The 71676-nt window shown below is 44.2% G+C and overlaps 1 protein-coding gene across 4 annotated transcripts; it reads left to right on the top strand.

Moving 5' to 3' along the window:
• The first annotated feature begins 1810 nt into the window (after nucleotides 1–1810).
• TRAF3IP2 (TRAF3 interacting protein 2) lies at nucleotides 1811–46143 on the top strand. 4 transcript variants are annotated; one of them, XM_047101574.1, is made up of 9 exons: nucleotides 1811–1898; nucleotides 14588–15418; nucleotides 25093–25270; nucleotides 31417–31595; nucleotides 33590–33678; nucleotides 37889–37957; nucleotides 39079–39195; nucleotides 42583–42657; nucleotides 45586–46143. In XM_047101574.1, the coding sequence occupies exons 2-9, from the start codon at nucleotides 14596–14598 to the stop codon at nucleotides 45730–45732; spliced, it is 1677 nt and encodes a 558-aa protein (XP_046957530.1). In that variant the 5' UTR covers nucleotides 1811–1898; nucleotides 14588–14595; the 3' UTR covers nucleotides 45733–46143. The 4 variants fall into 4 exon arrangements, with proteins under 4 accessions (XP_046957530.1, XP_046957531.1, XP_046957532.1 ...); XM_047101575.1 differs by lacking the exon at nucleotides 1811–1898 and adding an exon at nucleotides 5692–5806; XM_047101576.1 differs by lacking the exons at nucleotides 1811–1898; nucleotides 14588–15418; nucleotides 25093–25270; nucleotides 31417–31595; nucleotides 33590–33678 and adding an exon at nucleotides 34392–34602.
• Nucleotides 46144–71676: the final 25533 nt, after the last annotated feature.

Raw genomic sequence — 71676 nt, forward strand, 5'->3', positions numbered from 1 at the left:
CAGCACTACAGCACTTGGTTATCTTCCTACAGGGCCCTTAGGCCTCACGGCTGGGAAAACAGTCGGTGGGAGCCATGGAAAAAAAGATTCTCCCTGTTCTTCCCGATGAGTTGTATTCCAAAGGTAGTACTTGACAGAAGCATCTTCCAGGCTTTTTCCCAATCCATGTAAGGGACCTAAGAGAAATGAAAACTATTTTTCACCCCACCCCCTTCTTTGCTCTCCTTCTTATTTCCTCCCCTTGGCATTCTTTTCTTCTCTGTCCTCCTCTCCTAACACAGATAGCTTTTTCAAAGTATCCTGGTACCAGCTGCTGCACAGAGAATACTATTTTTCTCTAAACTAAAAAAAAAAAAAAAAAAAAAAAAAAAGATTATTATTATAGTAATTTTGAGGCAGAAAGGTCAAGGCTAAGGTAGCAAGTACAAATTTTTTTTGAAAAATATGTTTGTGGAAAAAAAGAATCAAACAGTCCATATGTGTAAATAGTATATAAGTCCTCCGTTCTCACTCATTGCCCTCAATCTCATTCCCGGGGGGCTGAAAACCACTCAACAGTTTGGATGTGTTCTTCCAGACATTTATGATTTATTCATCTGATGCATATAGAATGGTTGCTCACTATGTTCCGGGCAGGTGTCAGGGCCAACCAGCAGTGAACAAGCATGAATCTGTATATGAATGTACACGTGTTTATCTGCCATATATATTGACAAAGATGAGATCATGTTAATAAATAATATAGTCACTTTTGCATGTTAGAATGTAGAAATATATACACACATATTTATTATTTTTCACAGCTGCATAGTATTCCATCACAAGGATATACCAAAATATATGCAACCTGTTATACGTTATTTTAAAAACAAGCCGTGTTTCCTTTGCTTGCAGTGTAGAGCAACCCACTTCGTGTGACCTACTTGAGCAGAACCTGGCAGTGTGGATGGGGATGCTCTGGGACCTGTCCCCTGCACAAGGGTGGAGAGATGGCTGGCAGCGTGTGCTGACCCTTGGGACTCTTCAACGGGCAGGCAAGGCCAGCACCAGGAGCACAGTGTGCCTGCCCAGGCATCTGGCTGTGGTGCCCAGTCGGCCAGTGGCGGAACTGAGTTCACACCCACATCCCTCCGACTCCAGAGCTCTAGCGGCCACAGCTCCCATCATGTGCTTCCTTTGACAATAAATTCTCCAGTCTATGGATTAAACAAGGAGAAGGAAGGAGAGGAAATAAACTTGAGGTCATGAAAAACGCAGCCAAAGGAGGACAGTGCATGCATACTTGTGCTTGTGTGCATGCACGTGTGTGCACGCACGCAGGCTCACATGAGGATGGGCAGTGAGTCCTGCCCCCACATGAGCAAGGGCAGCAAATGCTGACGTTTAAACAGATAGTAAGAAGCTCTTGACTCACACTCCACCCCGCTATCTGCCCCTAATCTCCTCTTTTGGAGCAGCTAATGAATAACCAATCTTAACACCCAAATCCAATCCCTCTCCAGACACCTTGTCTAGGGCTGGGGCGCGGCAGTAGCACCGAGGTCCAGGGCAGTGCGGGCATTCCTCCGCAGTTACTTAGCTGGGTGGTGGAAACAAAAATGCACCCCAATTGGTCAGTCAGTGGCCTTTTTTAGTGAATGAAGGAGGTTTCTGTTTTAAGAAATAAAGTGACTTCTCAGCTGTTGATTCACTGCCCACAGGGAGATTTTCTCGGCAGAGGCTTCCTAGCCTCCGTAGAAATTTGCATACAACTTCCACTTCCTGCTTCAGAGCTTGTTCGACCGCTTACCTGGGCCTGGAGAGGGAGGAGGGAGGCGGGAGCGACCCAAGGTGGAGTGTGAGAAGGAGAGAGCACGACCACCCCGTCAGCCGGTCTGTCTGTCCGTGGTGGTGCTAAGGTAAGTCGTTCAGAGCTGTCGCCTGCCTGGCCTTACTTTTTAGCTGCTGACCCATTTTCCAAAAGCAGTTTTCGCCTTCGCTGAAATGTTCTGCCTTACTTTCCCCCCACCTTCCACTCCCCACCTTTTTAACCTGTTCGTGTAGAGACCGGCTGGGGCTGAGAAAATGACACCTAAGTATCTGGCTGCCAGAAAGTGCTGGTGGTTTAGTATTTCAGACAGGCGAGAGGAGATTAACTCTCTGAGGGGTGGAAAGCGCACACACGGGTGTTTTCTCGGAGCTGTCTGGGAACCATTTGTTTGAGTACTTCGTGTCCCACAAGTTTCGGTTAAGAATCCAGCCTCACTTCTCCAAGGAGGGAGCCAGGGATGGCAAAAATTAAGTCATTGGCTTCCAGCCCCGGGACACGTCAGTGGCAAAGATGGAAGGAAAACTCCCAGTTTTCTCGATCCTTGTTTCATGCAGGGAAAAGATCAACCCCATATTCGTGGGCCAGGAAGTTCAGCTCAGCTCTGCGCTGGCTCCCGGCTGCCTTCCCAGCGCTCTCCCACAGCCCCCCACCCCTCCCAGGCAACCCAGACGTTTGCTGGCACAGAAAACAAGGAGAGAAATGCTATTACTCGATCTTAGAAGCTCATCAAGTTTCATGTGACTTTCAAGTTCAAGATGGTCTCTTAGAATAGGGCAATTTTAATGCGGGGCAGGGGGAGAGACCGAATAAATAATAAAAAAGGACAAAAAACTCCGTTTCAAGTCCTCACTCCATTCCTTGCTGGCTTTGTGGCTTAAGCAATCACTTTGGTTTCCCTAGGACTGGATTTCTTCATCAATAAAATGTGTGTGGGGGGTGAACTAACATGATTTTGTCTAAATTCCCTTCTCACAAAATAAAGCTAGGAAAATGGGAGTCCCCAGAGGGCTAGCCGTAATGGGTGATCTTGGAAGACTTACTTTGTTTACTGACTATTCAAATATGTGAATTTTACCTCCTGCTACTAGATGGTTAGTTCCTTGAGGAAAAGGACTTTGTTTCTTAATCCTTTTCTACCCTTTAGCACAAGTATACTGTCAAACACCTCATAGGTGCTCAAGCTTTTATCACATAAGCTGCTTTGACTTCTGTTTCACTCACCTGTTCTCAAAGCACAAGGTAAAAGCCTCAGTCAGGGCCAAAGGCTGGGGGAATCTGGGCAGCCACGTGGCTCTGCGGGAGGCTGCCGGGAATTTAGGCGTTTTTATTGGCTCTAGTTACATAAAACGGGGTTTCTTAAATTAGTTCATGTCCCATTTGGGTTGCTCAGGAAGAACTGTCCTATGCACTTGCCCACAGATTCATGGCAGGCCAGAGAACTGGCAGGCCAGCCTGGCTCCAGAAGGTTGCATTACTGACTTAGCTGGAGCTGAAAACCACTCCTGGGCTAGACCAATAATCGCTGCATGTGGGGCCTTTAATGGGAGGTGAAAGGAAGCTATGAAGTACATCCTAATAGCATGTAAGGGTGATGGCTATGATTGGACACATTAGATGGCAGACACAGGATCCTTAACCTTTTCCAAGCCACTACTTTATTATTATTGTTGTTGTTGTTATTATTTCTTTGGGCAATTATTTTTTGTCACTACCGTTCCAACAGGCCCTGGCTGATGGGGATGGGCTGACTCAGTGCTTTCAGTATTGCTAAACTGTTTCTGTGGAAAGGCCCTGGTGTAGTCATTGTCACGTTCTTAGATGGCCCTCTCTATGCCCCCCAGGATGAGAGGGCAGGAATTTCGAGATGTTTCACCTGTGATGAATTACTGATTCTAATTTCGAAGGGTGAAGCACCATTATCTGAAATGAGGCTAACTGCTCTCAGCCGCCAGCCCTGCTTTTACCCAGAAAGACCACCCGTAGCCATTCTTAATCTGGTGTTACAGCTCCAAGTCATTTTTTTAAATTTTTTTTTAACGTTTATTTTTGAGACAGAGAGAGACAGAGCATGAACAGGGGAGGGGCAGAGAGAGAGGGAGACACAGAATCGGAAGCAGGCTCCAGGCTCTGAGCCATCAGCCCAGAGCCCGATGCAGGGCTCGAACTCACGGACCGCGAGATCGTGACCTGAGCTGAAGTCGGACGCTTAACCGACTGAGCCACCCAGGCGCCCCTTCAAGTCATTTTTTGATGACAGTCATGAAACAGTGTGGTGCCTCTGCTCACTGTGTGTGGTGGGCTGACTAGGGAGTGCAGTCAGGGCAGTGAACCAGCATGGATGAACCATCATCCTAACTCAGGGATACTGACTCTTGGAGGGTGCAAAGACAGAAAGTGTTGAAGCTTGTTTCTCTCAGGGTTAAGGAGTTAGTGACTTTCAAACGCTCTGAAAATACAAGGTAGTTCGATTTGCAGGCATTCTTTAACAGGCATTCAGAAAGATAGATTATGTGGGTAGTTTGTCTAAATGAAATCTGTTCTACCCTGCACAGAATCGAAATCTCAGAAATACCCTGAATCCAACCATTTTTCTGCAGCAGGAAGTTTTAGATTAGCCCATAACAATATGTAACAATTGCAGGCAACTGTTTGGGGGCGGGGGCAAGGGCACAGATGAGGCACATTAAACTTTATATTCCTTTCAGATCCAATGAAATGACCCCTGATGTTTGACCACATTTCCTTATCAAAACAATCCTGCCGGCCTTTCGTGAGAAAGCATCTGAGGATTGGAATCAAGAAGCTCTCCCCTTGGGCCTCTCCCGTTTCTTCTAAGTGCGTTGTCACCAAGATATTTTTAGTTCATGAAACCCCAGCTGTCCCTTCTCCCCCCGACATTCTTTGCGTCTCTTCACCAGCAGGCCTCTACTAGCCCACATGTACTTCGATGCCTGGCCGCTCGTGTCGCTCTGTGCGCGCGTGTGTGCATGCATCTAGACCTTCCCGGAGGCCGCAAGTTGTACCCTGGCCGAGGAGGTGGGGGGGGCTTTCATGTACCGGCTGAACCGGAGAGTTGTGCCAGTTTGGGTTGGCTCCCTGACCAGGCAGCCGAGGTGGAGCGATTTGGGAGTGATGGAACTGACTGCCGCCCCCAGCCTGCATGTCCCCATTCCTTCCACCCTGAACACCGAGGCTGGCTGGGATCTTGGCAGGTCCCTCAGCGATGAGGAAAACTTGGCTCTTTTCTGCCTCATTGTTTTCCTGCCCTGGGGTCCCAGTGTTTTTCCTTCTTCCCCTCTCAGGGTCATTAGGTCTCCCTGCCATCTCCGATCTGCCTTCCTCCTCGGTGCTGTCGTCCAGGCTCTTCCTGGCTCACCAGCTTACCTACAACACTCTTGCCTTTCACTGTATTCATTCTTTCTCTTCCCTTCCAACTGCCCTTTCTCGTATTCAGTAATACATAAAAATCACAAATAAGTCTCTCTCCTACACTAATAAAAGGCAGATTGTTTTAAATGTCCTTCAAGTTTTCCCCTCTTTCCTTGTGTCTCTCCTCTTCCATTCTCCTTTCTTTAAAAAATTTTTTTTAACGTTTTTATTTATTTTTGAGACAGAGAGAGACAGAGCATGAAGGGGGGAGGGGCAGAAAGAGAAGGAGACACAGAATCGGAAGCAGGCTCCAGGCCCTGAGCCATCAGCCCAGAGCCCGACGCGGGGCTCGAACTCACGGACCGTGAGATCGTGACCTGAGCTGAAGTCGGACGCTTAACCGACTGCACCACCCAGGCGCCCCTCTCCTTTCTTATGTTCTATCCCTTCATCTTCCTCTCCTGATTTTTCCTTTCTGCCCCTTCGTCTTCACTCTAGGGCTTGGACTGAAATTAAGAATCACAGACATGTGCTGAGAGAAACCTTATCCGGAGCAGAACAAACAAAAACCTGGGCCGGTTTGAGGTTGCTCTCCAAATGTTTATCACCAACTAACAACATAGCCAGGTCAGTCCATTCCCACTAGTCCATGGTCTCCTTGCTCAGTGGCTCAGAACAGTTCCAGAGTGAACTTCAAATCAGGTCAGGTCATGCCGTGCTGCCTTGAGCATGATGTGAGTTGTACCGTGCAGGGGATGAACAAGGGCCAGTAAATGTTCCCTTGTCTCCAGGGCTCACCACTGCTTCCAATCCTCTGGCACACCAAATGGAAGAACTTCTCTGTCTGGGAAATTCTGCAAGTAAACTTGGAAGTATTTATTCACTGGAATTTGAACCGGAGCCAAACAGTTCACTCAAAACCAGCCTCCACTGAGCAAACTGACATTGTGAAAGTTTGCATGCATTTGGGCAGTAAACAAAGAGCATTAATGAGTTTAAAGATTTTTTTTTTAATAACATGGCTTTTAGACTTTTAATTTATAAAAAACAAAAAATTACTCTCTGCAGAATGAAGACCTTGAGAATCTGTAATTGAAAGTATCGGATCCAAATTGGATCTGAGGATCTTTCTAGCTGTAAATGTATATATTTATTACGTCCACCTGAAATATTCATGGTGTGTGCCTCTAGGACTCTTCAAGACTATTGTTGACCCAAAGAATTCTTTAAAAAAAAAAAAATCCACGTGGTTGGTGAACAGCAAGCCTTGATTATTTAGGAGCTGGTAATGTGGTTTATTAATTACTCAGGCTGCTCACTCCTGCCCTTCCTCTGTTTCTCGCTGTCTATTTGTCTTCTTCCAGGGACATAACACCTTCATTAAATCCCATCCGTCCTTGCCTCAGAGGCGTCCCCTGGAAGATATCCCCTCTCTAGATGCATCACCATTTATCATCACCTTTTGTTTGTGCTCTGTCAACCAGTTTTCAATTTATTTTGAATTCAGTTTATGATTAAAATTTAATGAGATCCAATCAAGTGCTTTTCTCAAATCAAGATGCCTCTGCAGTCCTCATCCATGTCCTCTATTGTACTGGAATGAAGGAAAGCCACCACAGGTTTCCCGCCCGGTAATCCTTTATAAAACACAGGTGGCCCGTATCCACGCCTCCTTAGCTTCAAGGTGAAGAGTCTGAAACATATTCATTCCAGAAGCTTCCAGGGGTTACTCAGCTGCTCCAATCCCCTCCCCTGCCCTTGAAAGTCAGGGTTCTTAACCACGAAACAGACTGTTAAGTGCATGGGTTCTGGTGCTGAGCTGCTTGGACTTGAATCCTGTCTGTGCTGCTTACTGGACATATGACCTTGGGAAAGTCACTTAACCTCCCTGTGTCTCAGTTTCCCCATCTGTAAAATGAGGTTGACAATCATACCTACCAAATAAGGTAGCTGTGAGGATGAAATAAGTTAATACATGTAAAGCACTTGGAACAATATTTGACACATAGTAAACATTCAACAAATATTAGCAGTTACTACTAATAAAGGGGAAGGTTTCTTTGTATTTTATCAGTGTAATCTGTATCAGCCATTGGTAAACTATAACCCTCAGGCCAAATGTGGCCCATAGTCTGTTTTTGCTACAGCATACTGCTAAAAATGGCTTTTGTATTTTTAAAGTGTTGCTTAAAAACAAATTTTTTAAATAAGCAAGAGTATGAGACAGAGACCATCTGTGGTCCATAAAGCGTGAACTCTTTACTCTCTGGACTTTTACGGAAAAAGTTTGCTCCTGATCTATGTGGTTTAATGGAAAGATCTCGGAGATCTATAGGCTAGATTCAGCTGTGACTTTGGAAGAGCTACTTAATGTATCTCTAACCCTCTGTGAAATAGGAATAGGAAAGTTATAGGACATACCCTGTGTGGCCCAGCTCTTTTTAAGACAAAAGGCCATGCATATCGAATGTGCCATAAATATATATATTGGTTAAGAAGATATGGTCTTCATTCATTAGGCTCATATAATAACGCTAGCATTCGGGTATAAAACCAGTGAACATAGTCTAGAAGAAAGTTCTAAAGCCAAATCAGTTGTAACAATAATAAAACAGGTTTTGTTTTTTGAGAGCTTGATATAGGCCGGGTTCTGCAGTCAGCATTTTATTTACATCTTCTTTTATCTTCACAACATCCCTGTAAGACAAATGGTCTTTCCCCCATTTTACATATTAGAAAAATGAGGCCCAGGGAAGTAAAGTAATTTTCTCAAGGTCTCACATCTAATCATGCAGCTGGCAAAGAAAGAATTAAAACGTGGGGAGTTTGAATGTAGAGCCTGTGCATTTAAATACTACATCCTAGAAATATGTGTTGGTTCAGAGTAAGTCCATCTGGAAAGCAGAAGCCACAGTTCACTGCGAACGTGGACATGAAGTCTCTTCACGTGTGCCCTGAGAGAACTTGTTTTGCACTCAGGCCAGGGCGGTATGTAATGGACATGCAGAAAGGAAGGTTGGGATGAGGGAAGGAAAAGAAGCTTTTTTATGAACTGTGAGATCAGAAAAATCGTGTTTTGAAGACTTAATAGGCTCTGTTTCAAGAAACTAAGAATTTAAGGCAGGATGTGCTGGAGAAGAAAAAAGTTGCCGGGAACAGATACCAGCAAAGAGTTGGAGGCAGCTCCAGGGGATTGACTAAGAGCTGTGTGCAGGAAAAGGGAGGAGGGGGTGGGAAATTCTGTGAATGGGACACCAGGGAGCATTGTCACATGGGATGTTGGAACCGCTGCCATCTGGATAAGAGCTTATCTGCAAAATCAGGCTACTCAAGGTAGAGTGGATATGCTAAGAGAAAGGTTTCAGGCCAGAGGAGGCAGAAAGGAAGCCAAAGACGAGACTTGGACAGAGAAAAACCGCCGGATTTGAAGAAAGTTGCGGTCAGAATCAAGGGCTAGAACCACAGCTCACTGTCCAAAGGGCAATGAGATTCAAGAGAAGGGAAGTTAGCGTCTTTTGGGTCAACTCAGTGAATCAGAACCAGACTCCCGTGCATGACTGCTTCAGCCTAGCTGTGTGTACTCCAGACTAGCCCTCTGTTCCTGGCTGGTGCCCACCCATTCCTGCCCCCGGGGGGCAAATGTTTTCACCCTCAGCGGAATGGTCTTTTGTCTTTTCAGAGACACGCCTCCCCTTCCTTCACGGTTGGTTCTTAATCTTTGTGAACAGCAGGACCACTCTGAAGCTTTTCCTTTTCTCCTATCTTTTAAGTAGATATATAAGGTATAAAATGCTCCGGAAAGCAAGCGTCCCTCCTGTTCCCATTCCCCAGCCATCCAGTTCCCTTTCCAGAGGCGACCGTTGTTCCAAATTTCTGACGAGATGGCATGTGCATACACAACCTCAGATCTGCACACTGTTCTCCTCTTTACTTTTCCTAACTTCACAAATAAACCTTGGACATCGTTCCACATCAGTCCCCAGAGCACTTCCTTTGTCTTTTTAAAAAAGACACAGAGCAGGGGCGCCTGGGTGGCGCAGTTGGTTAGGCGTCCGACTTCAGCCAGGTCACGATCTCGCGGTCTGTGAGTTCGAGCCCCGCGTCGGGCTCTGGGCTGATGGCTCAGAGCCTGGAGCCTGTTTCCGATTCTGTGTCTCCCTCTCTCTCTGCCCCTCCCCCGTTCATGCTCTGTCTCTCTCTGTCCCAAAAATAAATAAAAAACGTTGAAAAAAAAAATTAAAAAAAAAAAAAAAGACACAGAGCAGTCGTTGTTTGGCCGGACCACAGTTTTTAAAAATTAGAACCTTTCCAGGGCGCCTGGGTGGCTCAGTCGGTTAGGCGGCAGACTTCGGCTCAGGTCATGATCTCGCGGTCCGTGACTTCGAGCCCCGCGTCGGGCTCTGTGCTGACAGCTCAGAGCCTGGAGCCTGTTTCAGATTCTGTGTCTTCCTCTCTGTCTGACCCTCCCCCATTCATGCTCTGTCTCTCTCTGTCTCAAAAATAAATAGACGTTAAAAAAAATTAAAAAAAAAAATTAGAACCTTTCTGCACATGTGGGTTGTTTCTAGTCTTTGCTATTACAAACAAGGCTGCATCGCCTATCTTCAGAGCCTCTTCATTTCGCAGGGTACACCCTTATCCCTGTGGAGGAAATTCTTAGAAGTGAAATTACTAGGTCAAAGGGCATAAACGTTTAAAATTCTGATAGTTCCTGCCAAATGGCACAGATCACAGAGTACAAGAGAAGTACAGTACAAGAGAATCTGCGTACCTGTGGGACTTAAAGATACACGGGAGCCCTGACCTCACCTCAGAATCTCTAGGTGTGGGGCTTGAGCACCTGTGTTCTGAGCCTCAAAAAGAGATTCTGAGCCAGAAGACTCCCTTGAGTTGAGTTCTCTCACCCTCTAGCCTCTCCCTTTCCCCAGGAATTTGCCCCGAGGCCAGGTAGACTTGACCATTATCCTCCTGGCTGACCGGCTGACCGGTCCCAGCTTCCCCCAGGCTTGCTGAGTGGGACAGGATGTCCACGAGCATCTGTCCGGGGCATTGCCACTCAGGCTTGCAGGGTCCTGGCTGTCCCTCTGGGGAGTCAGAGCCTTCTCCTCTAGAACAGTGGTAGGACACAGAGGTTTTTCCATTTCACTCCAAGTGCCACCCCCTGTTGGGGACTGGAGCACAGGCCATGTAACCATGTGGATATCATGTGACAAGCCCTGGAATAAAACAGGGAAAAATGGAAATATTAGCCGTGGGAGATATTGAATGAGTATTTTTAATGTGTAGCATTTTTACAATATTGACATTAAAGACCAAAAACGAAACGGCCATTTCCCACTAATCTGCCCATGACCCTCTGGTGCGGCATTTGCGTGTAGTTGTTCTCAGTGACACCATTTGTGTATCAGGGTTTGTTTTGCCAGTTCTGGCAGGGATCTAGGGCTGGGAGGGACCCACGTGGTAGCTGGGAGGCATGCCCACCCTCCACTGTTCCGGGCAAAGCCTGATGATGCATGAACAGACCAGCTCCCTATCTGGAACAGAATACCAGATGTTCCCTTTAGATGGTAGAAACACCTGTATTCTGCAAGCAAGGTTCACGGTCAACCCTGCCCACCGATGGGACCTCGTAGGCATGGCCCAGACTCACCTTGGGGCCTGACACTTAGTGAGCCCTTAATAAATATTTGAGAAGAAGCAAGGATGTAAGGGGGAAGGGTCCCCAAGTGGAGTAACTTTAAGAACTGTGAGTACTTGGTCCACCCAATATTCCTTGCTACCCACCGTGGTGCCTGATATTCTCACTGTCAGTGATCCTTCCAGCCACACAGATCTGTACTCTTTCCAAAAACAGGCATCCATCACTTATTCAGTCCACAAATATTTGTGTGCCAGGTACAGCTCTAGATGGTGAGAAGATAGCCATGAGCCCAACAGTCAAAAATCACATCCTCATGAAGTTTAAATTCTGGGGGAGGAGAGAAACAATAAACAATTAAGGAATGTATTAGATATTTGCAGTTATAACACACATTTTGTAGTATGTAAGATGTGATGATAACTACTGGAAAGGATGGTGAAGCAGGGAAGAGAGACAGGGAGTGAGAAGGGCAAGTAAACACTTGAGAAGGAGACCTGAAGGAGAAAGGAAGCAAGCCCTGCAGACATGTAGACAAAGAGTGTTCAGAGAAGACAGAACAGCAAGTGCAAAGGCCCTGAGATAGGGCTTTTGATTTCCTCTATTAGTTTTCTCTCTTGTTCTGGATCACAGGCAACATGAGGGCAGGAATAATGCTTTTTAAGGCTTTAGAAATACTTTTGATTACCATTCACTGTATACCCTTTTGTACTCTTGAACTTTGTATCACTTGCAAGTATTACTTGTTATTAAAAAAAGGGTTTCATTCAGCCCATGCCTCAGAAGGAGGTTATAGAGCACAGAGTTGGACACATAGTAGGTTCAGTAATTATTTGCTCTTTGAATATTTGATAGTGACACGTTTAAAACACCAAGGGTTGTTTTGCCTTTTATGGTTTACTAATCCCATAGCTTTCCCCAGAGGCCATTTATTGCCGGCTGATCGTTACTACCATCCAAGGGGTAGTTTTAGTTTAATTTCAGAACAGTTTTAATTGTAGAATTCCCACCATAAGATAGACCTCAGATTTCCAGTTATGTGAGATGGCCACGCTTGTCACTTTTTTTTATTAGCTTCTTTCAAGCCCCTGGAAGGTTTGGAATTTGCAATTTTTAGGAAAATACTTGTAAGGTAATCACATTTTTTTTTTTTTTAATTTATTGTTTGGAGGAGTTGGGGAGGGACAGAGGGAAAGGTGAAGGCGGGAGAGAATCTCAAGCAGGCTCTATGCCCAGCGTGGAGCCAACACAGGGCTCGATCCCCCAACCCTGGAATCGTGACCTGAGCTGAAATCAAGAATAGGATGCTTAACTGACTGAGCCATCTAGCCACACCCCCACCCCCAATAAAGTATGAAGGTATTCACATTTAAAAACCCAGGGAGGGGGCGCCTGGGTGGCTCAGTCGGTTGAGCGGTTGAGCGTACGACTTCAGCTCAGGTCACGATCTCACGGTCCGTGAGTTCGAGCCCCGCGTCGGGCTCTGGGCTGATGGCCCAGAGCCTGGAGCCTGGTTCTGATTCTGTGTCTCCCTCTCTCTCTCCTCCTCCCCCGTTCATGCTCTGTCTCTCTCTGTCTCAAAAATAAAATAAAAAAACGTTAAAAAAAATTTTTTTTTAAATAAAAAAAAAAACAAAAAAAACCCAGGGAGAGGGGTGCCTGGGTGGCTCAGTCAGTTAAGTGTCTGACTTGGGCTCAGGTGATGATCTCGCAGTTCATGAGTTCAAACCCCGCATCGGGCTCTGTGCTGACAGCTCCGAGTCTGGAGCCTGCTTCAGATTCTGTGTTTCTCTCTCTGCCCCTCCCCCACTCATGATCTGTCTCTCTCTGTTTCTCTGTCTCTCACTCAAAAAATAAATAAACGTTAAAAAAATTTTTTTTCTAAACCCAGGGAGAATGTAAACTGTGGCACCTGAATCACGTAACAAGAAATCGTTGACAGAGTGCAGGCCTTTTGCTAGCTCCCTCACTCGGGGCACCTCCTTGCCCTTCCACTCAGCTGTGGGCCCACAGACGCTTGCAGGAGGTTACACAACACTCAGCCACCCCCTCAGAAAATGCCTTTGTTTCCTGACCAGCCAAAGAGCATGTTGTGTGGCATATCCAATTTCACAGCTGTAGAAAAAGTGTAAGACAGAGAGGAAAACAATGGTGAGCACTCAAAAATAATAAATAGCTGAGATATTTGTGTTTGGGGTAGGTTCCTGTTCGTTTTTACAAGGTCTAATCGAGGTAGGTGATGAGGTCTCTTTTCTGCAGAGTCCAGAGGCCAGGGGCACGCACCGCCCAGCCGGCTGCCAAGAAGGCGGGAGGGGGGGGGGCGGTCAGCCAGCCAGGAGAAGGGGAAATGAGGCAGGGAGGGAGAGAGGGCCAGCCAGGAATTAGACACTAAAAGAGTTTTCTTCCGGGCCAGAAAACAGCACAAAGGTTGTTTGCAGCAGATGGGTACGTTTGTTACCAAGTGAGGCTAAGGAGAAGTGTTGGAGTTCACCTGGCAGGGGGTGGGGAGGCAGATAGAAGTTTCTGCCTACAGGCACTGAAGATAAATTTGGTAGGAAATTGCCGGCCCCACCTCTGCTCAGAGGGGAGCACCTTAAAACGGGTGCTGTCAGGTTCCCATTGGGACGGATACAGGGCTCAAGAGAAGGGGAGTTCATAGTCTTCAACACTTGGCTTAGAGGGACAATTGACGTACATCACGATCTGGGGCACAGCACGCCCTCAGTAAATGTATATGGCTGAAATTCTCCAGGAACCCCAAATAGGCATTTAAAAATCCACCAGCAGAGCACCACCTGTATCCTCTGTATGATATTTGAGATATACTGTGTACAAGGCCTTCACGGAACAGACCTCTGGGATGTCTTTTTTTCGTGGTCTCCCTACCACTACACCTGCTCTGGAACTTTCTGCAGGCTGTCAGTCACTCCCGTACTCTTTTTTCCCTGCCTGCCTCCTGCCTTCCGCTGGAGCTTGGGTGTCCTGGGACGTCATCTCAAGCAAACTAATGATAAGGGGAGGCTAATTTTCTCTTTTATTCCATCATGTTGATTACGGGTTCTATTTTTACAGGTAAAACCAATATTACTCGGACTGTAGGCTAAAGGCTAGTTTAGCCAGCCTTGCTAGTTCAGCCAGTTCATCACAAACCAGACGGCCACGGCTACCTTGACTGTAAGCATAGTGCCAGAGGGAATTAAGTCCAGAAAACAATCTATAGTTGTTAAGTGGGAAATGTCACTATGACCTTTTCTCCGTGCTTTTTAACTCACACTTTCTTTTTTTGTTGTTTTTTTTTTTTAATGTTTTTTGTTTGATTAAAAATGAAGCAACATTTTTAAAGTTTATAAGGTGGACACTGTCTCCCCACTGCATCCTCAGAGGCATCCTCAAAGGCAGACCAATCAATGTCTTGTGTACCCTTCACACACACACACACACACACACACACACAGCAGCCCACATTATAATTTCCCTCCTCCATACTTAGCTGTTGATATTCATCTGTCTTCCCATTGTGCTGTCTGCTGCATGACAGTCCTGTCACATTCTTTGAATCGCCTTCCATGTAAAAGTATCTTAATAAGTACTAGAGCCTTTGCCTAGAGAATGAGTGAACAACTTTATGTGACTGGGGCTTTGAAACACGTTGGTGTCACACTGCTATTAACTGAAACCACATCTCGAACGAGGTCTCTTAAGGCCATAAAGTAGGGGCTCCAAGAGATGATCTGTCTTCTAAGGCTGTGGCATGTTTTCTCTTGTTCCAGAAACTAGGATGAACCGAAGCATTCCTGTGGAGGTTGATGAATCAGAACCATACCCAAGTCACTTACTGAAACCGATCCCAGGCTGTTCCCGGGAAGAGGCATCCGAACCACCTGCTCCAAATCTAAGGAACATGGCACCCAACGGCTTGTCTGTACCCCAAACCCCTCACTGTTCCTCAGGAGACTTTTCTCAGGCTCATCCACCCCTGAAACTTTCCAATCACCTGCGGCCTGTGTCCCAGCATGTCACCTGCCTGCGCACTAAAATCCTGGAGGAGAGCGAAGACAGCTTCTGGAGGAGACACCCGGACCCAGGCAAAGATTTTCCCTCGGGTTCCTCTGCAGCCTGCCAGCACAAGCCTGAGTCTGTGGTTGGAGCCCTCCCCCTGGAGCATCAGTTTTCATTTATGGAAAAACGGAATCAATGGCTAGAATCTCAGCTTTCAGCAGCTTCTCCTGACACTGGCCATGACTCAGAGAAATCAGACCAAAGTTTACCTAATGCCTCGGCAGACTCCTCGGGCAGTAACCAAGAGACGGTGCAACAGCCCCGGCCCCACAGGAACCGAGCAGCTCCAGATCTGCCTACAATAGACACGGGGTATGATTCCCAGCCCCAGGATGTCCTGGGCATCAGGCAGCTGGAAAGGCCCCTGCCCCTCACCTCTGTGTGTTACCCCCAGGACCTCCCCAGACCTCTCAGGTCCAGGGAGTTCCCTCAGTTTGAACCTCGGAGGTACCCAGCGTGTGTACAGATGCTGCCTCCCAGCCCTCATGCTCAGTGGAACTGTCATTACCATTGTCCTGGAGGTCCCCATCACCAGGTGCCATGTAAGTGAACTTCACCTCCTGTGGACATTCCGGGCTGGGTAACTAAGTAAACAAGGCCTTGTGTCCATGTCTCACATCTCTAGACCAGCACAGATAGGTCAGAATGCAGGGAAGGCATTCTGCTTCCCAGAATAGGGGCTTTCCAGAAGAATGCTTCATCTTAGCCCAAAGCCTGTCCCACTTGGAACCTCCTTCTCTATAAAACTTTAAGGAGAAAATGGATCCTTCTGTCTCAGTTTAATTGAAACCTGCCTACAGGCAGGGAGATGACCCAAATGACTTCTAGAGTATATTTTTGTTGTCTTCATTCTTGGGCATCCGGGTTCTTCCCAGCTGCTTCTCCATCTTAGTTTTGGCAAAGAAAGAGGCCTTCAGTCAAAAATGCCGGAATGTTATTGAAACTCTGGATTCATGCCATCACATGAAGACCGAGTTGCTCTTATGATGCTGTTACTTAAACCCCATTGGAGACTTGAGCCACCCACCTCTACTCTAACCCTGGCCACCCCCAAGGACCGCAGTCCCCCAAAACCTGTCTAACTCCTTTATACCTCCAAGCATTTGCCCTTGTTCTTCTCTATCCAGGATGTTCGTCCCCTTCGTGCACATTTGACCCAGTTCTATACCTCTTTTTTCAAACAGCTTTACAGATCTAATCAACATACTGTAAAGTTCACCCTTTACCCACTTAGGTGTACAATTCAATGAATTGTAGTATATTCACAGAGTTATACAACCATCACCTTGTAAGACTTAGCTCCAGGGTCCCTCTGGAAAACTCCCCAGATCAATCCTTTCTTCGGGCTCTCCGTTTCCTTGTGCTCTGCCTGTCAGAACACCTAATATCAGTATGCATTTACTCATGGACTCGTCTACCTCTCCCTCCAGCACAACAGCAAAGGTATATCCTTAATCCATAATTTTTCAGCGTTTAGCATAGTGGCCAGCATATGCTAGACTCTGAGGAAATTATTTCTGAATGAGCGGATGAGTGAGTAATGTGTATCAGTGCAGTAAGTGTCTCTGGAAGTGATAAAGTCTTAGCCTGAGATAAAAGGTTCATTACAATTCTTGATGTTAAGTCTCCGTTAAGGCTACTGGGAAGTCACAGGGCTGTGAGATATATTTTTCTTAGCAAATAAACGTGGTACAAAAAAGCAGTTCAAATGGTCAGACTCTTTGGTCTGATGCCTAGCTTTGAAATAAATTATAGAAATAATCAAAAATGCTGGGGCACCTGGGTAGCTCAGTTGGTTAAGTATCTGGCTTCGGCTCAGGTCATGATCTTGTGGTTCATGGGTTTGAGCCCCGTGTCAGGCTCTGCGCTGTGTGGAGCCCGCTTGAGATTCTCTCTCTCTGTCCCTCCCCCACTCGTGCTCTCTCTCTCTCTCTCTCTCAAAATAAATAAACTTAAAAAAAAAAAGAATCAAAAATCCTATAACCAATCACAATTTATGTATTTATACAAGCACACTTTGTATAAAGCCCCCTAAAGTGAATAGAGCAACACAGTAATTCATTAATTCATATTTTTTTTAAAAAAGGAGGGACAGAAACTGTTGCCCTGATGTACAAAAGCTTGCCTTCTGGAGGGGGAGGTAGGCAAGCCCATGAGTAGATGCCGTACTGACATTAGGTGTTCTGACAGGCAGAGCAGAAGCAAACAGCCTGACGAGGTGCTGATCTGGGAGATTTCCAGAGGGACACTTGAGCTAAATCTTAAAGGAGCTTAGAAGACAGTTGGAAGAAAAAGTAGGAATAAATGTGAGGTTAAGAGTGATGCCAGGAGGTGTGGAAGCAGCAAGCTCAGGGAGAAAGAGGCTCTGAGGCCTAAAGCTGAGACCTTGAGTTTGGGAGGCTGGGAAGTCACTGACTGGGGTTGTAGACACCTCGGCCTGCTCTCTGGGCCCAGTAATAGGATGGGTGTGGTGGCCGAATTCCTTACATGTGAATCACTGAGGCCTGGACCTTGGCAGGGTCAGGGGTACATTTATTTCTCAATGATTTCCAGGATAAAAGGGAATAATTCTGGAAGGATAATACCATAAACTACTTTTTAACATTCTACTCTGTGCATTTAAAGATGATTTTTCTGATCAAAAAAAATCAGAATCAGAATTTTGCTCTCAAAATTGAAATATGCCTAAAAGTTCAATTCATACTTCTGTCACCTAAATATAATTCCTTATTGGGGTTTTGACATATAAAATATATGTCAGATATATATCTCCTCCTTTCCCCCCTCCTCCTTTCTGCCCCCCTCTCCTCCTCCCTCCCTCCGCCCCTCCCCCTGCATATGCACGTGTGTGTGTGTGTGTGTGTGTGTGTGTGTGCTCTCTCTCTCTCTCTCTCTCTCTCTCTCAAAAAAAAAAAAAAAAGTGCTGCATGTATTTTATCAGATGGATCTACCAAATTGTTTTTAAGCTATTCTCCATTGTTAGACATTGTTACTAGTTTCCAGTTTCTGATCCAATAAGCAATGCTAGGACAATCATGTATAGGAGTTTTTTTCTGCATTTCTGATGAATTCCTAAGATTAATGTGTAGAAGTGTGAATATTTAGTAAGGGCTTTGTGATACTAAGTCCCAGGCAGTTGCCTTTCCCCACTAACAGGAGAAAGCCTGGTTATGACAGACAAAGAAAGCATTAACTCCTTATGATTCAAGGATCCCAGAAAGATCTTCCCACGTGGAAATATTTTTTGTGCTGAAGTCTGAAATGACCCCACCAGCAATCCAGTCTTTGGAGGTGAGTGCAAATTGCCCCCTCCAGGCAGACTCTTTTAAAATGCAAACATCTCTGACTGGGGAATCTTTTTGTCTCTAATACCTTCTGATGAGATTTCTCTCATCAACTGCCTTGCCCTGGCTCTGTATACCATTTCCTTCCACCAAAGCGGTGAGAAGGGGACCACTGGGGGTCCTGGGGGGAGGAGAGGTGATGAAAGGCTGAGGGGAGAACTTGGACAGGAGAAGGGAATAATTCAGAGAAGACATACAGTCAGTAAGCGTATGTAACATTACTAAATTTAAGAAAAATGTATATATGCAAAATTTTTTAAGATACCATTTTCCTAATTAGATATGCAAAAAGATAAAAACGTCAGAGAACATCCAGTGTTAGTGGGGTTATGGGGCAATGAACACCCCCGTCTACTCTTGGCAGGAGTATAAATTGGTACAATCTTCTGGAAGGCAATCTCCCTATTTATCAAAATTTTAAATGTGCTTCCTTGGCCCCGCAGATGCACTTACAGGATCTATCCCAGGGAAACGGTAAACAAGCATATGAAAACACATGAACAGGGATGCTTAGTAAAGCACTGTTGTATTACAGTGAAAAGGAAAACAATTCAAATGCCGCTCAGTAAGGGGACAGATAAGTAATTTGAGATTTATTTATACAACAGACTACTAGACCTCTGTTACACAGAATAAAATACACATTCTGACTTTATATAAAAAAAAAGATCAAGCAGAAAAGCAAGATGCAGTGTTTATCTCATATGTGTTATTTTTAAAAGCTATATATGTTTAAACACCGTACATTGAAAAATCTGGAACAATTGCCCCAATTGTTATCAGTGATCATGGCTTGGGGTAGTCAGGGTGGGGCGGGGGAGTGCAGACAGGGAATTAAGAAGAGACAGAGAGACTGTCCTTCTAACTTTATATACTTTTCTTAAATTTGTTATAGCAAGCAGGTATTATGTTTATAATTGAAAAATAAGTAAAAGTGAAAAAGAAGAAAGAAAACCCCCCAGGAAATGAAAGTATATAGCACACTAATTTACCATGCCTTTCTTTGCCCTGGCCCCGGCTCCCAAAAGCATCTAATCACAAGGAATAGGGTCAGGATTGGGCTGGCTTTGTCAGGGAAGACTTGTGCTTATGGTTTTCTTCAGAGCACTGCAAGCCCAGAATATTTATGAGGCCCCCGGCACCAATGGCTCCCATGAAGGCCGCTCTGAAGATTAAATGAGATAATATACTGAAGGCACTAGGAAAGTAAGCCCTCAACAACTAGCAGCTCTTAGTTATCATTGTTATTACTCACATGGATCCAGCAGCCCAGTCCTGGAGAGCGCCCCTCCCTTTCCACACTCCTCTCACCGGCACAGATTTTAAGTATTCAGAGCAGGTGTACAAATGCTTAGTTTCATGTCAGGACTATAACGGCACTTAATTGCCAACAAAACCACTTCAAAAGAGCTGTTCACCTAAGGGATGCTCGTGCAGTTGGAAACGTGGTTCTACTTGGCTTTAGAAGAGCATTACTTCCTCATCCCTTAATGAAAACATAAATAAATAATGATCACCATGCAAATGGCATACCCTAGCCTTTGCAAGTTAAAGCAGAAATGGTTACCGGTCACCCCTTTCATGTAAAAAAAAAAAACCAACCAAACAAAAAACAAGTTCAAAGCAGTAGAATAGGCTTAATGTCTTCTCCCCTACCCCCACCAGACCTCCCAGAGAAGTTGGCCTCTTATTGTCTCAGGATCCCTCCACTGAAGGTCACCAGAATGGAGATCATGGCTGTGCAATCAAATAAAGCCCATGATGCAAATAACTTGGGGAAAAAAAAACGTATTAAATCTAAACAGCCTTTATTTTACTATAAAATTTTTTGCTTTCTCTACCAAGAATACTGAATAAAATAAAACTGTGGGCACAGGCCTACTATTGCTGACAGGAACCCGAAAAAGTGATTATTCGTATGCTAGAGTGCATACACAATTAAAAGTAAGGAAAAGAATAACCCAGATGGAAGAAATGATAAAGGACCTGCCTTTCAGGAACCGCAGCTGCTTACAGCTGTGGGTGTTCCCGTAACAGTTTATGTTGGCCATTTTGTTTCCTGGCCAAACTGATTGCATTATATCATCATGCTTTTTGACAACTTGAAAATCAGATTTTATTTCCTCTCTCAAACTCTTGCAATACCATTCTTAATAAGGAAGAAAAATGTTGAACGTCTTGACTGATCAGTGGAAAACCTCGTTTAGGATTTGGTTTACAAATTCCAAGTGGTAAAAGCCCTAGTGACATGAAAACCGTGTGCATCCGGGCCAAGAGGCTTTCCAGACTGACAAATAACATACAGTCCCGGGCACCCATTTATGAGTGTGCAAGGTTTGTATTTTTGTTCTGTGATGAACACTGACTCGGAACTGAGGAGTTACCCTGCTCACAAATCATCTGTCTGTCACATCATCCCCCATCTCCTGCAGAATAAATTCTTGTGATGGGATTTTAGGCACCGAGGACAAATCAGTGGGGGAGATATTTTGGGGCGGTAATTCTTAAGTCTACCAAGTAGGTGGCTGCTGACTTGCACGCCTCCCCTTCTCACATACTAACGAGTGTGGGTTTGTGTTTCAAAACAGACACCCACAGACACACAGATTTTCTCTCTTTCTCCATCTATTTTGAGCTACTCAAAGAAACTGTATCCTGTTTTTCTCTGTTCGCTGCATGGCTCGCAGTGGAGGTTCAACAGATATTTGTTGAATGAATAAAAAGAAGTCTGTTCCCTGCCTCCTGAGGAAAGGAGTAATCCCTAATCATGAGTGGGGCCTTTGTGATATCAAGCCATGGAAAGGCCATCTTTAACGGCCTATGGAAGAGAGGAGGGGAGGAAAGGAGGGGTGTCAATGGGACTTGGAAACAGAACTTGTCCCTTCATTTATCAATTTATTCAACAAATATTTGCCCATCCTATGCTAGGCACTGGGTGTGCAGTGATACAACAGATGTGATCCTGTCTTCATGGACCTCATAATCTACTAGAGAGCCAGATAAGTAGAAATCGGCAAACAAAACAAAGTATAAGTGCTATGAAGGAAATAACTGGGTGTTAGGCATTAATAGGATGACGAGAGGAGACCTGTTTGAGAGGACACCTATGAGCTGAAATCTGAAAGATGAGAAAGTGAAGGAAGCAAGGAACTGGGTGCAGTGAAGGCACCAAAAGCAAGCCAACGGGGCTGTAGCAAGGTGAGCTCTGCCAGAAGGGGAAGGATCCAAGGACCATGGTAGGGGAATCAGATTTTATTCTCAAACTTCTTTAAGAAAACAGAAAATTGAACTCTGTATTCCCAACTAAGGAACTTAGTACGGTACCTGGCAGGTAGCGAGTGTTCAAAAAGTGTCGGCCATGATTATATGGAGAATACCCAACTAAATGAGCAAGGCTCGGTCGGAATAGTGGAACAGAATGAATAAAACGTGAGCAATGAAGAGATATTCATTTACCTGATAAATGAATACTTTTCATTTAGCCACTTGTCCACACAACCAAATTTCACTTACAAAAGGGAAGGCTTGTTTTTGGCTGACCCTCTAGTGTTCAATATTTCTTTGTTTTAAACAATCAAAGGACAGCAGAGAGGACTCTCCTTGTCAATTTTAAAAACAGGTAAGGTGGATCATTTTCATCTGGTCACGTAAACCGGTGCAAGTTTTTACCTCAGGTGGCCATTTCAGAAATGAAAGTTACAGCTAATCAAACCCTAGCCCACATGCCTTAGTGATTTTAATGACACGATTTGTTGCTATGAGACAAAAACATGTTGTGCGGGAAATAATCTGTTAGAAATCATATGACCTTGATTCAAAGGCTTTTGATTAACAGCACTAACATCCGCTCTCTGGAAAAGAAACAAACCCTATGATTAGAGCCTGGTAGTCCTTCTAAAGCAAATAAAACATTATTAGCTGCTTATTAACAATATGGGAAGCAAAAATGGCTGCAAATATTAAAAACTTTCAAGGCCACTGGCAAAGTCTTTCTCCTTCCTACTTCCAGGAGAGACACTAGAAAAACACAAAGGACTGCACATAAGTAGACAGTCTAGTGGCTTCTCTTTTTCTGTGTGTGAACTGTTGAATCTTCATCCATTTTTTTTTTTTTTGAGCATCCCCGTGTGCCAGCACTGTGCTTGGAGACCTGGTGGCCAACAGACTCAGTCTGTGTTTTCACAGAGCTTAAATGCTAGTAGGGAAGGCAGACAAAGTGTTGACAAGAGTCATGACTACTCAAACATATGATAAACACCATGAAGAAAATAAAATGGGGTGGGGGGGGTAGGATAAGGCAACTGGGGGAGGGGGTGGGCCTCTTTGAACAGGTGGTATCTGAGTGAGCCTGGAATGACAAGAAGCTGGTCTGTAAAGACGTAGTGCAATAATATGCTAGGCAGAGAGGATGACTATCTCATGGTCCCGGAGATGGGGACAAGCTTGGGTGTTCAAGATAAAAGATGACCAGGGTAGCTGGGGCTTGGTGAGCTTGTGAGAGCATACTAGGGGCCAAGGTCAAGCCCAGGAATCCAATCACAAAGGAGGATTTTAAGTGCAAGGGGAGATCAGAGGGTTGCCGCTGCAGCTGCTTTTGTAAATGGTCCACTGATGCAAGACTCCTCTAGAAGCAGGGCTGGTCCCTGCCTGGTGTTCTGATGGCAGTGGCCCTTTCTCCCCTTTCTAGCTCTGGAAAAGGAGCAGCAGTAGCAACCTGGCCATCTGGACCCCATTGAAACATCTGCCTGCTCCGAGAAGGCTGTAAAAGCAAAATCTGTGTGGTATATCGTGTCCTGTGGTCCTGTGTCCCCACTCTTGAAGGTACTCTCCAAGTCCTGGTCTCCTTTATCAGCCAGGGGGCTGGGATAGATCCAGCAACCTACTCTTTCATCCCTCCTCTTGCCCCTAAATAGCAAGACCAGGCCTGAGCAATTGCAGGGCAAGCATCAGGGTCAGGGCCAGGAGTCAACCTGGGTTGGAGAGGTGACAGGAAGGGCCTGGCTGGCATCCTGTGTCAAAGCAGACAATAGGTTGAACCCAGGGAACCTGACCATGTTTGAGAGACTGGCTTGCATGCGTTTCCAGGGTCACCCAGCCAAGTTTCCTGAGTCAGACAGTGGAGACCTGGAGGCAGTGAACATGCACACTGTTTTCTGTCTCTATCTGAGGCTGTCGTTCCCTTGAATGCTCCCCTAAAAACGTCAATGGCTGCTGACCACCAACTAAGAAGAAAATTCTCTGCTATATCCTCACCCCCCATTTTCTGGTTCCAACCTACCTTATCGGTGACTTTCTCACTTGCTGGCTTTATTTTGCTTTACATTTCTTCATGTATCCTACCTCACAGCAAGCAAGCTTTTATTATCACTATTATTATTATTAATTATTATTATTATCAGAAAAAGAAGGATCAAAAAATGTTTTGAAAAACAAGGTTCCTTCCTATTCTAACTAGCTGTGCCTGCCAGATCATCCAACCTCTTGGGCAGAGGTGGCACTGCTTAGATCACTAGGCAGTTACTGGATAGTTTATTTTGCTGCGTTATCCACTTGGATCTCTCCGATCCCTCTGTAGGCTAGACCCGCCCTTAAGATGCACCCCCACACTTACTGCTTAGATTCCCCACTCTTTTTTTAAAATTTCTTTTAATTTATTTATTTTTGAGAGAGAGAGAGTGCGCACGCAAATAGGGGAGGAACAGAGAGAGAGGGAGACATAGAATCTAAAGCGAGCTCCAGGCTCCAAGCTATCAGCACAGAGGCTGATGCGGGGCTCAAACTCATGAACCGCAAGATCATGACCTGAGCCGAAGTTGGACACTTAACCAACCGACCCACCCAGGTGCTCCATAGATTTCCCACTCTTGAGCCCCTCTGGGCTCAGAGTTCCCTCAGAGACTTCCTCTCATCCTTACTGCTTTCTCTGCATCCTTCCTCTGGCCTTGAATTCTCTTCCTTCACCTGGTCAGGCAGGATGCCCTCCTTCCCTTGGAACTCTGCTGCTCCCGGGGCTGGCTGGGACCAACTTTCTCTTGGGTTACACATGCACATAAGTCACCACCAGCCCTGGCTGTGTCCTGAGGTCTGCCCTTTTCTATAAATTTTTTTCCTAATGTTTATTTATTTTTGAGAGAGAGACAGAGACAGAGAAGGGGGGGGGCGGGGAGAGGATCTGAAGCGGGCTCCAGGCTCTGCACTGACAGCAGTGAGCCCGATGTGGGGCTCAAACCCATGAATCATGAGATCATGACCTGAGCAAAAGTCAGACACTCAACCGACTGAGCCACCAGGCCTGCCCTTATCTAACTGCCATGGTCCCAAGCACATGTAGGCTTCAAAAAGAGAAGAATAAAGGTCAGGAGGTATTGCCAACTGGTTAGCTACTTCCCAGAGGTATGAGCCAAGTTTTCATTCATTTACTTCTTCCTTAAGAGGGAATGGTATATGTGTGTGTGTGAGTGTGTGTGCGTTGTGTCCACTTGGGGGAATTCTCTATCTTTCGTGGAGGTCATTTCTCCTAGTCTTGTGTTCTGGAAATCTGGGAAATTATGGTAGGAATGGTGGTGTGAGCCGATCCTCATGGTTAGATTATCCTAAATATCTTATTAAAATAGGGGCCTGGGGGGAGCTTCGTGCTTTCCAATTAGAACACCACACTCATGATTTCACAGATGTTTTTATTAAGGGGAAAAAAATGACTGACCGAAAACTATCAAATAAAAAATAGTACGGAAACATGGCGGACATTACAGAGGTGGTAGCTCACATCTGGAACCCTCAGTATTGAGACAAAAATTGGCAGTGAGCTTATACTTTCACACGAAGAAGTTAGAATCGTTCTGCCCTGTTCACTTTGCTGTCTTCACCTGCAGGCGGCCTTGACCACCCTCAAGCAGCCTACCATCAAGTGTTCCAGCCACGAGGGCAGCCCCTCCCAGGAGCCAGCGGGCGAGGCCCACACCCTGTGCAGAAGGTCTTCCTGAACTACCCCAGCCCCTGGGACCAAGACGAGAGGCCGGCACAAAGAGACCACTCCCCAGGGCTCCCAAGGTATCAGTATGACAGGGCCAACTTTCAGACATTTTTTTTTTCAGACATTTTTTTTTTTTAATGTTTATGTATTTATTTTGAGAGAGAGGGTGAGAAAGGGGCAGAGAGAGAGAGAGGGAGAGAGAATCCCAGGCAGGCTCTGGGTTGTCAGCACAGACCCTGAAGCGGGACTCGATCTCACAACCCTGGAATCATGACCTGAACCGAAATCAAGAGTCGGGGCCTCAACCAACTGAGCCACCCAGGCACCCCCAGACATTGTTTAACGTGAAAAAGAAAAAGAATGACACCAGTGCAATCAAGATGTATCAAAACTCTCTGTTGGTTTGTTCCCCAGGTTAGTGACCAAGCCACACAAGGGAATAGACTCTTTGAGTCAGGAGGAGATGGAAGCTGGTTGACAAGAATCTCTTTCCAACACATAAAGCCACTGGTGACAACGAAAGTCAACATTCTTTCGAAGGAATGGCCCTTAAAATGCCAAGTGACATCCCCTCCTTCTATGGTCAAATCACCTGGCCTTTTAGCCCAGAAATAGATTTTTCTTTTTACTACGACTGACTTCTACCAATAGGATATTTGGTTTTTTTACCCTAGTTTCTACACCTGTTTAAACCCAAGTCTTACTTGGAAATTTTAAATTCAATTAGCTCCGAAGAGAAATTTTTAAAAACAAAATTTTTGTTTTTGTTTTTTTATATTAGCATCCACACATATGGAACACCATTATTAGGTCTTTCCTATACTTCTTCCAGAAAACTACTTCTGGTATTTCTTGACTTCAGTTGTCTAAGTTTTAGTCATTTCTCTTTATTGTTCTCCTTTGACTCTTCTTCAAGTTTTCCTCTTCTCTCTCTTTGTTCTTGTTTAAGTTTATTTATTTATTTTGAGAGACAGCACAAGCCAGGGAGGGGCAGAGAAAAGGGAGAGAGAGAATCCTAAGCAGGGTTAGGATTCTGTGCTAATAGCACAGAGCCCAACGTAGAGCTTGATCTCACAAACTGTGAGACCATGACCTGAGCCAAAATCGAGAGTTGGACAAACAACTGAGCCACCCAGGCACCCCCCTCTTAATTAACAGATCTAAAATACAGAGGAAGAATTTGTAAAAAGGGAGCTTCTTAATTTAAGACAAAATTGAAAAGAGTAGATGAAATGTTTGCTCTTGCTCAAGCACAATTTTTATAGACCATTCAGAGTAAAATTATATTCTCTTTTGAGAAAAGAATGAGACACAAAGGTCATTGTAAAGCAGATTTTTCAGAAATGCAGAAGTTGATAATTAGTTCAGCAACTTTATTAAAAGGAAAAAAGCCCACTCCATTTACAATGGTAGATAAGGTGCATGCCTGTACCTTTATTCAAAAGCCCATATGTTCTCAGATTTTCTTTCTAGACAGAGCCCTTATTATTCAAAAACAAAATTGCATGGAGTTTGAGGTGCCTGGCTGGCTCAGTCAGTGGAGGATTTGGCTCTTGATCTCAGGGTTGTTAGTTGGAAGCCTAGGTTGGGTGTAGAGATTACTTAAATACATACATACATACATACATACATACATAAACAAACTTTAAAACATTGCATGGAGTTTAAATAATGAAATTAACTAAAATGTGACTGTACAACCAGATAAGCATGCTTGCAGAAGAAATATCTGAAATTCCAAGAAAACAGACAAAATTTAAGCAACTTTATGACACATGTCTACTGGCATTGGATAGGAGAGACAATAGTAATTTTTTTCTAAAAAAACATTGATTTTGAAATATTTTTAGATTTACAGAAGAATTGCAAAGCCAGTACAGAGTAATTGCTTTTGTAACATCAATTTGAGCCTGCTATGGTCTCCTTGGATTTATTTTATCATTTTAGGATAATGAAAAATAAATTCAGGTAATGAAGCTAATTCTCCTCTTACTGATAAATTTGAAAGGGAACCTTGACACAGAAACTTTCCTCTGTCATTCAATCCATGATATTGTTTTTATATGGAGGTTTTTTAATATGATCGAAGCTTTGCGGCACCTCTTTCTTTGGAGACTATGTCTGCCTTGCACATACTACTTAATCTTCCCAACAATAGGCTAAGTGTCTGACTTTGGCTCAGGTCATGACCTCAGGGTTCGTGAGTTCGGGCCCCGTGTCAGGCTCTGTGCAGACAGCTCAGAGCCTGGAGCCTGCTTTGGATTCTGTGTCTCCCTCTCTCTCTGTCCCTCCCCTGCTCAAGCTCTCTCTCTGTCTCTCTCTCTTTCTCTCAAAAATAAATAAACATTAAAAAATTTTACAAAAATATTATCAAAGCTTTAACATGTCTTTATCAAATGAGCAACTGTCTTCTATAACAACCAAGCAGCTTTCGATATAAAGGGAATTCATGCAAAATGATGTGGAGCTGGATCTTCATTAGATAAAAGCATATTTTATGGAGATTTTTTTCTATACATTAATAAAAATATAAAATAAAAATAAGTTCCTCAAACATTCACACTTTAGAAATATAGTAAGTATTCTTGGGGCGCCTGGGTGGTTCAGTTGGTTGGGTGGCCGACTTCAGCTCGGGTTGTGGTCTCACAAGCCCCGTGATGGTCTCTGTGCTGACAGCCCAGAGCCTGGATCCTGCTTTGGATTCTGTGTCTCCTTCTCACTCTGCTCCTCCCCCACTCACACTGTGTCTCTCTCTCAAAAATAAAATAAAACATTAAAAAAAAAAAAAAAGGAAAAATATAGTATACTTGAGATTCTGTGTAATTTTATTTTAAATCCTGTTGCATAAGAATTTCAAAATTTGTAATACTCTTTTGGGTAAAAATATGAGCATATGCAACAATCTACAAAAACTGGGCATATACACATGGATTTTGTCATCAAAACCGTTTTTAAAATTCAGAATATAAAGGGACACCTGTGTGGCTCAGTCTGTTAAGCAGCCAACTCTTGATATTGGCTAAGGTCATGACCTCACAGTTCATGGGATCGAGCCCCATGTAGGGCTATATGCTGACATTGTGCAGCCTGCTTGCGATACTCTCTCTCCCCCTTTCTCTCCTCTCCCCTGCTCATGCTCTGTCTCTCAAAATAAATAAACTTAAAAAATATTAGAATATAAAACAATCTCAAGCACACAACAAACAACAAACATCCACGTTCCCACTCCCTAGATTTTTTGTATGTGAACATACTGCCATACATAGTCCAGAGCCTTTTTAAAGAAATAAAACATTACAGATGCAGCTGTAGTCCCCCTATCGGTCAGGATTCAGTTATAGAAAATAGCTATTTTCAGCAGAAAGGATTTAATGCAGGGAATCGGGTGCTTACAGAATCGCTGGAGGTTAGAAGGGCAAGCTTCAGGCCAGGCTTCCAGGAATGACCCCAGAGCAGCACCAAAGAACAGGATGCCAAAAAAGCTGCTTCCTCCGTCACAGTGGGAGAGGCAGAAGATCAGAAAGCCATCAGAGAACCCTCCATTCAAGGCCATGTCGCCACCGTACAGTCCAGGATCAGGAAGCCACCGGCGCTGCAATTATTGGGTCCATTCTGTGCCTGCTGGCTCTGCACTGGCCAACAATGGATGCCTCTGCCCTCACCTTGACATGGGAGCTGGTAATGGGACACTGGGGTGCTTCCCCAGGAACTCAGCACCTGATGGTAGCACTTATCAACAGAAACCACAGAAGTGGCAGAAGCATATTTCCTCTGGTTTTCCAGATCTCACTTGAGTGCATCTGTGTGTTCCTCTCAGTGCAATGTTCATGGGAATACTGGTGACCAAAACAAAAATAATACTAATAATAACATGTAACAATGTGGTAGAAACTTCATTAAAAGCTCCTCAAAATCAGATTTTCATCCATATATTAACAACATAAATACTTAAACCTACACGGCCTTTTCTACCTTTTGATACATAATGAAATGTTCTCTACCATGAGTTAAAAATCCTGTCTTTTTATCTGAATGCCTATAACACCAACCTTGTGTGTCAACCATTATATTCCTTTTTTCTTTGGAGACCAGGTCTGCCTTGCACATACTACTTATCTTCCCAATTAGACAGTCCTTGCATGGAGAAATCGAATCTTCTGTTTCTTTTTCTTTTCTTTTTTTTTCCTGTTCATATTCTTTTATTTTTTTAATTTTATTTTTTTTAATTTACATCCAAATTAGTTAGCATATAGTGCAACAATGATTTCAGAAGTAGATTCCTTAATGCCCCTTACCCATTTAGCTCATCCCCTCCCCCCCACAACCCCTCCAGTAACCCTCTGTTTGTTCTCCATATTTAAGAGTCTCTTCTGTTTTGTATCCCTCCCTGTTTTTATATTATTTTTATTTCCCTTCCCTTATGTTCATCTTTTTTGTGTCTTAAAGTCCTCATATGAGTGAAGTCATATGATATTTGTCTTTCTCTGACTGACTAATTTCACTTAGCATAATACCCTCCAGTTCCATCCACATAGTTGTAAATGGCAAGATTTCATTCTTTTTGATTGCCGTGTAATACTCCATTGTGTATGTGTGTATATATATATATATTATATATATATATACAGGTATGTATATATATATTATATATATAGTATATGTATATATAATATATGTATATATATGTCATATATATATACATATATTATATATACATATACATACACATATATATACCACATCTTTATCCATTCATCCATCGATGAACATTTGGGCTTTTTCCATACTTTGGCTATGGTTGATAGCGCTGCTGTAAACATTGGGGTGCATATGTCCCTTCGAAACAGCACACCTGTATCCCTTGGATAAATACCTAGTAGTGCAATTGCTGGGTCATAGGGTAGTTCTATTTCTAATTTTTTGAGGAAGCTCCATCCTGTTATCCAGAGTGGCTGCACCAGTTTGCATTCCCACCAACAATGCAAAAGAGATCCTCTTTCTCTGCATCCTTGCCAACATCTGTTGTTGCCTGAGTTGTTAATGTTAGCCATTCTGACAGGTGTGAGGTGGTATCTCATTGTGGTTTTGATTTTTATTTCCCTTATGATGAGTGATGTTGAACATTTTTTCATGTGTCGGTTGGCCATCTGGATGTCTTCTTCAGAGAAGTGTCTATTCATGTCTTTTGCCCATTTCTTCACTGGATTATTTGTTTTTTGGATGTTGAGTTTGATAAGTTCTTTGTAGATTTTAGATACTAACCCTTTATCCGATATGTCATTTGCAAATATCTTCTCCCATTCTGTCGGTTGCCTTTTAGTTTTGCTGATTGTTTCCTTCACTGTGCAGAAGCTTTTTATTTTGATGAGGTCCCAATAGTTCACTTTTGCTTTTGTTTCCCTTACCTCTGGAGACGTGTTGAGTAAGAAGTTGCTGTGGCCAAGATCAAAGAGGTTTTTGCCTGCTTTCTCCTTGAGGATTTTGATGGCTTCCTGTCTTACATTGAGGTCCTTCATCCATTTTGAGTTTATTTTTGTGTATGGTGTAAGAAAGTGGTCCATGTTCATTCTTCTGCATGTCGCTGTCCACTTTTCCCAGCACCACTTGCTGAAGGGACTGTCTTCATTCCATTGGATATTCTTTCCTGCTTTGTCAAAGATTAGTTTCCATACGTTTGTGGGTCCATTTCTGGGTTCTCTATTCTATTCCATTGATCTGAGTGTCTGTTCTTGTGCCAGTACCATACTGTCTTGATGATTACAGCTTTGTAGTGAAGCTTGAAGTCCGGGATTGTGATGCCTCCTGCTTTGGCTTTCTTTTTCAGGATTGCTTTGGCTATTTGGGGTCTTTTCTGGTTCCATACAAATTTTAGGGTTGTTTGTTCTAGCTCTGTGAAGAATGCTGGTGTTATTTTGATAGGGATTGCATTGAATATGTAGATTGCTTTGGGTAGTATCGACATTTTAACAATATTTGTTCTTCCTACGCAGGTCTTGCTCCCTCTTTCGACCCCTAGCACAGGTCCTTACAAATGGCAGCCCGCTGAATTACTTGACTGAAATTCAATGGAGCAACCCTCATCCCTCTGGCTCAGGAAAGAAATGGAGGGAGAGGAGAGAGATAGCTCACTGGTATATTCCCATAGTTCTTAAAGGCTTTCTGTCTTGCTAGGTTTGCCTTTGTAAAAAAATGAAAATTTTACCATAAATGTATTCTTTTCCAGGGACCAACTATATCATCAGCCACCTAATCGAGCAGGAGTTCCTGAGGAGTCCTTGGAGTGTCCTGCAGAGTTGAGACCACCAGCTCCCCAGGCTCCATCCCCAGCTGCTGTCCCCAGACCCCCTAGTAACCTTCCAGCCAGAGGAACTCTGAAAACAAGCAATTTGCCAGAAGAATTACGTAAGTTGTTTGCAATGTTGTTTTTCCTTCTTTTTTGTCAGGTCTTCTACTTAGAGAGTACTTGATGATTTTTCATCCCTGACCTTGGGTATTCCTCATACACAGAGTGAAATAAATTTCACTTCCTTACTTTTTGCTTTAAAAAGTAACCAGCATTTTATATGAATCGTTTTTAGTGATGCTGACACTACCAGCAAAACTCACAAAATGCTTACCATTAGATTTTCTTAAACGTATACTCCAACAACAAATAACTCCAACGCTTCTCTCTTCTAAATGATGCTCTTGAGTGGACTTGTCCCTGGGTAAATTGATTGGATGTCCATGTGGTATTGGCCAGGGACCTAGTGTTTCACCATAAATTAGCAACAGCCATCAGGAACGAGGTCATTTCCTGTAGGAATGAGCAATCTTGTTTGGAAAAAGCGGTCTCACATTCTCCATACTGTTTTACAACCAATGCAAACCAAGCCTTTTATTTAAAGAAACATTCGACTAAGTGTCAGGTGATGATTCTTTTTCCAGATTTTGCAGCCAGAACCAGAAATGTTGAAATATCACCAAAATGTTCTCATATTAAGGTCAGTCAGGACAGTAAGTTCCAGAAATCTTATGAAAACAGCCACTACTTGTGAAATTGTTATATTCTGTTGTGCTTGCTAGAGAAGTTCAGGTAATTCTAATAAGCCCTTTACAAACCTGGGTGCCTCTTTGAACCAAACTTGAAAATTAAGCCTTCTGCATTTGCTAACTCCTATCGGGAGAATCTGTGCTCATTAGTCATTTAGGGCTCTGGAAGATTTCTATGGCAAGGATCCATTGTTGTTTATCATCCAAAAAAATTTTTTGAATCTTTTCAAAATCTTATACATTTTAATCTTGAGCACTTCTGGAGAATGGATGCTGTCCTGCATAGGATATAATCCTCATGTCAATCTACAGATCATAGTTATCTTACCATAATCTATAAAGGAGTTTGGAAATTTTTACCTAGGAATTGGTTGAATATTAGGTGTTAAGAATACATTGAGGGCCATCGATATGTCGGGCTGCTTAAATGAGTCAGTATGAGCATTGTACACGCTTCTATTTGAGATATTTGTTTCAAAAGTCCAGAGCCCAAGCATAGATGAATACATACAAACTCATATTTTCTCCCCAACTTTCCTTTCTTCTCCACCTCCTGCCCCAGGGACTTCCTGATATTGAGCTTGTCTCTTCCAGGCTAAAAGCCAGCACACAGAGATTATTCATCTATCACATTAACATGCTACCCAGAAATTTCCCCAAGATTTTAGCCTGAGAAAACATTGGCTTGCCATCCTGACTGGGTCAAGTCTGTGGGCACAATGCCATCTGTTGCTCCAGGCTGACCCAGGGAGGAGCCAGAGAATAAGTGACACTGGATGCCCAGAGGTGGAATCTGTCCTTCAAGCTGCTGAAGTTCCTACTAACATTCCCGATCCATGCTTTGGTGTACCCTCATTTCCTGGCGTTTTTCCCACTCCTCCCACTTGCTTTTGTTGAGCAAGAGCTCGGGGAGCAGAGAGCATCATGAGATCAAAAGAGGACACTGCTGGGTGGCCCCTTAGCAAGGTTCAGCTTCTTGGCCTGCTGTGAGAGTATTCCTCAGGCACAGTGCCAAGTGTCTCTAAGAAACCAGGAGGTGGCCTGATCTTAAGGCCCCTCAGGTTCTGGGTGATAGATGTTGTTAATGCATTGTGTGATTTTTCAGCAGACCTCCTTGGCTTGGCTCAGGCCACCAGCACTGTTCTTCCCATGCACACTGGGCAGTCTGCAGCCCCTCGGACAGACCCCTGCAGCCCCTTGGGGCCTAGTGATGCACACAGCTGCAGGCATAAGCCCTCAGACCAACCCCAGATAAAGTTTCACTTTATAAGTCTAAAAAGACAAGAAACATTGCATACAATTTACAAGTGTTCAGAATAGAATGATTTGACTAGTTTCTAATAAATGTGAAAACTCTCTCTTAGGGAAAGTCTTTATCACTTATTCTATGGACACAGCCACGGAGGTGGTGAAATTCGTGAACTTTTTGTTGGTAAATGGCTTCCAAACTGCAGTAAGTATTTTCTCCAAAGAGAAGACTTGTGAGTACAATGAGGGGCAGCTGGGGGGGTGGGGCTCAGTCAGTTAAGCATCCAGCTTAGGCTCAGGACATGATCTCATGGTTCGTGAGTTCGAGCGTCGTGTCAGGCTCTGTGCAGACAGCTCAGAGCCTGGAGCCCGCTTCAGATTCTGTGTCTCCCTCTCTCTCTGTCCCTCCCCCACTCATGCGTGTGCATGCGCTTGTGCTTTCTCAGAAATAAATAAACTTAAAAAAATAATAAAGCAAGTACAATGAGAAGCAAAACAAAATAGCTGTTGAAGTTTTAAACTGTATTGTCTGAGTTACGTGATTAGGAGCTAAACGCTTATAGATGTAGGTAATTATTTTCTAGATTTTAAACTCTCCAGAGTCTCCAGCAGTTACTTCTTGTGTGCTTTTGGAGGGACCCTGAGAACCTCTGAACAGCCGGAACGGTGGTAGTCGGCGCTGACCACAGACGCAGCTTGGCCCCCTACGCAAAGGAAATGCCAGGCTCTTAATGCACTTTCTACCTTTGCCCTTTTTTTCTTTTTTCTTTCTTTTTTTTTTTTTTTTTTTAACCAAGCAAGTCTGCTTTGGTTGCGTTTCCTGTGATGCAGGAGGCCTCAGGCTTAACCAGGCCACCTGCTTATTGTACAAGGCCCTTCTGTCGGGCACTAGGCTGTAAGGTCTGAGGTCAAGGCCCACTGTGCACAGCTGCCTTCCACATCTTGATGCAGCAGCAGCCCCTCTGGGCAGGGAATACATGGCCTGATTCTCAGCTGGTCTCGTCTAGTTCTAGGGGAGGTAGAGAACCCAGCCCTGCAGTTCACTGTGACGTTGGCCCAAGAAATCTCAGGAAGCACACACTCCTCAAGTTTCCCTGCAGTGCCTTCCAACAGCACAGCTTAAAGTCATGTAAGTTCTTCTGTAGGATAAACAAAATACCACAGGAGGCGACTCAAAGGACTGGCTTTCCTAAAACACTGAGCTCACTTCTCTTCCTTCCCAGAGGCCCCCTTTGGGTATTGAGTGATAGTAAATTCTAGAGAGTGATGAAAAATTAAGGAAAATATCTATGAATAGGAATGTGGAAGGATAAAAAGAGAATACTTAGCAACTAAATGTCAATTTTAAACATTACTTAGCGTTATTTAACAGTTTTTATTGAATTTCTCTTTATTCTATAATTTTTTTTAATAGGAGCGTCTACAAGGTTAAAAATGGATACAATTTATACATTCCAACTTAAGTGACTGTATAGAAGCCAACATTTCAATTTCTCGTTTCTAGAGAAAGAAAGCACTGCGGCAACCAGGATGTAAAATCAAATTACAGGTCCTAAGGCCAACATTTGCAGAAAAGATCTTACTTTTGGTCATTTCCAAAAAAGCATACTGATTGCCCTTGGAGAAGAAGACAGGTTTTTATGAACTTAAGAGTCAGGGACGCCTTAGACGGAATTTAAATCTGTCCTTAATTTGTATCACCATGAAGCCTTGTATTAGAATCACAGAGCCCCATCCTGGACAGCTAAGTTACTATATTGATACATCAAGAGTCCCTTAGTGGAGAAAAACACTTAATGGGTAATTTAAGGAAAGTTTAATGAAAGGACTATTTTCTTTTTTTTTTTTTTTTAATTTTTTAAAAAATGTTTATTTATTTTTGAGACAGAGAGAGATACAGCATGAGCAGGGAAGGGGCAGAGAGAGAGGGAGACACAATGTGAAGCAGGCTCCAGGCTCTGAGCTGTCAGCACAGAGCCCGACGCGGGGCTCGAACTCACGAACTGTGAGATCATGATCTGAGCCGAAGTCGGACGCTTAACCGACGGAGCCACCCAGGTGCCCCGAAAGGACTATTTTCAAAGTTCTAGGTAAATTTTAAGAAATCCTCAGGGAACAGAGCATATCCTGGGCCTACAGCAACAGCAGGAAGTTGCCACCACCCCTAAGTCTAAAGAGGCAAGGGAACAGTGGCTATGGCAATCTGAAGAGGGAGGCCGTATGGGTTGCTAGGGCTGCCATGAAGTACCACATGCTTAAGCAAAAGAAATTTATTTCCTTATAGTTCTGGAGTCTGGATGTCCAAGATAAAGGTGTCGGCAAGATTGGTTTCATTACGGGCCTCTTCCTTGGTTTGCAGGTGGCCGTCTTCTTCCTGTGTCTTCACCGGTCTTCCCTCTGTGTGTCCTAATCTCTTCTAAGGACACCAGTCCTATTAGATCAGAGCCCACCCTCATGACCCCATTTTACCTTAATCACCTCTCTCAAGGCTCTATCTCCAAATATAGTCACATTGAGTCAGTGGAGGTTAAGACTTCAACATGTGAGTTTTGGGGGAAACAATGTGGCCTTTAACAGCGGCTGTGTGGAAAAGTTGGCCTGACAGATGCTGTGGACTTTGGTAGAGACCTGGAGAGACAAATGAGAGATATCAAGCACATTGTGCCTCCCAGAAAGTCCACCTCAGTAGCAGGGAATAATTTAGGTGCTCAGTTAACAACAAAAATTACCATTCATTGAGTACTTACTTCAAGCCTGGCATTATGATATATCTTTTTCATAACCAATTGTTTTAATCCTCATAACCATCCTTGGAAGTAGGTTTAGTAACCACATATTACAAATAAGGATAATAAGACTTAGAGAGTTTCCGTAACGTTTTAAAGTTATGCAAGCAGGAAGTGCAGAAGCCAACAGTAGAACCAAGAGTAGAGCCAAGCTGTCCGTTCCTTCTCAACCCCAACATTATATTGCTTCTGTCTCATATAATAGAAATGAATTCCTGATACAGTCACAGAGAGCTACAAGCTTTCTCGAGATCACCTCATGTGGTCATTGGCTATCAGACATTTTAAAGCAGGAATCATCCAAACCAAAAGGAAAGCCATTCTATTTTTAATGTGCCATCGGTAAAGAAACATATTCTGAACTTGTATTATATACTGTATGTGTTTGACAGTTTGGTGTTCTCGAGGCACTTTCTCATTCCACAGGAAGATCAGAACTAGGTTGAAGAGATAAGGCAGACATAAATGAGTCATACAGTGAATGAAAGGATGTTATAATGATGTGTTAAGTGTCTAACACTACTGGTCACAGTGGGGCTGAGTCGGGTGAGGTGAGGAGGAGGAAGTCAGCGAGTGGGGAGGAGTCACAGAGCAGGGAGGCTTGGGCTATGCTATTGGGGTGTGGGGGAGTAAAGTAGACAGGGCACATGAAACAAGAGGTAAGGCTGGGTCACGGATGGCATGGAGAACTCACTGAACAGCTAGGACTTAAATGGCGGAGTGACATTTAGGACAACTGATCTGAGAACGGTGTGGCCGAACCAAATAACTCCTCCTCAAGGACACTCTCCCCGAGTCACCCATTCTTGTATATAATCCCTCTTCCAAACAAGAGCACCCTGTACACATGTACATTACTCTCTGGCTGCAGGGCAAAGCCTGAGCCCCAGAAAGGCCTTCTTATTTGGTCTTCTGAAAAAACAGAAAGTAACTGGTTTTTCTCTCCTTCAAATACTCCTTCAAAGACTTGATATTTAATATCTATCTTTTCAAGGCCCAGGAGGTTCTGCTTCTTGACTTTCATCATAAACCTTTTCCCACCATCTCAGTAATTGTTTTTGTGACTGTTCCTTGGATTTGCTCCAAGCTTCATACAATCCTTCTTAAATGTATAGATAGAAACTGGACATAATACCATAATAATGACCTGGCTAATGCAAGTAAAGCACGAGAACTATATCTCAGTACTTGCACGCCACACATCCATTAAAATGCTCCAGAATCATATCGTGTTTGCCTTTCATATTACAGATATATATATATATATATATATATATATATATATATATATATATAAAATTTTTTTTTTTTTGCTGGCTTATATCCAACTTGGTAGTCTACTATATCTCTCAGATTTTTAAAACATAATTATTGTGTAGCCAAAGATACATTTTGATGTGTACCACTATATCCTAATTACGGATATTAAATACTTAAATGCCTACTAATGTTGAAGTAGGGAACACTTTAAGAAAATTGTATTTTGGCTTTTAGACTTATATGCTGCTCTCTGCAAAAAGTGCTCATAATTTTTTCATTCTTAAATGCATATAGTCTCGTGTTTTCTCTTGCTCTGCAACTAGAGAAAGCTTCTCATTCAGAGCCACCTCCCATGTCTTTTTCTTGTAGATTGACATATTTGAGGATAGAATCCGAGGCATTGATATCATCAAGTGGATGGAACGCTACCTTAGAGATGTAAGTACATTCCAAAATTCTGAGCTCGTTGGCTGGTGGGAAAGACAATGTGCTTATGGGGCTATTTTATGAAAGGAGCAATTGGCAAACCCACCAAGTCCAAAGCCGAGAAAGTCCCAACAAAGCCTCCCTTGTTGGCAGCCGCGCAAAGACCTGGAAAGGAAGGATGGGGTCACCCTTCTGGACATGCACAGGCAGGAAATAACGGTCAAACCAGACACAGGTGGTTGATAACAATCAGAGCAAACAATTTTTTGACCAGAATAGGAAAGGAGGAAATGAAGGCAGGGAGTGGGGAGGGAGTGACAGAATTCAATTTAATCTGAGGCTACCCCAAGTGTTTTGCAGGATTGGGCTCCAGAGCTTTCCCGGGAGGCTCCCTGTGCAGCAACCGTCCCCCCTCCCCAATCCAGGCGCCCACTCGGAGCCCTGTGATTTGTTTTCCACTGACAGAATCTATACTGACCACTGGGACACTTTGTGCTTTAACAAGATAGAAATTGATTGCTGCCAGTGTGTCCATGTCGGCTGCTTCAGCTGCTTCTTTTGGAGAGAGCAGTGGGGGAGAGAGTCTCAGCAGGCTGGGGTTTTGTGGCTTTTCCTTTTGTCTGCAGCCTGATGTTTGCTTTGTGTTGAAGGGGCTGCTCCTCCTGGCTGTGCTGACTCGTAAGCGCGCGTGGCACGCAGGGCAGTCAAGAGTGCAGTAACTGACAGCTTACACCCAGCTGCCGGAGGGAGGGGGCTTTTCATCGGTGATGTTCCGGAGCCTTTTTGCCACGATGCACAGTCACTTAGCGATTCCGGCTTTCATTAGACGTTTATTAGTGATGGTTGTGGACAATGGTGGGCAAAACCGCCTCCATTTAGGAGAGCTCCTCACAGAGCCATTTGCTCTGCATTTCAAGGGAGCCGGGAGGGAGACGGAGGGGAGGGAGAAGGGGAGACAGGAGCCTGTTAAGAGTGGAGGCCAGTGCCTTTCACCCTGGGCAGAGAATGAGCCAGGCCCTCCACTCTGGAGCATGTCACGACGCTTACAGTCCTGCTGGCCAGTTTCCAGCCTGCCTTCACCAAATGGACCACACTTTACACTTCCATAAACATGCTTTCTCTCTCATTAACAGAAGACAGTGATGATAATTGTAGCAATCAGCCCCAAATACAAACAGGATGTGGAAGGTGCTGAATCACAGCTGGACGAGGATGAGCATGGCTTACATACTAAGTACATTCATCGAATGGTGAGTGGTGGGGGGACCGCAGCACCTCGCCGCCCCTCGGAGAGGGGCTCTTTCTTCTGTGAAGGCCTGTCCTTCACTAGAAACCAACTGAAGGTGGCATGATGATGGGTGAAGAAGCCCAGGCAGCAGTGGGGGGTGTTGGTTCTGGCTCTGTCTTAAGCGACCACGTCTCTGGGACTCCGTTCCTATCAGGAGCAAGGGGAGATTCACATGTGCTCTGGAACGTCCAAGGCTCTGGAAAACAGTGCTCTGCTGACTTGGTTGTTTACCAATGAATGTGAAGTCCCAAGAGGGCAGGGGACAGGGCTGTGCGGAGAGCGGGCTCCTGCATCTGTGTCCTATTCTGACCCCTGCCTCACCAGAGAGGCAGAGTAGCATAGTGAAAAGGACCCGTGCTGTTGTGTCAGATAGACCCGGTTCAAATTCTGCTTCCTCATGTACAGTTGTGTGACTGCGGGCCAACTGCTTAAGCTTCTCTGTGCCTCCACGTCCCTAATCATAAAATGGGTCACTAATACTTACAGTGTTGTAAAGATCGAATGAAATCGTTCGTGACGTACATATCGATGCTCACATCAAGGGAAGGGACTGTTCTTAGCTCATGATAGGTGAGCAACCATCCACGGCCACACCTAAACTATGGGATCTGGTCAAACTAAAACCAGTGGGAAAAATTTATAGGAAGTTAGGCGTGCTCAGCATCTGGCAAAACATTCTGACCGAAAATACCACCCAGCTTTGGAATTGGCTGTTTTGTGAGCTAGCAATCTCCCTGCTTTCCAGGATTACAGAGATGCTGTGGAGATGGTCCCTGCTTGACTCGGGCGCTGGACTAGACTTGTGACTTTCAAAATGTCCTGCGGGTCAAAATGTCCCTGATGGGCTCTCGCAGGGGTCAGAGCGGCTCTGGGCCTCCAACCCCAACTCAGCCACAGCTGGTTTGCTTTTCTCAGGCTTGTTTACCAAGGATTTTGAGATTTGAAAAGGCTTGAAATCCACTGGACTAGAACTTGTAAGCTCCATTTCAACGGTAACATTCCACAGGCACCTGGAATGCGCAGAAAGGATCACTGACTAAGACAGGAAGATGAGGCAAGACACCGAAGTGGCCCCGACAGAATAAGTAAGCAGCACAAGGCAGGACACAGGCAGGCAAGGGACATGCAGCTTTACCTCAGCGGAAGCTGACTTAAGTCCAGGTCTGTCCTGGGATCAGGAGCACAGGAAAAAGGCAGAGTGGGTGGGGGTTCCCCATCTGTCTCCTATTCTACCAAGTGCCGACCACTTGTGCGAGTTCAGAACCAACCCAAGGCAAGGTGGTGAGGTCAGAGAGTAAGTAAGGCCAGGGAATCAGGAGCTAAGCCTCCCCCCTGTTCATCCTCTCCCAGTCTGACAGCCCCCTGGGGGTTGGACAGGGCCCAGAAAAGGGTCACGGCTGGCTGCGGGTGCTGCCATCCCTTGGCTGTCTGCTGCATGTCTGGCTGGCCCCAAAGCACTCAATGTCCTGTCTGCATCTCTAGGAACCTGCCAGTCCTGGGAGCTGACAGCTGGTGTGTGGGAAGGGCTCCAGGTCCCTGCCAGTTCCTGAGGAAACCTGTCAAGGTCTGCTGGTGTGTGGCCACGCCAGGCAGTAAAACGCAGCTCAACCTCAGAGTTTGTCTGACTGTGCCCAGCCATGAACCAGATTGTCTCCAAACTCAGTGTCTGGGGACATGGATGTCTTGGGCCCTTCCTTATCACTGAAGGAGTTGAAGAGGCCTGATACAGAAGTGCCTTCCTGCCCAGCTGGCTGACCTCCAGGTCCCCTCCAGGCAGCAGAAACCTCTAGGACAGAGGGAGTGAAAAGGTACCCAGGAGTAACCACATTAGAGAGCCAGTGACTTCACGAAAAGCCGGTATCTGGAAATACGAGAGAAAACTATAATCCGCTGCTGCTGTCTGGCCCGCCGGCAGGCTGGGTAGCCTAGCAGACAAGCAAAATTTTAGAGACAGGGTCCTGGGAAGTCAGAGGTGAAATCCAGTTCTTTACTTTTAGCTTCTAAACCCTGTGCCCTTCCTTTCACGTGTTTGTCCTGATGATTGGTGCTTTCAGTTGCACTGTACGTGGGTCATTTTAAAATATGCTTTTGGTCCTCTGGATTTTAAAAGACAGCGGTTCTGAGAAAACACCGTGTGGGGCATTTGTGTGTGGTGTGTGTGTGTGTGTGAGTGCGCACACGTGAGACTGTGTTTGTGGGTTTCTATGGTGACTTCAAAAACCAACTGTCACCACTGTCACTTCTCTGTCCTGTTTGTATTCCCCTGCACAATGAAGATTTCTCAGTTTTAAAAATCAATTGGAAGATGAAATACTTGGGGACACATAATTCCTCATCTCCTTGTCATCAGATGACTGACTGAGAGCTTTGTGCTGGTCACAGGATTGGGAAGACTCCCAGCTCCGCTCATCTTGAAAATTCTGGTTTTGATACAGTTCTTGGCAGCTGAGTCTTTTGGGGCCACAGCAGTGTCAGAGCAAACTGGAACCGTGTGGGGAACCTACATGTTCTGTGGCAGGCAGAGCTCCTCACGGTTGACCCCCCCCCCCACCCCGCCCAGCCTCATCTCCCATCCCCTCCCTAGCCCATCCTGTGCTCTAGCCACAAAGCATTGTTGGCTGGCCCCAACCCCACTAAAATTCTTTCACACCTCCAAAGGTTTGCTCTTGCTGTTTCGTCTGCTGGGAGTGTCCTTCCCCTCTCCCCCACTTCCTCTGCCTGATCAAATTATTCTTGTCTTCCAGTATCTAAGTGACACATCCCCTGTAACTCTTCAAATCACTGATGCAGAATGGATGGCCCCCATTTTGGCCTTCCACAGCAATTTGTTTAAACTTTTCACACTGCACCGTGGTTGGCAATTTACCCTTCTTCCTCCGCACCAATCTGCTGACTTTCGGAGGATAGGGATTGTATCCGTAGTGTTCCGGTAAACTGGTTTTCAAAAAAAAAAAAATCCTGATTTGTAGCATTTCCCCATTTCCATGGTATAAATACTCTCATTAGGGCCCATTTCAAGCTACCAGTGTAAAATCACTGAACAAGGAATTAGGAATGGATGCATACAACTGGCTTTTGTGAGCCAATAGGAGCCAGCTCAGCACACCCTGGAGGGTATCCTAATCCTTGAAACCCAAGGTCGAGCACTGAGTGTGATGTTTAACAGGCAGGCCTTCAACAAATGATTCGTGTGTATGGCATGCATGTGTCATGGGGGGCACCTGAAAGGCGAAGTGTGTGGCACTCGAAATCAGAATAAAAACGCTGTGTGGGCCTTGCATGATTGTGGGTGCCATTAACTCCTCCTCCGCATTCCTGAAATCAAACTTTCACATTCCTTCTGTTCCAGATGCAGATTGAGTTCATAAAACAAGGAAGCATGAATTTCAGATTCATCCCTGTGCTCTTCCCAAACGCTAAGAAGGTAAACAAAGAAATAAGCACACAAACAAACAAACCTTAACAATTCGAGATTTGCTTTGTCTGCTATCTGGGATTTTAAGTGGAAAAGCTTGTGAACTCTTTATCAGTCGTTAGAGATAACAGTGTTACCAGAAAGATCCACAGGTCGTAGAGCGCTCAGCTCAGCTGCATGGATCAGGAAGGTTTTAAGACGTTATCTGATAGACCATCACCGCCCTAATTGTTCAAACAGCCATTACACACAAAGAAGTAGTTTGTGTTTTAACTCATGAGAGAAAAAGAGGCTGTTCATCTGATACTTCTTATCTCTTGTACATAAAAGTCAAGATATGTACATTTTTTGCTGACTAGCCACAGAAGTCTTTTGGTGCACATAGCTCAGCTCTCAAACCTGTAGATGAAAGGAATTAAATCTACACAGTTGCCAAAGTGAGCTTTGCTGTGGTTCCTATGTGGGTTTTTGCCCCAGAAGAGCATGCCAGCAGGTTAGGGGAGGGAGGACAGAAACCATCTGAAGCCACGTTCCAGGCTTGGCAAAGGGAAGACAGAGGTGTGGTGGATGTCTTGAGAGTTGGAGCACAGCACCCTGAGCCCAGGCCCAGCTGCACCCTGGAGGATCCCTAAATGTCAGGACTGCCTTGAGACTCAGGTGCTGAAGGAGGGAGAGTCCAGCTGATACGAATGGGATGCCTCCAGTTACAAAGCTCACACCCTGTGCGATGGTATGCATGTCCATCCCTTGCCCAGGCTCTCAAAGCCCCACTGCAGCATCTCCTGACTGGTCTCCCTCCCTAGCCATCGTCTGCACCACCGTCAAAGAGGAACATCCAAAATGTAGATCTCCCCTGTCTCGCCCCAGCTTAGAAATCATGTGGCGGATGCCGACCAACCACGGGATCATATCCACCTTTCTTAGCGTGACAGATGAGGCCCCTGAGAAGAGGGCTGTGCCCACATGCTCAGTCTCCTCTCCCGACCGTGTGCACAGTGACTATGCTCGGGTCGTACTGGGCTATTTCAGCATGCCCTCACACCTGCCGTGTTTTTTCATGTTTCTGTGCCTGCGCACTTTCTGTTCCCCCCACTTACAATGCCCTTCCCTGACTTGTCTGTGTAGTCAACTCTTGCCTATCCTTATATCACCCAATCTGTCTAGCCTCTCCTGACTTCTCGTCCCCTTTGCCAATACTCTTTTTTTTTTTATTTTTTTTTTTAATTTTTTTTTTCTACGTTTATTTATTTTTTTTGGGACAGAGAGAGACAGAGCATGAACGGGGGAGGGGCAGAGAGAGAGGAAGACACAGAATCGGAAACAGGCTCCAGGCTCTGAGCCATCAGCCCAGAGCATGATGCGGGGCTCGAACTCACGGACCGCGAGATCGTGACCTGGCTGAAGTCGGATGCTTAACCGACTGCGCCACCCAGGCGCCCCCCCTTTGCCAATACTCTTGAGCTCTCTCAGTCGTAGTGCCTTGAGTCAATGTGGTTGGGGGTGGATGCACTGTTGGGAATATGGTGATGGAAAAGGAGACCGACTTTTAGTTGGTTTTATTAATGTTTTTAAAACTTCGTCAGACAGTCCCTTGTGGCCTGTGCTCCCACCTCCTGCCCCCTTGGTACACTATTGCCTAGAAAATAGTTTCTTTACATCTTCGTTTACATTCCAACATTAGACTGTGAACTCCTCAAGACAGTAACTGTGTCTTTTCCTTTGGGTGTCATCAACATCTAGCACCATGCCTGACACGTAGCACGTGCTGCTTCTGGGTGTATCCGGCAGTCCCCAAAGGGATCCCATCTCCTCAGAGAAAAGCCCCATGGGACACGGGCCCCCCTACTTCCAGACCTCCTCTCCTACTCTATTTCACTCACTCCTCTCTGGCCACACTGGCCTGTTGCTCCTTGAACAGGCCAGGCACGCCCCCGTCACAGGGCCTCTGCACTGTCTGGACCCAGACATCCACAAAGCTGGCCCCTTCTGCTCTTTTAGGTCTTTGCTCATTTTCTCTGTGAGACCTTTCCTATACACTCTGTTTAAAAAAAAAAAATTTTTTTTTAATGTTTATTTATTTTTGACAGAGAGAGAGAGAGAGAGACAGAGCATAAGCAGGGGAGGGACAGAGAGGGAGGGAGACACAGAATCTGAAGCAGGCTCCAGGCTCTGAGCTGTCAGCACAGAGCCTGATGCGGGGCTCAAACCCATGAACTGTGAGGTCATGCCCTGAGCCAAAGTCGGACGCTCAACCGACTGAGCCATCCAGGCGCCCCTCCTACACACTCTGTTTAAAGCTGCAACCTTTCAGCCCTGCCCCAGCACTCCCTAGTCCCTTTCTCTGTTTCATTTTTCTCCGAGGCATGTATCACCATCAAACACACTATATGTTTTCCTGATTCGTCGTCTGTCTGTCCACGCCACAGCAGACAGAATGTCCACTCCACGAGGGTGGTCAGAAAGCGCACCCTCACGATCCCCGGCTCACGCTTTGTGCTTTTTGCCTGCTAACAGATCTGCTGGGCTCCTGCTGCTGCAGGCCAGATCTGTGGCTGAAACGAATTAGATTAAGCCCCTAGCCTTGGCATTCTTCTGAAGCCACGAAGGAATTCCCATCACTCTGCGTGACCTCTGTCCTACCCCTTTCATGTGAGGGTGGTGAAAAGCACGTTGAAATGCAAAGGGCAGGTAGCCTGGGAGGCTGACAGAAAACGCCGCGCACATGTGGTTTCCATAATGAGATATTCAGCTTGTACGCGGAGCCAGGAGAGGCTCACATGCTAGCCCTTTCCAAAAGCAAAACAGCACAACTCCCAGGATAGTTCGGCAGGGAACGCCCATGCAGGGAAAGCCGTAGATGTTTGGGAACGGAGCCGGGGATCTGGAATCCAGGTTTTTCTCTAATGGCCTTTACTCCTGTCATTCTCTCTCCCGTAGGAGCATGTGCCCACCTGGCTTCAGAACACTCACATCTACAGCTGGCCCAAGAATAAAAAAAACATCCTGCTGCGGCTGCTCAGAGAGGAAGAGTACATAGCCCCTCCCCGGGGGCCTCTGCCCACCCTTCAGGTGGTACCCTTGTGACCCCCACCATCCCCAGAGCCCCAGGGCCATGCTGTGTGTGTGTACTTACAAGCACTCTTCTAGCAGAGGCTGTTCATTTGCAGGCCCTCTCAGAGGGCTCCCCCCAACCCCAGAAAACCTGTTCTGCAGAGCATTCTTCCTCCAGAGACCTCCTTTCAGACAGAGGCCATGTTGCTCTGCCTTCCCTACTGCTAACACCCACGGCATGTTGCTCCTAACTGTCTGATGTGTCCATTCTGGGCCTCTCACTGCTCAGCGAGTAGATCATATAAATGATGTTGCGATAAATGTAAACGGACCACAAACGCTCTCCCATCGCTTAGGGCTATTTTTATGAGTTAGCCAGATGTTCTTGTGTCCTCAGACCAACCTGATTCGTGTACAGATAATAAAGTGTTTACTCTTTTGTAAGACTGTATTTTACTTATCTCAAAGGAGATAGATGTGTATTAATTCCTGATGAGATGGGCAGTTGCTTCCAGGGATGTTAGTAAAGCTGCTTAGATGTAATATTAGATACACTAGTCTGTATTAAAGGATTACAGCCAGATAGTTGAACAATCCCTTTTCACATAATCTTGAAAGCTTTATTGTCGCAGTAGAACTTTTTAACAAAACCACTTGTGCAACCACCGTGATATGTGTATACCTAAGAATATCCTCTATGGTCAGGAGTGGCCGTGGATGTAGAAGTTTGGCTGGAATGGTGGTTTGTGTTCTAGTCTTGCTTCTATCACTAACTAGCCATGTGACCTTAGGCAAGTCCTTTCACTTTTCTGAAACCCCGAGGACTCCGTTATAAACTGACATGGACGGGTGCCAGGGTGGCTCAAGCACTTAAGTGTCCCACTTTTAATCTCAGTTCAGGTCTTGATCTCAGGGTCATGAGTGCAAGCCCCTCGTTGGGCTCTGTGCTGGGATGAAGCCTACCCAAAACAAAATCACATGGACAGATGTACCTCTAACGGCCCTAAATGGTTAAAGGTCTGGGACCTAAGTTCTAAATACTCTTTTGAGGAATGACTGAGTTGTCATAATTATATCTCCCAGAGGATAAATTTACATTTTCTTAACAAGGACATTTTCTTCTTTTTAAAATCTCTTCTCTTTAAATCTCTCCAGTCCCTCACATGCATAATTTTAGAAACACGTACACCTTGCTCATCTGATTCCAAAAAACACACAAACATACCTGTATATGAAGTATGTGTATAATCTACATAAACTATTGAGCAAGGTGGTATTACATTAATTATGGCCTAAGTAGTAAGCTAATATGAAGATTCTTGGGGGCTGGGGGGGGGTGGGGGGTGGGGGAGGGGTGCTACTGCTTCCTGTTACCGATCTATCTAATCTCTTAAGGCTCAATTGTGCTGTGAGATAGTTCAACCTTGGTATGTCGCCACAGAGAAAAGACAAATATGTACCAACTATAAATAAGCAAGTTTGCTAATGAATTGTAAAGAACACTAGTTTCATTTACGTTGTAACCTAGAGGTCTTCTGGGTGGTAAGGTGAATGTCTTTGTGTTGAAAAAAAAAAAAATAGGGAAAGGATAAAAGCTAGTATCCCTTAAGGAATCATTTGTAAGACGAACACAAGCATCTTTAGCTCCGTAGCATTTGAGACCCGGTTGAATTCTCTCTTGTTTGATTAACTCAAAATGCCTAAGAAAATACCCCAAACACAAACTTCAAGTCTTTCTCTCTTTTTAAATCTTTTTTGGAGGTGACACGATCATTAAGGATTCACACCCTTGTAAATAAAATGACATCCGTAATTACTACCCTCAAATGTGTCTAGTTTGCAAGGTTTAATAATGGGACGTTGTTACCCCTCCTCCCTTCGGAGACCTGTCCTGAGCCCTCAGCCACTGTTCCTACCCGGGGTTATTCCCTGGTGTTCCACAAACATTCATTAAAGTGTTACAGCTGGGAGCACTGGTAGCAAAACAAACAAACAAAAAGTAAACACACACACACATACAACACCTGGCCAAGTGACGAAAGTTGGACCCTTGAAGTTTCTAAGAAATTTGATGACCACGGATATCAAAGGAATTTTAACAACTATTATAGAGCACTGACACTAGGATTAACACTTGGTTTATTTAGATGTTATCCCTGTCCTCTGCGTTCATCTGCAGATATTTTGGGGGTGGAAGTGAGGTAGGGCTGACTCAGTAAAAATAACCCTTTAGCCTCAAGGCTTGATTCAGACCAAAACTGATTTTAGCGGTGAGGTGTGCACAATGCAAGGTCAGATTCTTAAGTCTAATATTTAGTGACTCACTTAAAATTTGAAATGTAATTTTTTAATTTCAGTGACCGGCTTCAAAATCTATGCCGAGTTCCTTTGACTTCTGTATCATTTAACAGCATCTCAGTGCATGGCTACAATCTAAGTATTGGACTGGCTACTTCTCAGTTCAGTGCTCAGAAAAATTATTGTTGTTGATACTCTTTTTTTTTTTTCCTATTAAAGAAATCACCTACTTAAAGATTGGGTTTTTCTTAGTCATCTCAGCAAGGCAGGAAAGCCCTCGGCTCTGAGCACTCCAGACCTTGTTTCATGATGTTTTGCCAAGAGCATTTTTCTTAACCTCAGCCACTTCATTAGCCACCTCCACCCACTTTGCCAAACACCCCATTGTCACCATCACCTTTGCCAAAGGGATTGCAAAAGTCCTGTGATCATTGGGAAATGATCCAGAAAGAGTTTCTCAAAACACAGGATCTTTCTGTTTCTTCCTAATGAACCAAGAAGAATCAGTGAGACCCACCTCCTAGCGGCAAATGAAAAGAGGAGGAAGGTTAGACTGTGGGAAAATGGCACAAAGAAAAAACACCTCTCATCCTGAAGAATTAGGCACTACGTTTCAAGATCAGTGGCTCTATATGAGCCCACAAATAAACTAAAACAAAAACCAGAAAGGAAGAAAGAAAGCACAGAAATAAATGTAATTCTTAAATCATTTATTTCTGGAACCATTTGGAATTTTCCGTCTGAAAAGGACCCGGGAAATCCAGCACCTCTGCAGTGTGGTTTCATGCATAGAAAAGTGGGACCCACAGTCACCTAAGCTTGTTTAAGTTCGCCCCGCGGCTAGAACCCAGATAGCCTGATTTCTAGTCTGCAGACCTTTGATAAACCTAGAAGGCTTTCTGGCTTTTGGTTGTAGATTTGTTCAACAAATGACCCAGGGTCTCCTGGAGGTAAACTGAGCCTCGTGAAAGAAGGACGCCTGAGGGAAGATGCATCTCTGTCCTCTGGTGGCTGGAGGATTAAATGATCATGTTGCAACTTGTTCTGTGGGAAATTCTTGGGGGAATTAATTATTGCTGTGATTATATGGAGTGTAACTTTTCTTGAAGTAGTGTGGCATATTTATTTTATACTAGTATTATATAAAACCAAAGCACAATTGAAAAGATCTTGGCACCTCCCTGAAGCTTCCAGATACAATCTGCTATTAGATCGATTTTGTTTCAGTTTTATCTGGCCAATCTCCAAGGCAAAAACAATGAAACGTGCTTTTATTTTTTAAATACTGTGGTATTCATCTTTCCCTCCTGCTTCTGATTCTATAAGAGTAGCGCTTGTTGGAATAATACATAGCTGTTTGGAAAACGCATTACCTTTCAGAAGAAACAAGGAGAAAGGTGTGGGTTATAACTCTCCTGTGGGTGGGGGGAGGCTTCAGGAAAGGTACGTTTTATCAGGAAGCACAGCAACAACACAAAAGAGCCTCGCCCAAAAGGCTAGCAATGGTCCCAGGACAGGAACACAGTTCCTAAGGTAGCATGTTCCTAACTTCGTGCTGATTTGTTCCATTTTCTTTTTTTCTTTAAAAATTTTTTTTCTCTTTTTTAACGTTTATTTATTTTTGAGACAGAGAGAGACAGAGCATGAACGGGGGAGGGGCAGAGAGAGAGGGGGAGACAGAATCGGAAGCAGGCTCCAGGCTCTGAGCGATCAGCCCAGAGCCCAACGCAGGGCTCAAACTCACCGACGTGAGATCGTGACCTGAGCTGAAGTCGGACGCTTAACCGACTGAGCCACCCAGGCACCCCTCTTTAAAAATTTTTTTAATGTTTATTTAGTTTTGAGAGAGAGAGATAGAGCACGAGGTGGGGGAGGGGCAGAGAGAGAGGGAGACAGAATCTGAAACTGCTCCAAACTCTGAGCTGGTCAGCACAGAGCCCGATGGGGGCTCAAACCCACAGAAAGTGAGATCACGGCCTGAGCCAACGTCAGACGTTCAATTGACTGAGTCACCCAGGCGCCCCTGATTTGTTCCATTTTCTATCGGAGAAAGCTTTTGGATAGAATCGCAGCGTACTTGGTAGGGTCTGGGAAGCTTTCACGGACCCTGGGCAGTCGTGTGCTGCCCACTCGCCTACATGGACCACAGCCCCTCCACCTGTGACTGCATTTGCTCCCAAGTCCTCAGCCTCAAGCAGAACAGGTGGGACCTGTAAGAGCAGCACTCCGTGTAGCCGAGTTCCGTATTTGACTTCTCAAGGAGCATATGAGCATGGGTCTAGGTCACACTTCCCAGGGCCTTTAGGAAGTGGTATTTGAGCCTTTGCTAAACAATAAGGGCATCTTGGACCAAAGTGTACCTGGGAGAAGTGTGCTGGGCCTCCCTGCTCTTTTCTAGAAACACTCGCGGGGAAGGAATAATTGCAGCCCCCAGATCTCCCAGCACTTGTAACGAAAGCCACCAGGGCACACATTTCTTGTCCCTTGCCTGACCTCCCTCTGCTCCCTTCACCAGGAAGGCGCTGATGGTTGACGGCAGCTGGGGAAAGACGGGAGAGGGAGGGAGAAGGCGCGAGAGAGAACTCATGCCTGATGGATCCCATTAGGCTTAGTGTGCAAAGCAAGTTGAGATGAAGTAGCTGCTCTGGTATGCGTCCAAACTGCTGTTCTATTTTTAGTCTCTCCCGCGTGCTTCTTAGCCCCGCATTGTCCGCCTGGGCACCTGGATCGGCAGCAAAACATGGAACCGAGCCACTCATTTGTAAAACTGGAAGGAAGGAGGCCATTGATGCAGGGCTCGTTTATCGCTGACGGGGAAGGGGGACCTGGAATGTTAATGAGGACGGCTCTCTGAAGCATGCCTTCACGGTTAGCTAGGAGTTCAAAGGAGAAGGGAGCCTCAGTCCTGCTCCCAACAAATGTAAACCGTTGATAGAGGGAAGGAGAAATCAATTATGCTGTCGCGGGCTTCCATGGCATTGTGTTGGAGTTGTTAGAAAAGGTAGGACAAGGACCAGATCTCAAAAGGAAACAAAGCCACATGGCCTTGAAGTATAACGAGTTTGCCATGGCAACTGATGGAAATGAGCCTCCCGGGCACTGAGCAGGTGTGTTATCTTACAGAATAAACATACTTCTCTCACTCCCTGGTTTTTATAATAAAACCTGTGTTTGGATTACTTTCCCCTCCTCTTTGTTACCCGGAGAAGTTGGCTGTTGCTCAATCGGCCCAAGGCTCTGGTGAAGGGAAACGTAATCAGTGTTATCAAAAGGGCGGCTGTAAAAAAGCAGGCGCTCCGCTTGGCTGCGGGCCTCGTCCCTCGGCAGCCGCTGGGCCGCAGGTACCTGCCTGGCCTTTGGCCCCTTGCAGGTGCCGGGCTCCTCGCAGAAAGCCGCTGGTTGGCGCATTCATCCAGGAGGAACCGGGAGGCCTGGCCGGCAGTGGTCAAAACTGCATCCTTCCGAGGAGAGCAGAAAGGTGTTTAGGTGAGGCTGGGAGCTGACCGGTTGTCAGCATCCTGTGTTATCTGGGATACGGGCCAAGGGTTCCTTGAGTTCAGGGATTAACCGACTCTATCTTCCAATCTGTACTTATCTACAAAGTTCAGTTACTCGGAAACTTGCGGAGAGTGGCTGTTTCCCTGAGCTTTAAATCCCTCTCCGGGGTGGTAGATACTCATGTTCAAAACGTGCACAAAATGCGGAGATTTTATAAAAATCCTCCCAAGTTAAACAGAGAAGTTTCGCTTGTTTTTTTTTTTTTTTTAATTGTTACAAGGCCAAAAGAATGGAAGGTGGGATGGTCCTGTTTTCATTTTTCTCACTTTGTGACTGAAAGAAAACTTCTCCTAGCTTCTCATGGATTTTGAAAACAGGATGCTCATTCACCAACAGGCTCCAAGAACACTAGACAATGCTAAACCAGGTTGTGGCAAAACCACTGAACTGGGGAGAACTTGTACAGCGGGGGCCAGGCCACTCAGTGCAGACCTGTCAAGCGGGGCTTACTGTTCAGCAGCTCCAACCCTCTTTCCGCTTCTGTCCTGCTCTAGTTTTCCTCCCCAAAGAGGCCCAGCACCAACGCTCCTGCCCCCCTTGTCAAGTCCCAGTTCCCCAGATGAGGCCCTGGAGGCCCCTTCACACATCACCCTACCTTTGACCCTGATAAGTAAAAAACGAATGGCTGAAAAACTAATTTAAGCTCTGGTGTCAGTGGAGGAAAAAGCTGCATGCAGTAATTTTCCCAGGTGAAACAGCATCACAAAGTTCAGGTGCTAAGCCATGCTGTGAGGTGACTTACGTCGGGTGGAAGGGTGGGCATTCCAAACTCGGTGGGCAGGGCCTCTCCACACCCAGGTTTTTAAATTTCAAGATTCCAAACCAGGTCTTTGGATACCAGCACATAGCTGTTTGTTGAAAAGGCACGTGAAGCAGAAGTCCCTGACACCCTAGTGTGAGCAGAAAGGTTCAGGTTCCATCATGCTACCATCTCCGTTGAGCCGGTCATTGAAAAGCTAATCCCCGAAAGTAACAGGGTGGGAACTAGGCAGCAGCTAGAGATCAGCAACCAATCTACAATTAGTTATTAAGTGCCTACGGTGTGCAAGGTACTATGCTTGGCACAAAGATGATACATGCCCTTGCCTTCAAATTATTTCAAATCTAGGGACATGGATAAAATTATTTCAAACCTAGGATGGCATGAGCCACGTGAAAAGACTGAATCAAAGCAGCAGGCAGTAGAGGCTAAGCAAGGGGCAGCTGCTCTCTTTTCCCCGACCCTCACTAGGACCCAGGACTGAGCCCACATTTAGGCAGTTTCAAGGTCAGATCCTCCAAGGAGCAGATGACTGGACATTTCTCCCAATAAACAGAAGACTTGTTCACTCCTCCTCCCCACATACACCTTTGAGATGATAATATTCAAAATCCCTATGTATCACTCCAAGATTAGGAGACACAATGTAAGGGACAGCTGAGTGGCCCGGTTAAGCATCCAACTCTCGATTTTGGCTCAGGTCGTGATCTCATGGTTCATGAGGTCAAGCCCTGCCTCGGGCTCTGCACTGAGAGTGGAGCCTGTTTGGGATTCTCTCTCTCTCTCTGTCCCTTCCCTGCTTGCTCTCTCTTTCTCTCTCTCCCTCAAAATAAATAAACATTAAAAAAAAAAAAGAGACACAATGTAAGAACAGGAAAGTATGGAAAAGCACTGCAGAGTGTATATAATTAAACTACTACATGACAATGCAGCTTGCAGGGCATACATCAGCCCTCTCTAAAGACAGCCTAGATCCATCTGGCAAGAAGGGCCAGACCACACTGTGGCGAGAGGGACGGTGGGGATGTGCTTTTTACACTGCGCCCTCCAATGATCTGGGAAGGCAGAGACCTGGCTGGTGATGGGATCAACGGGGAGAGAGGAAGTGGGTTTCTATACCCTACTAAATAGGGAGTGGGGAATGTTTTGAAGTTGAGCCTGTCAGCTAAATCCACAAACAACTGAGTGAGAAAGCAGAAAATGATAATTTGCTGGAGTGGGCAAGGAAGCTCTCTTCATGAATGAATATCGGCATTGTCCAATTTTCCCAAGCAAAATATGTGCAGAAAACACTGACCAAATGGACTCTGTCTTAAGCTTAACAAGTGTCTTAACAAGTTTCTCACTTGCGCATGCAGAGTAGCTTTGTAATCAGAAAAACCTGAGTCCCTCTTCATTTGTAAGTTGTGTGACCTTAGGCAAGTTACTTTCAGAGTTTCAGCTACAGAAAGAAGAGGACAGAACCGACTCCTGGGAAGACTGTCAGGGTGAGTTAAGGGTGGGGGGGGGCCTGGGTTGTTCTGTCGTTAAGCGTCTAACTTTGGCTCAAGGACCTCATCGGGCTCTGTGCTGACAGCTCAGAGCCTGGAGCCTGCTTTGGATTCTGTGTTTTCCTCTCTCTCTGCCCCTCCCCTGCTCATACTCTGTCTCTCTCTCTCTTTCAAAAATAAATTAAAAATAAATAAAATAAATATTAAAAAAAATTTTTTTAAAGATTAAGGTAAGATGGATTATATAAATCTTCTAGAGTAGTGCCTGGCAGGCAGTAAGTACTCAGTAAATGTTCCTTTCTTGCCCTTTGTGTCTTTTCTTTCTTGCTTTCTCCCTCATAACCAATGATTATTTATAGGGACTTTGAATATTTTCTTATTTCCAAAAAGTAAAACAGCAAATCCTAATGAAAAAAAAAATCTTTCATTTTAAAAATGAAGCCTTAGGAGAGGTCAACATATAAGCTTTTAAGCTAAAAACACTTCTATCTAGTTTTCCAGAGGAGCTAATCAGCTTAGTTTGTTTTCTTACTAAGGCCTGGACCACAGCGGACTCACACAACAATCACAGCATCTGGAGACAGCCTTCTTCCTTCTAGCAGGTTGCTAAGGAGCAAGCTTCTCAGCAGCACTGGCTAGGATGATTAAAGGTATAACATATCAAACCTGGCAATGATGTTTGACTTTAAAGGAAACTAACTTTAGAGATTCACAATGGGGCCTCAAAAATAGAATAATGGATTTGAAACTATTTTGAAAAGTAATTTTAAAGGCAGTATTGTGTTCATATTATCCCCATTATTAAAAGGGAAATTTTGAATTCAGGCTGGGAAAACTGCTATGCTCTCTGTGGCTTTGCTTTTTTCAAGAAATGAGGTATCATTGTCACCTGCAAAACAGCCCACTCCAAGCTATCTAGCCTGGAAGGAAAGAGGGGAGGGTTGCTTAAGCAAACATTTAAACTGAAACATAGTTACCATATTGACTGGCTTTTCTCAAACCTTTTTTTTCCCCCAAAGAAAAAAGTTCTCTTGAAACTTTCCCCATGTTGGCTTAAGTAATTTTTATTATAATATTCCTTAAATATGTACCCATATATAATTAGGTATAAATGCTTCATCCTTGTAGCTCACTAAAAGCTACAAAAACACAAAATGAAAATGTTCTAGAGATCTGTTGTGCAACCATGTGAATATACTTAACATTACCAAACTATACGCTTCAAAATGGTCAAGATGGTGAATTTTATGTTATGTGGTTTTTACAATCTAAAAAAACCTATAAGAACAAACTAAACTTACAAATTAATTAAAAATGACATCACCAGATAAATTCAAATAAAAAAATAATTTAGTATGAAAATGATAACATTTTGCTGAAACTAAATAACCAATGTTAGGTTTAATTTATACATGTAATTAAAAAAGCATAAGGAGATGCTTTTATGCACTTTATCTTTCAATTGTTGACTTAAATATTTGTGGAACGTGATGGACAGTCTTTGACTCACAATTGTTACTGTTACAATTTTTCCTCCCATCAGGTTACTCATTTTTTTAATGTTTACTTATTTTTGAGAGAGAGAAAGCGTGAGCCGGGATGGGGCAGAGAGAGGGAGACACAGAATCCAAAGCAGGCTCCAGGCTCTGAGCTCTTAGCACAGAGCCCAAGGTAGGGCTCGAACCCACAAGCCTTGAGATCAAGGCCTAAGCTGAAGTCCCACACTTAACCAACTGAGTCACCCAGGTGCCCCTCAGGTTACTCATTTGAAACTATCAGCTGTTTATTTTAATTGGTCCAGCTGATTTTAAAATGTTTCTCTCCAAAATGTGGTATTGATAGATCATTTTTTTAAAAAAGCTCCTAACAAAAAGTTCTTCATGGAGAATGTTTGCAAGCTGGTATGTCATAAAAACACAGAATCAAACCAACACATCTGCTTATAATCTGAATTAAGTGACTGATTTGCCTAGTTTCTTTTGAATCCAACTCATGCTACCATGAGACCTGTAATGACTCAATTTTCTCTCCATTTTTCTCTTTGAACGACTGTAAAACTTCATTTATGCTGGTGCCATGAGGCCTTTGGCCTTCCCTTTGCATGAACGCATCATCTGTGTGTTCAGTCGGCCCAGTTCTTTTCTCATTAGCCTGTGACAATTAAAGTAGCATGGTTATTTTCATGACAGAAAAGCAAAATTAATTTCTTAAATACATCAAGAGACTACATTGCATCTTATCACTGAAAAAGAGCAACTTTAGCTTTCTTATTGGTAAGATAGCTCAGTGTGATTTTTATCAAATGGAAAGCAAGACAGTTTTTGTTATTTTGATGCCAGCAATGCCCATCTAAAGATTACCAACACATTAAAAGTTGAATAGTGCCACATTAATGATCACGTGGTGCCAATTTTAAACACAAAGCACTAACACTGAGAGTATGTGGCTATAAAATAAACCTCCCAGTTGAACCAAATAAGCTTATATTGTATTATATAAGTGTTTTTAGATTGTCGTTGAAATGAAAACATTATTTGATGGACCATCAATAATATATAGAGACTTCTGTAGTGTGAGGAAAAATGATAAATATAGAGAGATAAAAAAATCTTCAAAGATTTTTTTAATGTTTATTTAATTTTGAGAGAGAGAGGAAAAAAAGCTCGAGTGGGGGAGGGGGAGAGAGAGAGGGAGACAGAAGATCTGAAGCAGGCCCCCCACTGACAGCAGCAAGCCCCACGTGGGGCTTGAACTCATGAACTGTGAGATCATGACCTGAGCCAAAGTCAGACGCTCAACCAAGCCACCCAGGCGCCCTCAAATCTTTAAAAAATTTAAATAACACCACCAAAGCCTGCTTCAGGTTCTGTGTCTCCCTCTCTCTCTGCCCCTTCCCTGCTCATGCTCTGTCTCTCTCAAAAATGAATAAACATTAAAAAAAAAAAAAAAAGGTCTTAAAGAATTTAAAGAACACCAGAAAATTGGGGTGAGGAGGGCATCTACACGTGAGGGAGGCCTGGTGCAGGGTGTTGGGCCCAAGCAAGACAAAAGAGGCATTCCTGCAGAGGGTGGCATGGCTCGGTCTGAACCAAAGCAGGCTGAGTGGAGGGCTCGGTGCAGGTTATTGGATACCAGGTGGGATTGGGGCGGTAGCCCAGCATGGGGTTTCAGAGCCCACGTGGGTTTTGTACCTTACTTGCAACTTTTTCAAAAATTTGAAATTGTCTCAAAATTTAAAATTTAATGGCACGATGTCGAGTTTAAAAAAGGATAAATATGCACATATAAAGTGCAACCAATTATGCAGAAATATCTTGCAAAGTAGTAAGAGTTCTCCTATTGGGCATTTATTATGTGTCAGATACTGCGGGAAGAAGTTTATATGTTTTATCTCATTTAAATTTCATACCAACCTTACAAAGTGAGTATTAGTAGTTTCATTTTATAGATGAGTAAATCTGAGGCTCGGAGAGGTTAAGTAACTTGTCCAGGCTCTTAACTAACCTGGTGTGCTGCTCAGAGAAAAGATTGGGGAAAACTTCCAAAAAGATTGTGTAGGGACTAAGGGCATGCTACCCCAGATGGGCCCCTTTGGCATGAAGATTATTCTGAGCTGGGCAGTTAAGACCCTATTGGCTCAAGAGAAACTTCTGCCCCTTCCTTAACTACATAGAAGAGCTAAATTGGGGGTCTTTCCCAGAGTAAGGGTTATTAACAGAGATAAATTTTATCTGAGTGACCGATCTGGATAGCAGGGCAAACATCTAATTATAATCATCTAATTATCATCTAATTATAATCTGCTCCTATCACTCCGCGAAGTACATTCCTTTCCTCTGAAGTTCTAGACCCTTCTCCCCTTCTCCTTAGTTCAGAATGACATATATACCTCATCTTGCCTGTCTGGAATTTCCATGTCCATGTGGATTTCCTGTACGTACGCTATTAAATTTTATTTTCTCTTGTTAATCTGTCTCATGTCAATTTGATTCTTAGTCCAGCTAGAAGTACCCTGGAAAGCAACAGGAATTCTTGGTTCCTGACAAGTGGAAAATGTTCAAAGCAGAAGTCTCTGGGCAGTGGGACTATGAATGACTTTTAGTTTTTCCCTTTGTCGTTTTCAGTATTTTGCAAAAAATCTACAATGGCATGTTGCTTTTGTAATTAGAGACAAAGATAAAGCTTTCATTTTCATTTAAAAAGTAAATCATTTGTTGTGGAGCAATGTTGTAAAAATGTGCTGATTATTCAAAACCATATTGAGCAACCCAAATTATTGATAGTGATGTTATCTTTTTATAGTGGCATTATCAGTGACTTTCACTTTTAAGTTTTTGCTTCACTATAGTTTGTTTCTATAATTAATTAACTCATTCAACAAATACCGAGCATCTGCTATGATTTATTTTTATAAGAAAAACAATTTTTAGGGGCGCCTGGGTGGCGCAGTCGGTTAAGCGTCCGACTTCAGCCAGGTCACGATCTCGCGGTCCGTGAGTTCGAGCCCCGCGTCAGGCTCTGGGCTGATGGCTCAGAGCCTGGAGCCTGTTTCCGATTCTGTGTCTCCCTCTCTCTCTGCCCCTCCCCCGTTCATGCTCTGTCTCTCTCTGTCCCAAAAATAAATAAACGTTGAAAAAAAAAAATTTAAAAAAAAAAAAAAAAGAAAAACAATTTTTAATGTACTATATAGAAGTCTAAAGTTGTACATTTTTTTCAAAAATAGCAGAAAGGAAGGACATGTATGCCTAGAAAAAGACAGGGCACCAAAATATTAATAGCAGTTATGTTTTAGTGGAAATTTTATCTTTTAAAAATACTTTTCTGCGCTTTCCCAGTTTTCAACAATATGAATTACTTATATAGTCTATTCATGGCTGTGTCTTCAGTGCTTAGAACTTTAGCAGCACTGGCATGCACAGAGGAGTTCAGGAAGATTTGTTGAATGAATAAATGCTTTTGAGTACAAATATTCCAAAAACATAGTTTTTAAAAATAACATTGACTTTTACTGATTCATTCCCTCATGGTGGTTGGCAGACCTTGCATTCAACCTCTGCTCTCTTCCACTGGAAAAGACGTAAGAGGAGGCCCAGGGATGGTGGGGAGGAGGTCTAGTGCCATTTACCGGGTGGTCGTGAGATGGAGAGCCATGTTACAGGAAGACAGCCTGAGCAGACAGAGGGACGCACTATTCAGAAAAACATCCCAATGTTGTTTTATTAAGATTCCTATTCAAACTATTTCTCGGAGGAGGTGACACTCTACTCTACTAGTGTCCATTGAGGACAGACCTCGTATTGTAATAGGTGGGTTTCTTGATAGTGATATCCAAGGTTCACAGTGGGATGGAGGGGTGGGATAAGGTGGGAATGGCTCAGTCATAAGCTCCCTTTTTGCCTGTTATTATGAAGCTCATTTCTCTGATTTTACAAATGAACTTGGATCATAAACCTTAAGGGACAGCAGATACAAGGCCAACGTGGGGAAAGAAGTCCCTCAGCTAGTGCGTAACTCAAGCCGACTGCCCAGCATCCACATCTCCACTTCGGTGTCCAACTCTCAACTCATTTATGGAGGAGGTTACACATGATCGTGATATTGCCAAATTTGATGGTTCTAAAAAACCATACCAGGTAATCCTCATGTATATCCAGGGATTACTGGAAGAAACAAGCCTTTGAAGTCATCCTGGAATCTTCTCTTTCTCTTTGGCAAATTCCATTGGTTCTACCTTCAGACTATATCCAGAATCTGACCATCACCCAACCCCCCCCCCTCCCCCCCCCCCCCCCCCCCCCGCCACTCTTTATCTCACTTGGATCATTGTAAGAGCCTCTTAACTACTCCTTGCTTGGCCCCAAACAGCAGCCACAATAATCCTTTTTTTTTTCTTTTAATTTTTTTAAGTTTATTTTTGTGTGTGCGAGAGAGGGAGAGAGAGACAGAGTGCGAACACGGGAGGGGCAGAGAGCAAGGGAGACAGAACCTGAAGCAGGCTCCAGGCTCTGAGCTGTCAGCACAGATCCCCATGCGGGGCTTGAACTCACAGTGAAATCATGACCTGAGCCAAAGTCAGATACTTAACCGACTGAGCCACCCAGGTACCCCAACAAGAATCCTTTTGAAACCTAACTCGGACCATGTTTTTACACAAAAAATTGTAATGGCCATGCCTAGTGTCCTACAACTCTATGACCTCTCTGACCTGATTTTCTACTGCTTTCCCCTTGCTCACTCCACACTAGCCACCTCGACTTGCAATTCCTCACACACGCCAGGCACACTTTGCCCTTGCTGTATCCTCTGCAGGAAGTAGTCCCCACCCCCATCCAAATGGCCTTCTCTCCCTTAAGACCTCTCCTCAAATGTCACCTTATCAGAGAGACCTTTCCTGACCCCCTCTGTCAAGCAGAAACCACCTACCTGTACACCATCTCCTCTATCTTGTTTTTTATTTCATGGCAACTCTTATCATCTGGGACAGTTCTGCCCACAAAATGTGTCTGATTTTCCCAAACCCGTGGTATGATTACACTTCCTCACCTTTTGAAGTTGGACGCAGCCATGTGACTTGCTGTGTCCAGGGACATATGAGAAGTGCCATGTGTCACTTTCAGGCATAAGCTTTAAGATCCAGTGTACAATTCACCACTCTATCTTCTCCCTCTCCCCTGGAGTCTAGCCATACTCCGGCAGATGGTTCTCCAGGCAGCCTGGGCTTCAGAGTAAAGGTGCACAGAGCCCCCAGCTGACATGCAACGAACATGCAATATAAGTGAGAAACTGTTGTTTGAAGCCACTGATACCTTGGGTTGATTATTGCCCCCAAATAGCTAGCGTATCCTGACAGACTCTTTGATATGGTACATATTTATTTGTTTACTGCCTTCCGCCTCCCCCTCGAGAATGTACGTTTATGATGGTAGGACTCTGTTTACTGTTGTATCTCCAGTGCCTGGCACAGTGCCTGGCACATGGTAGGTATTCAGTAAATAGGTGTCGTCTGACTGAATGAATCATAAATTGATCACACCAACTGAAATAGGAAGATTTAACAATGGCAGGTGAATCTGATCCCAGACGCAGCCACAAAAACATTCATTGCACCTGCTCTGAATGTGAATGAAATTGCCGATTCGAGATCGGAAGTGTGTGTGGCTGCTTATCTCACCAGACACGGTTTGAAAGCACAAATCGCCTATGGGTACATGACATAGCTGGTCATGAAAGCCCATAAAGTAGTTAAAGTTACTACACAAATGGAGATCTGGCATACTGCTGAGGGGACTCAGTGACAACCATAAATAAAAAGCATTAGCAGTGTTTGTGTCAATGCTGAATACTGATGCGGTTTCCTTTCCCTGTGTGGACATTAGCATTTGTAATGAACCGAGCTTCAGAGGACTGGGATTTTATCTGCCGTTATCATAAATTGGTGTATGAGCCCCTCTCAGGACTTTTGCAAAAGCTGTGTGTGCTTTTGTGAGCTGCTTTCTTTTCACGTGCTTCCTCCTGGTATGTCTGAATTTGGATGGGGATAATGCATTTCCTGTATCATGTGGCACAGCACAAGGAAACTCATTGTATCCCTTCAGAGGAAGAGTACATCTGTAAGTAGTTTTTAAGAGTGTACTGAAGGATCTTGTTAGGGTGACTTATTCTCCCAGTTCCATTTGGTTGATGAAGTGGATCACGTGACAGATGTGCATAATGAACTGCTTCAGCTGCTGCCAGTGGGAAGCTCAACCTATAAAACACGAAATCTCATGGACTCATTGAGGGCATAGCAAGCTGATCACATGAGAGAGAAGCCTGCCTCATTCCGAGCTGTCATTTCTTACTGCCCACACAATGCACCAGTGTTGCCGAGGTTTTTGCTTTTACTTTCCCCCAAAGTCACAGCCTCCCCAGCTTAATCCTAATTCACTCTGGAAAGGTACTTCTTTCCGCATACAATTCCCTAAAAAGCTGAGGTTATTAGGATATGCAAGTCATTGTCTACAAAATGCACAGGCAAGGAGCCTTTACGTTGTGTCATTAAAAAGGGAAATATATTTATATCAGAGACTAAGACTGGTGGATTGTTTTTGTGAAGTTGGTTTTTATTTATTTTTTTGCCCTCTTCCTTGTCTCTTTTCCTCTCGCCCTTTTCTGTATTTTCTTTCTCTGTTCCATTACTTGTTTTTTCCTCTTTATACTCATTGGTAATTCCCTAATGACTGCAATCATAAAGGATGTAATTTGTCTCCCATTTTCCATGGTTGGTCCAGAATGGTGATGTCCCAAGCCAAAAAACACAAGTGATGAGTCTATTCTAGGAGTGATCCAACTTGCAGCTCACTCTGGATGCTTCTAGGTCACTGAGGGACACATAGGTAATGGAGAAATAAAAAAGTAATAATGCAAACTCTAGCTTTCAACGGAATAATAGAAGAAATGATGAAAAAGGCTATGTCAACTTAACTCCCTTCTACCACAAAGCGTTCACACATGTTCACCACTATGCTAGGCGCTGTGCAGGGAGCTGAAGAGAGTATGTGTCCCTTGAAATGGAAAAAGTCAGTGAATAAATGATGGCGTATGATGACATATCCAAATGCCATAACAGCTGCATAAGAATAGGGCTTCAGATGGTCCCAGAGGGAAGATCTCAGTGAGAACTTAAGTTTCCAGGCAAGCTCTGGGCTGGAGGCAGGAACTGAACTAGATCTGGTACAACAGGCAAGTTTCAGATGCTGTCAGAAGAGCAAAACACTGTATTATAAAGAGGTCAAGAGTTCATGACATCTCGATCGATTTCAGCTGTTTGGGGCATCTTCATAGCCCCAGTTTCCCAACTAACAACACATGTCAGGTGTACAGGTTATGTAAAGAACTTTATAAAAAAAAATAGGGGCGCCTGGGTGGCTCAATTGGTTAAGTGTCCAACTCTTGACTTCGGCTCAGGTCATCATCTCATGGTTCGTGAGTTCGAGCCATGAATCGGGTTCTGCACTCATAGTGCGGAGCCTGCTTGGGATTCTGTCTCCCTCTCTCTCTGACCCTCCCCTGCTTGCTCTTTATCTCTCTCTCAAAATAAATAAAAAGAGACTAAAAAGAAATAGTCATCAGGGGCACCTGGGTGGCTCAGTCAGCTGAGCGTCCGATTCTTGATTTCAGCTCAGGTCATGATCCCAGGGTCATGGAATTGAGCCCCGTGTTGCGTTCTGCACTGAGCGTGGAGCCTGCTTAAGATTCTCTTTCTCCCTCTCCCCTGTTTGGATGCTTCTCTCTCTCTAAAATACAATTTTTAAAAAATTTAAAAAATAGCCATCAGATGTTAGTGTAAGGCAATTAATCACGATATAAAGTACCAAGATGTCACAGCTGTAAGCTTTAAACTTATTATGAAGATAGCAGAATTCTTTTATATACCAATGGATGTCATGGATTAAAAATACTGCTGAGGGGAGCCTGGGTGGCTCAGTAGGTTGAGTGTCTGACTTTGGTTGAGGACATGATCTTGCAGTTCATGAGTTCAAGCCCCAAGTCAGGCTCTGTGCTGACAACTCAGAGCCTGGAGCCTACTTTGGATTCTGTGTCTCCCTCTTTCTCTGCCCCTCCCCCACTCACACTCTGTCTCTCTCAAAAATAAATAAACATTTAAAAAAACTAAAAAAAAAATGCCGAATTTAAGGAAAATAGAAAACATAATCTAAAAAATGAGAACTTACTCTTCTAGTAGAAAAAGCAGCTTACAAAACTTCTTTTGGAGACCTTTAAATATGTCAGCTTTGGCTTTAGCGAGTTCAGTGAATTTTCCTTTGTAGACAGAAAGCTGGCATTGGGCGCTATAGAAAGCCCCTTGGCACCTCAGCTACCCCCTTCTGACTTGGATGCTGGCTGGCGGCCTCTGGTGAAAACCCCTGGCTCTTCTCCACAGAGGAGTGGCCAGACTTGGCAGTGACTGTTGGGTTCACAAAGAGACGGGAGTCACTTGTTCTCAGGGTCATAGGGGGTGGGGGTAAGAGGCAGCTCAAGGCCAAGAGTTTGACTTCCTGACCCTTCCAGAAAAGTATGGCACTCTTTAATTTATTCCTAATTGGAATACTTTGCTGTGGTTTTCCTGGCCATAAGACGTGCCCTTTTAACCATTTCTTCTCAAAAGACCTTTGTTAGATCTGATTTTGTTATTTCAGTGTCAAAATAGCTTCCACGTTAAAATCAGTGCGAAAAAATGTCCTGTATTCCTGTTTCACATAACTAAGTAACATGCTTTCTGAGGTCTTGAGCCCAGGACTTTTATAGTCCTTTTGGTTCTGAGGGATTGGAAGGAAAAATTAAATAGAATTTATGAAAAATAGAAAGAAACCCTTTGAGACCACCTCCCTTGTTCTGAACGTCACGAGTACTTGAACATACACGCACATGGTTTTCGTGCTTGTATGCGCACATACACACACACGTCCTCACACATTACCTATTATACTGAAAAATATTATGATAGATTTATTATTTTTCTTTAGGTCCTGGCTATAGTCCTTCAACGATGGGCACCTGAGAGGCATAAGTTCGTAGGCTGCTGGAGGTATAGCTAAGTGGTCTGGCTGCAGCCTAAAATGAGATTGAGTTGATGATTCTACCGGGAGAAATTTTTCCCTGTGTTTTCATTCCCAAACTCCGCTACTCCCACTGCCTCTAGGGACTGAAGTCATGGTAGATAGTACTCAAAAGTAATAACTCCTGAGAGACTCTCTCTGGAAAATCAGCATGCAAAAGGCAGTTGGCCCCAGAAGCCAAGGACCCTTGGCTACAGCAGCAGAATGTTAAATCCACACAACGGAATAAAGGATTCTGGGTTTCCTATATTTTAAATTGTCTACTGTTTCAGCCTTAGCTTCAGTGAAATCCAGAGAATAAATTAAAGATTTTTCTTTTAGACTCTTTATAAAAATAAGGTATTTTTGTGGTTACTCCTTAAAAGATGATGAAAATTAGGTGCTGAAATTTAGGTGCCTTCTGAAAATGACTTGGAATAATTATATTTGTTAAACGGGGCAGTCCTGATATTGTATGCTGTATAAATCAACTTTCATTATTCTTTAATGACTCTTTGCAATTCTTTTTTCTAGAACTTTGCAAGCTTGACTTGTGTTCACCTTGCTGTGGAATGCTTTAAAGGGCATTTCATCTAATAGAGAAAAATGATAAATTATAGATGCCAAATCATATAGTAGTGATTTAGGTAGCACTAGGGTAAGGTTGTAAGCAATAAAATAAAAATTTTCTCAATCAACCTCTATATTAGGAGCAAAAAAGAAATAGCTGTCTGCATAATTAAAGAGCAACATGTCAACACGCTTGTTAATATGCTAATCTGAGGGTTTTTTAACAAAAACTTGAAATCACAAAGCAGAATACTGGGCATATTTATCAGTTTAAGTGAAGAAATTCTGTATTTATGAATGAGTATGAAGAAATTTCATTGTAAGTGTGCTCTTGAAATACAGATATCAAGGAAGGGGAAAAAAAAAAGAACTTGGTCTCAATCTCTTAAGCATTTGTGGAGTCAGGACAATGAGGTGGTTAAGAGTGACCTGGTTCTAAATTTTGGCCAAGTCCCCACTAGTTGTGTGACCTCAGGCAAGTTACTTAACCTCTTTGAGCCTCTGTTTCCTCAGTTGTAAAGTGGGAAAGATAATGGGTTCTACCTCACAAGGTTATTTGTGTAGATTATAAATAAAGCATTTATTTTTTAAACTTTTTTTTTTTAATTTCAGAGAGAGAGAGAGAGAGAAAGAATCTTTTTTTTTTTTTTCAACGTTTATTTATTTTTGGGACAGAGAGAGACAGAGCATGAACGGGGGAGGGGCAGAGAGAGAGGGAGACACAGAATCGGAAACAGGCTCCAGGCTCTGAGCCATCAGCCCAGAGCCTGACGCGGGGCTCGAACTCACAGACCGCGAGATCGTGACCTGGCTGAAGTCGGACGCTTAACTGACTGCGCCACCCAGGCGCCCCTAAGAGAGAGAAAGAATCTTAAGCAGGCTCAGTGTGGAGCCCAACACAAGGCTCAATCCCATAGCCCTGGGATCATGACCTGAGCTGAAATCAAGGGTTGGATGTGCAACCGAATGAGCCTCTCAGACGCCCCAATAAAGTATTTAAAATAGAATCCACAGAGTAAGCACTCAATAAGTACGGGTTATATTATACCTTGTCATTCCTCTACCCAAACTCCCTGGTGGTTTCTTTTCTTACTCTGAGTGAAAGCCAAAGACCTTACCATGTACTATAAGCCCCAACACAACCAGCTTGTTTTCTCTATGACCTGATTTCCAGCTGCTTCCCCGTCCCCCCTCAGCTCACACGCTGGCCTCCTGGCTGTTCCTCAGACATAGACACACTAGGCACCCTCCCATCCCAGGACCTTTGCAGTTACCGTTCCCCTGCCTTGAAAGTTGTTGCAGGGATTGTTCTAGTCACTGCTGCATCCCCAGTGCCTAGACATGTGTTTGTCACCATAGTAGCTATCGATAAATATTTGAAGGCTGAATGAATGATGTCCCTTAATTTCTAAAAAATAATTTTAGGGGCACCTGGCTGGCTCAGTTGGAAGAGCATGCAACTTGATCTCAGGGGCGTGAGTCTGAGCCCCACGTTGGATGTGGAGATTACTAAAAAAATAAGTAAACTTAAATAATAATAGTTATAATTCTATCCTACACATATATCTCCTCACTTCACAGTTTAGTGAAATGTAATTTTTTTGCCAGAGAAGTTGTTCTTGGCTGTTACGATGACTGTCAACCATAGATACAGCAACAACCACTCCTTAAAGGCCTGCTAACTACATAACGACAGTGAAAAGAGCAAGGTTACTGCCCTGGCCATGGTGCAGCTGCTTTTCTAAGTCCCCACCAGTTCACCTGGAGGCAGAAATAATGCTGTTTGCTGGACCTCCCTATTTCCTAGTCCTTTATCCACAGATAAACCAGGGACAACTCCTGATTTGCCCTTTCTACCTTGTCCTTTTACTAGATAAAATGGTGAGGAAGTTTCTTTTTTTTTTTTTTTTTTAATTTTTTTTTTCAACGTTTATTTATTTTTGGGACAGAGAGAGACAGAGCATGAACGGGGGAGGGGCAGAGAGAGAGGGAGACACAGAATCGGAAACAGGCTCCAGGCTCTGAGCCATCAGCCCAGAGCCCGACGCGGGGCTCGAACTCACGGACCGCGAGATCGTGACCTGGCTGAAGTCGGACGCTTAACCGACTGCGCCACCCAGGCGCCCCGGAAGTTTCTTAAGTAAATATAGCACATAATTTCCAAAATCTGAATGTATGCAAGGACAGAGTATATAAAGTATATAAAGTTTTCTCTCTCTCTCTCTCTCTCTCTCTCTATTCCCTCTACCCCCCAAGGTTTTTTTAAAAAGGCATTGCTAGGGGTGCATGGGTGGCTCAGTTGGGTAAGCTTCCGACTTCGGCTCAGGTCATGATCTCGCTGTCCAGGAGTTTGAGCCCCATGTCAGGCTCTGTGTTGACAGCTCAGAGCCTGGAGCCTGCTTCAGATTCTGGGTCTCCCTGCCCCTCCCCTGCTCTCTCTCTGACCATCCCCTGCTCATGCTCTGTCTCTCTCTCTCTCTCTCACTCTCTCAAAAATAAAGATTTTTAAAAAATTAAAAATAAATAAAAATAAAAAAGGTGTTGCTAAACATTGACCTGTTTAGGGCGTCAGAAAGGAAGATGGAACATAAGATTTCCTGGATGCCTACTGTGCTCCAGACCTTACACTAGGTACATCTGATTTATTCCCTCACCACAATACTGCAAGGGTGATACTATTATCCCCAATCTCTAGATGAGGAACTGAGGTGGAACCAAGGCTCAGAGAAGATAGGGACCTGCTCAAGGGCACCTGACTAGTAAGCGGCAGAGCAAGACATAGAGCATTTATCAGAAACATGACAACCACTTTCGCTTTCTCTTTGCCCGTCAGCAGTTTCCTAGGCATTAGACCAATGTGTGTGTCTTGAGCCAACAACTTCTGAATTAGGGGGTACTAGATTTTCGTGATGGATTTCTGCGGCAGCTTACAGCTACTGGGGTCTCAGTAGCTTTTCTTCTCATCAGTGAGGTGAGGACCTACACACCAGGGACAGGCTGATGTCAGAGGAAGAGCAGCATCTGTGCCCGTCAGTGCCCCCCATTAGTAACTAGGTGCGATTGCTCCCTTCTCATTTTACTTCTTTTTTTTTTTTAATGTTTATTTATTTTTGAGAGAGAGAGAGCGCACATACTAGAGGAGGAGGGGCAGAGAGAGAGGGAGAGAGAGAATCCCAAGCAGGCTCCGTGCTGTCAGTGCAGAGCCCAACATGGGGCTCAAACTCACGAACCATGAGATCATGACCTGAACCAAAATCAAGAGTCTGATGCTTAAGTGACTGAGTCACCCAGGCATCCCCGCATTTTACTTCTTTGATGGCACACTGCTCTGCTTTGTTTGATAAAAATATACGTATTCATCATATTCTAAACCCCTTACGAGTATAACCGCCCCTCCTACCTGATGTCAGATAGAATTCCACTGATAGGGTGTAATAGCCCCTGCATCCAACCACCAGACAATGTTGGAGTGGGAAAAGATCAGCCAGTCCAACTTCCTAATGCTACTAATCAGGAAAGTGAAGCCTAGCACGGATATGTGATGTGGCCAAGGTCACAGAATTGAAACCAGAGCCCTGGCTTTTTAGTTGCTTAGTTTCCCAGTATGCCACACTACCTTCCTTGTCTTTAAGCAGAAGTATAATGTGAATGGAATGTGCTTTAAGAGAAAAGCTATCTGGGGGCACCTGGGTGGCTTAGTTGGGTAAGCATCCGACTTTGCTCTGGTCATGATCTCTCGGTTTGTGGGTTCATGCCCCTCATCGTGCTCTGTGCTGACAGCTTGGAGCTTGGAGCCTGCTTTAGATTCTGTGTCTCCCTCTCTCTCTCTGCCCCTCCCCCACTCACAATCTGTCTCTCTCTCTCTCTCTCTCTCAAGAAATAAATAAACATTAAAAAAAATTTAAAGAAAAAAGCTATCTGGCAAAAGTTGTGTAGGCAGCACAGGGTCCTGCAGAGACTGCAGTGGGGACAGGATAGCAATAGTTCAGGAAATAAATAGCAATCATTTAACTAGGTTGGTGGCAGCAGAAATGGAAAAAGGGGGGCAAATGCGAGAAACGTCATGATATGGATTTGCTAGGACTCATAACCGATTTGGGGGATAAGTTCACGGGGTGACAAAAGGAAAGTCAAAGTTGAGGCAAGAACAAGTGGGGCGTAGGGGTTAAGTCGATCTGCTTTCAAATCCCAGATCCCATATGCTTGTTGTTTGACCCTCCATTCATTCAATAAATATTGATTGAACACCAGTGTGGGCCAGGCGTTGTTCTAGGCACTTGGGCTATATCAGGGAATAAAATGGACAAAGATCCTGAAGCGTATATTCTAGTTATACCTTAACCTTGCTAAGCCTTAGTGTCCTCATACATAAAGTAGATAGAATAGTAGCCATTCATATGGTCGTTGTGAGGATTAAGTACCCAACAAACACTAGGGATCAATATGCCCACGTTTTGAGTAACTATGGTAAAAGTGATATTGAAGAAATTGTGAAATTGGAAACATAAGAGGGTCTTGAGGCAAGATTCAGCGTGGGCATATCAAGTTACAGTCCTATATCATCCCATCCCATCACGTATGTTTCTGACCCAGGATTGCTACAGAGTTTGGTCTGTGTATGTGCCTTGGGAGATGGTGATTTGAATTTGCCTATATTTAAATAAAAGAAAAGATGTCCTTTAAATAAAAGAAGTTGATACTGTAACCAAAAATCCCAGATTCTCTAGTTTGACGTGTGCTAGGTAGGAGTGAGTGGCCTCTGTGGAAGAACACTCGTTCTGTGCTGCTGGGTCTGGGCTCCGTCTTGATATGCAAGAGCCCTGGGGCAGTTGGGACTAAGGTGGGCTATGGCTGGCCAGCAGGCAAAGATGAATCCCCAGCCATTCTCTGAAAAGAACTGTGGCACTCTGCTGTTGGAGCTTAAGAATGCACAACAAGCAATCTCCAAGGGGGCAGAGGAAAGAGCAGTTCAAACCTCGAGGCTGAAAGAAGACGACTGGACAGAAAACCAACACTGTTTGATGCCAGTACGTAGGTCATCAGGAGAGAGAGATTTTGGGGTGTCCACCAACTCAGTACAGGTGCAGATGGGAAAGGAACCTAAATAGCCAACAGGGTCTAAGAACACCCAGATTAATAGGAGCTACATGTCTAGCCACCAGGGGTTCTCAAAGTGTGGTCCCCAGACCAGCAGCATCAGCATCACCTGGGAACTTGTTAGAGATGCAGATTCTTAGGTCCCATTTCAGAATCTCTTGGGGTACAGACCAGTAATCTGTGTTTTCACCAGCATCCAGATGATTCTCTGATATTAAAGCGTGACAGCTACTGAGACACATTATTGAGCTATGAAATATCTTCCTAGCTGGGTGTCTCCGGCCTCCATTGCCCACCTTCCAAAATGTATCTCTTTTGATCGCCTCTGTGTTTACATATTTCCAGTTGGGTTTTTTTTGTTGTTGTTGTTCTTTTTTTTTTTTTTTTTAATGCACAAGGTTTTTGTTTTTTTTTGTGTTTTTGTTTTTGTTTTTCTATACAAGGTGCTGTGAGGTAAAGAAAAGATAAATACCGAGTTCCCACTAGGGCTTGAGTCAGTAAAGACCCTAAACTTTATCCTCTCACTCAAAATCTGACAAGAAGGTTGCATAGAGATATTTATCCCTATAGAACTGTCCACTTAATTTCATGTTCATAAGTAAGGTACTTCTGATTTTTTAGTCTTCTCTGTAGGACTGTGAACAGGATCAAATTGGGCCTTAAAACTAGGTGAATTAAAGGAGTCATGGATAATAAAGATAAAAATAGCAGCTATGATTGAACACTTACTACATCATAGGCACTGTGCTATATTTTACATGACTTACTTAATTCTCTAACCACCCTACATTAAACATTTTTTAAGTTCATTTATTTACTTTTTAGTAATCTCTACACCCAACGTGGGGTTCGAACTCATCACCCTGAGATCAAGAGTCACATGCTCTACCAACTAAGCCAGCCATGTGCCCCTACATTAAACTCTTTTTTTTTTAAATGTTTATTTATTTTTGAGAGAGAGAGAAAGAGAGAGAGTGAGGGAGGGGCAGAGACAGAGAGAGGGACAGAGGATCTGAAGTGGGTTCTGCGTTGACAGCAGTGAGCCCAATGTGGGGCTCAAACTCACAAACTGTGAGATCATGACCTGAGCCCAAGTCAGACACTCAACTGACTGAGCCACCCAGGTGCCCCTACATTAAACTCTTATTAATAAATCTTACCATTAAGAACACGGAGGCTCAGACAGGTGAAGTATATCATCCAAGGTCAAATACCATGATGCGGCATGTCTTGTAGAGTGAACCCAAGCAATTTGACTCCAGAGCCAAAGTTTTAATCATTATGCCATTGGTCCATAACATTAGACTCAAAAGATGTTGCTTCTGAAAAATATTTTCATGACTTCTTAAATAATCTAAAGTTGTCATCATCATCTTCATCTTCTTTTAAAGGTTTGGCTTCTAGAAAGTATTCTGAGTATAATGGCAAAACACTCAGTTTTCCTATGAGCTTATAAATTGAAGTGGTTCTTTGGGATAAACAAAAAATCTTTTCATCTAAAATTTTAATTGAGACCAATTCAGTGCCCTGGGAATTAGCTCCAATGTTTGGCTCAGGTTTCTGGCACTGAGCACTGGGCCTTGGCCTCAAGCCTGCATTGGGTCACCTTACAGCTGCACCTCAGGGC

This window comes from Lynx rufus, unplaced genomic scaffold (assembly GCF_022079265.1).
Source record: "Lynx rufus isolate CCGP_SWC_20201006 ecotype Redwood Valley unplaced genomic scaffold, mLynRuf1.p SCAF_6, whole genome shotgun sequence".
Classification (NCBI taxonomy): Eukaryota; Metazoa; Chordata; class Mammalia; order Carnivora; family Felidae; genus Lynx; species Lynx rufus.

Coding starts and splice junctions, on each gene's coding strand:
- TRAF3IP2 (XM_047101574.1), top strand. CDS start 14,596: ATGAACCGAAGCATTCCTGTGGAGGTTGATGAATCAGAACCATACCCA. Junction 25,271..31,416: donor CACTCCCCAGGGCTCCCAAG/GTATCAGTATGA, acceptor ATTCTTTTCCAG/GGACCAACTATATCATCAGC. Junction 37,958..39,078: donor TGGAACGCTACCTTAGAGAT/GTAAGTACATTC, acceptor TCTCATTAACAG/AAGACAGTGATGATAATTGT.